General features: G+C 35.6%; 2 protein-coding genes across 5 annotated transcripts; one reads left to right on the forward strand and one right to left on the reverse strand.

The window, feature by feature from the left end:
* Positions 1–22,122: 22,122 nt before the first annotated feature.
* Positions 22,123–25,067, forward strand: LOC126718130 (protein LAZY 1-like). Of its 2 annotated transcripts, none has more exons than XM_050420204.1 (5): positions 22,123–22,280; positions 22,362–22,428; positions 22,931–23,763; positions 24,059–24,344; positions 24,742–25,067. In XM_050420204.1, the coding sequence occupies exons 1-5, from the start codon at positions 22,275–22,277 to the stop codon at positions 24,759–24,761; spliced, it is 1,212 nt and encodes a 403-aa protein (XP_050276161.1). In that variant the 5' UTR covers positions 22,123–22,274; the 3' UTR covers positions 24,762–25,067. The 2 variants fall into 2 exon arrangements, with proteins under 2 accessions (XP_050276161.1, XP_050276162.1); XM_050420205.1 differs by having other exon boundaries at positions 22,125–22,280; positions 22,955–23,763.
* Positions 25,068–40,379: 15,312 nt separating this feature from the next.
* On the reverse strand, positions 40,380–46,407 carry LOC126718131 (sphingosine-1-phosphate lyase). 3 transcript variants are annotated; one of them, XM_050420206.1, is made up of 15 exons: positions 46,101–46,407; positions 45,973–46,018; positions 45,435–45,586; positions 45,261–45,320; positions 43,892–44,116; positions 43,660–43,801; positions 43,371–43,421; positions 43,036–43,127; positions 42,789–42,915; positions 42,470–42,485; positions 41,781–41,888; positions 41,616–41,670; positions 41,256–41,402; positions 40,801–40,879; positions 40,380–40,677 (listed from the first exon to the last, which is right to left on the reverse strand). In XM_050420206.1, the coding sequence occupies exons 1-15, from the start codon at positions 46,301–46,303 to the stop codon at positions 40,555–40,557; spliced, it is 1,626 nt and encodes a 541-aa protein (XP_050276163.1). In that variant the 5' UTR covers positions 46,304–46,407; the 3' UTR covers positions 40,380–40,554. The 3 variants fall into 3 exon arrangements, with proteins under 3 accessions (XP_050276163.1, XP_050276164.1, XP_050276165.1); XM_050420207.1 differs by lacking the exons at positions 45,973–46,018; positions 46,101–46,407 and adding an exon at positions 45,731–45,853; XM_050420208.1 differs by lacking the exons at positions 45,973–46,018; positions 46,101–46,407 and having other exon boundaries at positions 45,442–45,592.
* Between the last annotated feature and the right edge of the window lie 25,682 nt (positions 46,408–72,089).

A 72,089-nucleotide genomic window follows, 5' to 3' on the forward strand; every position in this document is an offset into this window, starting at 1 on the left:
TCAGGGGACATCAAAACTAATCCCAATCCTGCCCCCCGCTGGTTTGCTGCCCCATCCACGTATACCCTCCAGGAGGATCCGCCTTGTGTGGATATTAGACCAACCAATTTTTCATCCATGTTGTCTTGCTTCATATTAACTTCTTCTGGGCACTCGGCGAACTCAGCTACCGGATCGGCAAGGACTTGGCCTTTCACAGAGGTGCGAGGCATACACTTGATATCGAAAGCACCTAGAATTGTGCCCCACTTAGCAATTCTTCCAATGTGGTCTGCACTTCTTAGTATGGACTTGAGAGGTAACTGAGTTAAGATAACCACAGTATGGGCCTGAAAGTATTGCGGAAGTTTGCGTGTTGCATGGACCACCGCCAAGATAGCCTTTTCCAGTGACAAGTATCTCACCTCGGCCTCATGAAGGGACTTGCTTACGTAGTAAACTGGTCTTTGAACACCACTGTCCTCTCATATTAAGACAAAACTAACTGCATGGGGGGTAACTGCCAGATAAGCAAACAATACATCATCCACCTTAGGACTAGACATGATAGGCGGCCTGGACAGGTACTCCTTCAACTGTTGGAACGCCGCAGCACACTCCTCGGTCCATTCAAATCCTTGCCACTTATGCAGTAGACGGAAAAAGATCTGACACCTCTTGGCTGATCTGGAGATAAATCGGTTCAAAGCAGCTGTCATTCCAGTCAGTTTCTGCACTTCTTTTGGATTCCGAGGTGCTTGTAAATCGTTAATGGCCTTAATCTGATCTGGGTTCACTTCAATTCCTCTATGAGTTACCATATATCCCAAGAACTTCCCAGAGCCTACACCAAAGGAACACTTTGAAGCATTCAAGCGTAATTTATGTTTTCTTAGTATTCCGAAGATATTCGTGAGATCTTCCACATGCTTGGACACCACTTTACTCTTCACTACCATGTCATCGATATAAACTTCAATGCTTCTACCTAGTTGTGGTTCGAAAATTTTAGTCATCATCCGTTGGTAGGTAGATCCGGCGTTTTTCAAACCGAAGGGCATCACTTTGTAATGGTAGTTTCCAATAGGGGTGACAAAAGCAGTCTTCTCCTGATCATCGGATGCTAGAGGTATTTGGTGATATCCTTGGAAGGCATCTAAGAAACTCATCCTAGGATGACCCACGGTTGCATCCACCAACTGGTCTATCTTCGACATGGGAAATGGATCCTTGGGACAAGCCTTATTAAGGTTCGTGAAGTCCACGCACACTCGCCACTTTCCTATCTTCTTTTTTACCACCATCGTATTGGCCAACCATTAAGGATAAAAAACTTCTTTGATAGCCCCAGCCTGCTTGAGCTTGGCCACCTCACTCCTGACAGTCTCGGCGTGCTCTTTCGATGGTCGCCGAGGTGGCTGTCTCTTGGGAATAACGGAGGGATTCACGTTGAGTCGATGACAAATGAAATTCGGATCCACACCCGGGGCTTCATATGGGTTCCATGCAAACACGTCTACATTTGCCCGGAGGAACTCCAGCAATCTCTCCTTCTCTTGCAAAGGCAACTTAGCCCCAACCTGGAAGAATTTTTCCGGATCATCAGTAACAGTTACCCTCTCCAAATCTTCACACTTTACCTCGTCGGCTGGTATATCTAAGGGTAATGCTGGGGGTGTTAATTGCTATAATTCATTATCAGCCGTAGCTGAGGTCTCTGCCCCTGGCCGATGCTGTATAGCCGCTACTAGGCATTACTGAGCGGCCACCTGGCTTCCTACTATCTCCAACACTTGGCCTCCGGATGGGTACTTCACTTTCTGATGCAGAGTAGACGAGACCGCTCCCAGGGTATGAAGCCAAAGCCTGCCCATAATAGCCGTGTATGGAGAGAAAACGTCTACAACAATAAAGTCCACCTCCACCACATCCATACCGGCTTGCACAGGTAGTCTGATCAGTCCTTTCGGAGTGACCATCCTTCCCTCAAAACTCACTAGAGGGGAGCTGTAGGCTGCTAAGTCCTCTGGCTTCAGACCTAGCCCCTTATACAAGTCTAGATACATTATATCCACAGCACTACTTTGATCTACCATCACCCTTTTGACATCGTACCCACCAATTCTTAGCGTGACCACCAGAGCATCATCATGGGGTTGTATGGTTCCAACCTTGTCCTCATCCGAAAAGCCCAGAATCAGGGGGACGTCCACCCTGGCTCTCTTCGACGCTTGGGAATGATCCCCGGCCGGAGGTCGGAACACCGACAGTACCCTGGAAGGGCAAGATCCAGTCCTCCCTGGGGCAGCAAAAATAACGTTGATCGTACCAAGGGGAAGTCTTGAAGAAGCATCCCCACACATCTCTGAACCTACTTGACTTGCCCTACCACTGGAATGATGCAAGAGTTGCTTCAATTTCCCCTCTCGGACCAATTGTTCCAAATGGTCCCATAAATTCCTACAATCTTCTGTCATGTGCCCATGATCCTGATGATAGTGGCAATATAGGTTCGGGTTGCGTTTCCTAGGCTCTCCCGCAATCTTGTTCAGCCATTTGAAAAAGGGTTCATTCTTTATCTTCTCCAAAACCTGCTACACCGGCTCCCGAAACACTGCATTAACCACTTGGGTGTCCGCAGAACCCGATTGCCTGACGAAGTCTTTCCGGGGTCGGTTATTGTTATAATGGTCTGACCTGGAATCCCTCATCTCCTGAGGGATTACCTTAGCCTTTCCTTTTCCTTGAAGTTGATCCTCCTCTACTCTTCTGTACTTATCAATCCTGTCCATCAACTGGTGTACACTGGTAACAAGTTTACCCGTCAGGGATTTCCTTAAATCATGATCGGCTGGGAGGCCAGCTTTGAAAGTACTGATGGCCACATCATCGTGCTCTCCTTCTATTTCATTAAACATTTCCCAGTACCTGTCCGAATAAGTTTTGAGAGTCTCGCCCTCTCGCATGGACATAGATAGCAAGGATCCCAAAGGCCGAGGAACCCTACTGCATGTGATAAAGCGAGTGCCAAAAGCCCGGGTCAGCTTTTTGAAGGACTCAATAGAATTGGCCCTTAAGTCGTTGAACCATCTCGTCGCCACCGGACCCAAACTTGATGGAAAAACCTTGCACATCAAGGCCTCATCCCTGGAGTAGATAGCCATTTTCTGGCTAAAATGGCTAACGTGTTCTACTGGGTCTGACCGGCCATCATACAGGGTGAATGTAGGCTGGTGGAATCGCCGAGGAAGAACTGCATCTTCTATATTCCTCGTGAAGGGTGATTTGGAAACTTGGCTCAATGCTTTGTTCATGGCGTTGTTACCCAAGCCCCTGCTAGGCGGGCTTCTGTGCCTAAGTCGATGGTCGTGCTCCTCTTCATAGGAGAAAGTCTCACTAGGCGGAGTTCTTAACCTCCGCCTATAACTAGCTCCATCCGTCTCCTCGGATGATGGTTTGGAGCAAGGTGGGGAGCGTTCTCGCCGGGCATGACGCAACTCTCTTTTCAAATCGACAATCTCACGTTGCAGGTTCCCGTCATGCTTTGCATGGGAGACATGACTCTTCCCATGAGAGTGACTTTTGGTGGTATGAGTTATGCGCACACTCCCCTCACGGCCTTCTCTCCATTCGGGACTTCGATGGGGATCACCATGCTGGGAGCCCCTTGACTCTGCATGGTGCGGGTTTGCATCTTCCTGATGTGGTCTCGCCGTATAGTGATGCGGACCTGCTTCCACCATCATAAACATTGCACCGAAATTCTTTTAAGTTAGATCAAGCTCTCCCCACAGACGGTGCCAATTGTAAGGACTCAATTTGTAACGATCCCAAACTAGTATTGGGTTTGTACGTTAAAGGCTCAAACAACAAATTTTGTAGAGCATGGGTGTCCAAGAACTAGGTTAACTCTAAAAGAAAAACGATTAGACCTCACGTTTATAGATGGATTAGCACTGATATAACAATTAGTTTTTCTTCGAAACAAATTCAGTTCTCCTGTTCCTAAGGCTTTCTTCTGAGTACTCTTTGTTTTTTTTTTATGTTCCGATCCTCTTTTCCTCAATGCTCTCTTTTCATGTTATATACTGCTCTCTTCATATCATCTTCACCACACACGTGTAAATTGGGTCAGGAGATCTCTTTCTGTCTCATCTAACACCTTCTGAAACCTCCAACTAGCAGTTGTAAGGCTGCTTCATCACTGTTCAGGCATCACCTCCACATTAATGCGGTCAGAGAGTTGGTTGAGAGGCAATTAATGCGGAGGCAGTTGTTGTTATAGATATTTGTTTGCCTTTTCTTTCTTACCCTTGGTCCCATATCCCACTTTTAGTAGTAACGTAGCTCCGAATTACGTTTGTAACAAGGTGGCGTTCTGGTCGTCCTCGGACTCATATTGCCGAGAAGGATTTTGTCCTCAGACGAATACTGAACTCACCTTACATGATATCTACTCTTCCTTTCGTTTGGTTACCCTTACAACCTGATATGGGCCTCCTCGGACAGCTTTACGTCCTCGGATGGGCCACAGGCCCAATTAACTTGACTTTAATAATTTTATTGACTAACCAACCCCCATAAAACCATAAAATGATATTTAAATACAAGTGTAAGAAACTGTAAATACACTAAAAATATCATAAATTTTAACTATGTAATGATTAAATTTCCATATATAGTCACAAACTTTATAAAATCATTGCACACTATATGTAAGTCAGACAAGATAAGTTCTTCTAAATAACAAAGAAGCATAATAATCTATATGCAAAGTTATCAATTATCATGACAGATGTTCACTTTCATGAGAAGCTAAAATTTGAAAAACCAATCATAATCTTCACAAAAACATTCGGCCAATGCCAAATGCAAAAGGAATAATTTTCCATAGATAGTCGTCTATATCCGAAAACTATCCCATATTAAAGCCATCCAGCCCAAATGATGGTAAAAGCTATTTCAATGATAGGCTTCAATACTATATGCTATGACCCACACATGAGATACATGGCATAAAACTTAATTCTATTCCATGCTTCTTAAAACTGGGTTTGTTGACGTTTGTTAAAAAGCTCAGATTTTGATGTCATAGTTAATTTAGTTGAAAGGTCCCAGCACAAAAGAATATACAATGCAAATACTTTATATCCTTAAATCCATATGTGCACCGGAAATTTAGCCAAATCATAGAAAAATCTATGAATGAAAAATTACTAAACAACATAGCATGAAGGAGACTCTGATACCAAATGTAAGATAAATTTAAAGTTGTGGAATAAAATACACATACCTCCAGCCATAGTTGTTTAAGTTTTTGAAGAAAAGAAGATTCACTATATGATGATAGTGTATATAAAAGGGTCTTCTAGTCTATGGCCTTTACCTCACACATATCCTTTTGATGGAAACACAGGCTATATATATAGGCTAGACTAGGGACCCTTTTAGATGAAGATTTCCATAATTCTCCTTCCATCAAGGAGCTTAAAAGTTGTAACTTCATGGTGGTTATTAACCAAATGGGTTACACCATTTGAGAGTTACTAAAGGATGTTATATCTAAAATGTAACTTTCACAAATAGGAAACTTAGGACATGAGTTTCATCTTCAAATGTGGTCCACATAAAATTTTCTTTAAGGAGATATAATCCTACATCTCTGTGTGTGTGTGTGTGTGTGTGTGTGTGTGTGTGTGATTAGCAAAGATGGGGTACCGTGGTGGGTGAATTCGAGTATAACTCTAGCAGACACACTAAGCATAATTTCACAATTCGGAGCAATCTTTTCTTCTCTAATCTTTGTTTGCGTTTTGAGCAAGACTTTGTTGCTAGTTTCACACCTTTCCATTGATCTTTTTTAGGTTTATGAATGAGTTTTGTTTTAGAGTTGGTGATGAGGTGGACACATTTTGTTTATGGGTTTAAGTTTGCAGTGATTGATGGTGATTGGCAGTAGTGTTGTCCAAGGTGGATCTGTGATGGAGAAGACAAGAAAAAAAAAAATCTATTTATTCATTTTTAGAGAAAAAAATGGTAATATTTTTATAGAATAAAGAAATAAATATTAAGATTGATATATGTGTCTATTTGAATATTTTAAAGTTTTTTTTTTTTTTGAGAAACAAAAACGTACAGATAATACATAGAGAAATGGGTCTAACACAAATATCTGAAATGCTGAAAGCCCTAATACAAATGCTCTAGTTACTCCTTACTTCTCCATGTAGTAAAACCTGGGTGCCCATTTAATTGTCGTTTTGGGCTAGGTAGAGTTATGGTTATTTTGTGTATTTATGTCTGGAATTGTGAGTGGCCACTAAAAGCTACTAACGGTAACTGAGTAACAGCATTTATCTGCTAAAAATAAAAACAGAGTGACAGCAGAGAGGGTGGGTGTCGTTGTTGTTATTGATGACATCTTATCCTGTTTAAGAATGCCCTTTAGTTTCATTTAGTACTACAATAATGACTCATTTATCAATGGGCCCTACTTTACAGCTTTACTGCGTTGTTTAAACTGTGAACATAGCCCTTGTGGGGGGTCCGGGTCCAGTACGGTACTAGTCTATCATTTGAGTAACTTTTCATCTAAGAAATTATTTTCAGACAGAACTAATTTTTGAGGTGATTTTTCATTTGGAGGCCATTTCAACCGGACGGGATAACACACTTGTGGTTGCTGGTGCTTCTGGTTTTTTTTTTTTTTTTTCTTTTTTTCTTTTTTTTCTTTTTTTTAATTCACATTGTTGTTTCTAAAAAAAAAAACTCGTATTAGGCTATTTTTGAAAATCTTCTTTAAATTGATATTAAAGTGAAATTATGTGGTTAAGCACTGTTTTTAGTTTGTTTTTATACTAGTACTGTTAAATTGGTGCTTTGAAATGGCAGAAGTTTGTTTTTATATTAGTGCTGTTTTAGTTTGCTTTTAGTCTAATTTACGTATTTGGTATTTGGTTTTGAACTTTTACTCTTTGTTTAAATTTAGGAATTGATATTTCACATGAGTTAATTTAGTTCCTAATATTTTGATATTTTATTAAAATAATCTTTATTATTAAGTAATAGATGAAAAATATTAACGTGTCTAATGATGCAAATATAATATTATTTTCTTGACACATAGACTACCAATTGGAATACCGTCCCCAAAACATTCAATATTAAGAGCCCATTTCATGGCCAACTGAATAGGATTAGGTATTGCACGTAGTGCAATTACCCCCTCCCATTCACAAACATTTTTATCATTTTTACTTTTTATTAGCTTCTATTACTCTTTTTATTTTTATATTTTTATTTATTCAAGGGCTAAAATTAAAAGTTGTTTTTTTAACTCTTAATCTTAACCATTGGTAACTATTGCACAGGTGTAATACCTTTTGCATTTGCACCTCAATCCAACTGAATAGATATCGACACTCAAAATTACTTCCACATTCAAAAGGGAAAAGATATTACCCTGTGATTTTCGGATACGTTTAGGACTGGATTTGGATCTTCCTATACTTATTCTGCATCATTTTATTTCCTTTTGTTTTGCTTACTCCTTTCGTTGCTATGCTTACTGTGCTGTTAGTCCGTTTTGTTCACTAATTGACAAAGAAACATAGAAAAGCAAATCTAGAATCCAAATAAGAAAGAAATAGTAAAATAAAAAATAGAGAGAATAAACCATGTTCTAATGTTGGTGATTGTTCTGTTGCTACTTTCTCCACATTCAAAACACATTTCACGGCCTCAGAGAGAGAGTATACCACTGATTGATATTGGTCAGTGAGGCTACTCACTTAAGAGTTGTGTAATTTTTTTTTTTTAAAGGTTATGCATATGTGGCATTATGTGTGGTAGTTTACGTGTCAGGAAAATAATAGTATACTAGTATTATTTTTGTGCGATGCATGACTTGATGAAAATTCATATGTAAGCTCAAAAATTGTAAAATAATTAAAACTAAATTATTAAATAAATAGTAATTGTGGTTGTGCAATTCCAACGGTTTTGGGCTTGTTAGGCCTAAAGCCTCAATTAATTTGTGTTCTTTCCTAGGTATATCCCACAATCGGAGATCCCATAAGGAGTTTGGCTAGTGGTTGATGGTTTGGGAAAGTGACACAATGTTTATTTACTTGAAATGTAGTTGTCCGAGCAGGATATTTGACAGTTGAGAAGCCCATTTTGGTGACCAAGGTGGGTCACCTTTCCCAAGTGTTGTTGTTTTAATCTCTCACCTTTCTCTCATGTTTCTCTTCCCATAATTATGTTCCAACCCCCACTTTGTTCCTTCCTTCTCCTTATATACCCCCGTAAGCGGCTAAGTCATGATGAACGAATCTTCCACGTGTTTGTGGATCCCCGCAACAATGGAGTCTGTGTGGCCTTTTAAGCCACTGTTTAATCCTGTCAAATCGTATGTCAGGAATGAGCCCCATGACCATGCTATTTAAATGATTTTCTAGTAACTTGTGTTAGATGCCGAATCTTGTGCTCCGCAGGCAAATTTTCCCAAGGCACTACTTTCCATCCTCGGTAATAATAGTGGTCTACTCGGGCATTCCCACTAAGGACACATCCACATTTGCGACAACTTGGCATTCATTAGCTTGGGGCCAGTATTAGGCCTCAACATGCTTAGCGGGCTTGGTATGGGTCGAGCTTTTGCCCCCCTATAGTAATAATAAATTATAAAATAAGTAAATAATTTTAATAAAAAAAATTTACTTCAAGTTCTAATTGTTTAGAGTTTATTTGTATTTATCTATTTTTATGTTTTAAAATTCTATTTATACTTTGCGTTAATTTCTTAATATGAGATATGAAATGAGTTTGATCATTTCTATTTGGGTTATGTTTAATTTATGCACTAGCCAGCATAAACAATAATAAACAAAATAGTTCCTTAATACCGATTTTTTTTTTTCTAGCGATAGTCTAATTAAAAAATCAACACACACACGAATTAAATACAATAACCAAAACCAAAAATCAAAACATACACAAAAGAGTTCAAAAATTGAGAATATAAAAAAATAAATAAAAACTTACGTAAGAGAACCAAAAATTTAATTGGGTGTCCATTGTTTTACTTCTTTTGACATAATATCATGCACGCAAATTTAAAAGTGAAGAACAAAAAGTAAGACGAATTTATTAGATTAAAACATATGTGTAAATTGATTTTGAAGGAAAAAAAACGCGACAATGTGGGTGTATTGTGTGGGATTTAATTATAAGGATGACTTATTAATTAAGATGGATTGTATCGAAAGGCCATGACTGAATATATGTAAGTTTTGAAATTTTTGATAATAGATTTTTAGTTGGAGTATAATTTAAATTTCTAAAACTTAGATGATAAAGCTTTATCTAAATTAAATTATTGTTCAATCTTATCCCTTAGTCAAAAACTTTGTAGCTTAATATCCTAATAAAATATTAAATTAATAAGATGCAACTTAAGGAAAAAAAAAAAACAAAAAACAAAAACAAAAGCGTAGGTGGTATAGGATTTAAGTTTAGAAATTTTTTATAATAAATTTTAGTTTGAATATAATTTAAATTTGTTTTAAATTATTTTTAAATCATACAACTTGAGGAAGAAAAAAAAATGTGGGTTGTGTGGAATTGTAGTTTAGAAATTTTTGATAATAGACTTTTATTTTGAATATAATTTAAATTTATTTTAAATTATTATTAAATCTTATCCCTTATTCAAAACTTGGGTTGTTTTTTTTTTTTTAGAAAGAAAATGTGGGTTGTTGTGTGGAATTCAAGTTTAGAAATTTTTTATAATAGATTTTTAGTTTGAATAGATTTTTTTTTTTGAAATTTAAATGATAAAGTTTTACCTAAATTAAATAATTGTTAAATATTATTCCAGGAAATATATCTTTAAAAAATATAATTAATTTATTAATTAGTGAGAATAGTTACTTGGCGCAACTACAGCTTTTAAGCCCAACTTTTATTATATAATAAGTATACGATGATGATATGATTTTGACCATTAGCCACATCAATATTTTCGATCTATCACTTAACGGAATAAACCATTTTAACACAATATAAAAATGTTAGGAACTAAATTAACACATTTAAAAGGTTAAAGACCAAATGCATAATTATACTCTTGTTTTTATGTTAGTCTAAATATTTGTTTGGGTGTTTTTCTTTTCCATTCAATTTAATTTAATTATTTTTTACATGACAACGCTAATTAATTTTTTTTCTCTAAAGACCATTAGACATATAAAATACTAATAGCATCCAAACTTTTAACTTTTTGTGTCCTAAATAGAAAATAATCAAAACCATATAAATTGACATTATAGTCATTTCATTTTATTTTATTTTAATCACACATGTTTGGTATTCACAAAAAGTAAAAATAACACACGTACACACACCACATAGGCACTCAAGTATGGTTATTTGGATTTTTTTTTTGCTCGTGTTACGTTTATTTTGTTTTATTTAAATTGGGGTACTGTCTCTTGCTAGTTTTGTCCTTGCATATGCTATTGCAAAATGACATTCTCTTCTTTTTCTTTTTCATTTTTTGTTAGAAATATATATATATATATATATATATATTTTTTTTTTTTTTTTTGCTAAAAGGAAATCCATTGACAAAAGAGAAACAAGAGGTTAGCTAGCTGCATTATGATTTATGACTCCAATCACCCTTTCTAGAAAAGGACCTTGACCAAATTAAGTCATTTACATTGTTAACAAAAGTCCATTTGCCTTGTAGATGGAAAACCCTATTTCATCCCTTTTAACCTGAGTGAAACTGAACCGAATGAAAGGATGAAACTGTATGACTAATTTGTATGTTTTCAACGGTTTACATGATGATCTCCTAGCTTACACTCTTAGAAACTTTTAAAATTGATCTACAACCCTTCAATGGTGACTTTTGAGAAATGTTCCTTGATTGCAAACTCCACTGCCATTTGCAAGCACTTTAGCAATCAAAATGGTCAATTTTGAGATCAGCCCTACATATCGAGGGCATTGGACCTCTTGGTTTGGTTTGCTCCTGTGATATTGGTTTTAAAATCCTCAAAATTTTGTTATTTTCTTATTCGATTTCAATGTTGGAATTTTTTTATGTCAAGTCCAACTAGCTTTTCAAACCTTTGTCCTAATTCTGCACAATAGTTTCTCAAAAAAAAAATTCTGCACAATATTAAGCTTATTTTTAGTTCTATTTCCCTTATACTAAAGCAGGTTCGTTTTAAATCTTTTATATGACCCTGAACCATGACTTCGTTTTTTCCCTCACCTCTTTTTCAGTTGCCACCTTGTTAAGAATGTATAGGTTCTTAATGTTTAATGATTGGGATATTAACTAACTTCGAGAGTAGTCTAACCTCCTAAAGAATATATAGAGAGAGATTGAGAAGAATTTGAGAGCTAGAAAGGATATTTTTATTGCTTGAATGAATCTAAAACCATGAGAGTCAGCCCCTATTTAACTAGTCTACTTGAGTATGCTGCCTAGTTGACAATCTGTTAAGCTAGTAACTAACTACTCGTAATTAGTCACATAGATAATTAGAGAGAAGCACATGCTTTAATTGACCAATAGTACTACTAATCCCTAATAGACTACTGCTGATTAATAAGAATACACATGATACAATAGCAGTGCAATATAATAGCAGTGTTGTAGCAGCTTCTATGCAACAATGCAGCTACTAGAACCAGTTGGTAACTTGGTACAATACAGCAACGAGGGTGGCAATTTGGTAGCAGCAAGGAAAGTGACAGAAAGTACACATAGAACTACTAGCAGTGGCCACCGTCCACAGGCAAGCACAGAGACAGGATCCTAACACACACACCCTAACTCGTCCCTCTCTCCCCACCCTCACTCCCTCATCTTCACTCAACTCTATTTATGTCTCTATCCTAGATGACGACATTGTCCAACAATGGAATTAGGATAATTAATGTGTGTGGTGGATTCTTTGAATGAATTATGACTAGGGTTTGGATGCGAACCCTCTTAAGGTTTTGGTATTTATGAAGGATTGAATGAATTGTCAATACTTTAAGAGAGCCATCACCTCATTCCACCTTTAAAGAATGAGATTACTAGGAATTCTTTACCTCCAAGTGAAATAAAAGACAAGAAAGAACATGCACAAATTCAAAAACTTTCATTATACTTTTATTCACATTGCTATTGATACGCATCTATTTATACATATCATGCCCCATTGGAATTGATCACACATGACTCACTTCTATTGGCTTCTAAAAATTAAGGAACCCATAAAATATCAACATTTGACTAATGTGTGACATATACCTGAGCCTTAACTTGTAACTCAGTTCAAGTCAATATACTATTCATAGTTATTAAACCCGACATGACTCAGGCGGCCAGACTATTTACCCAATGAACCAATGCCTAAGCCAGTTTGGTTGTTTAATTGAATTGCTTATGTAATTGAACCGATAAAATCCAATAAGACCCTACAGTTTTCTTACAACCTGTGCAACCCAAACGAGTTGTTGTAATCCATCTAGTTTTTTATTATTATTTTTATATTATATTATATTATAGTTATATATTTATATTTATATATATATATATATATATATAATTTAAAACATAATGAAAATAGGGAATTTTATAATGAGGTTGATGCTTGACTTTTTAATAAAGATATAACTTCGGGATTTAGTTCAGATCGTAATCCATGGAATTAGAGCAACTATTGATATATGCAATAATTGCATGCATAGTATATAACTTTGATTTATAAGATGTGCTTTTATTTCTAGAATTTTAAGAAATATAATGCAATAATATTTTATTTAGCAAAGCCTTTGTTAGAATATGACATCCATTAATTTTATAGTTTTTTTTTAGTGATGTTACTTGTGAGAATTAGAGCTTGAATCATATTAAGTGACTTGTTCTTTAGACTTAATTTTAATTAATAATTTAGGCGTGCCCATTTTTTTCTTTCAATTTTTATATTTATTTTATGTCTTCTTAAACTTATTTTTATAAAATTTTAACTTTTAATTTTTATATAACTACGCGGTTCGACCGGTGACCCAATGGTTGAAACAATGATCCAATGGCCCAACTTTTAGATTGGGTTAATGTCCGGTCTTGATTTAATAACTATGATACTATCTACTTGTAACCAACTAACCATAACATCTGCCAAACTAATAATATGACCATGGTTTTAAAAACCGGATTGGACCGATTGAACCAAACCCTCAACCAATCCAGTAAAAATTGTACAAACTAGTGGTTCAACCGTAAAATCACTAGTTTAACCGGCAAAAACAAGAAACCAAACCTTTTTTTTCCCCGATTCTTTGACTATTCCAATTTTTAAAACCATGAACATGATACAACGGAGAGTTGTTCCATGTGCATATGTGTTAGGTTATAAATTGACCCTAGTTAATTAATTCAATTACCCAAGTTGATTAATTAGGTCAATCTACATGCGAATCGTGGAGGTACAAACAAATCACCAAATAAATTAAATTGCAACGGAAAATAAATTGACACGATGATTTGTTGACTAATGGGGAAAAATCTTTCACAAGGCAAAAACCTCATTGAGTGATTTTCAGGTCACCACTCCCAAGAATCACTAATCAAAATCAAGAGATTACAAGTATAGAGAATTTTACCCCAAATTTGGCCTATCCCAAAGCACTAACCTATAGTTGAATCCTTACGCCAATCTCCAATTGGTCTTGATTTCGTAAAGACTTCTTCCCTTTTTACGGATCCCAGTACGTGACTAACTCCCAGCAACTTGAAGCTTGTTGTTGAATGCAAAGTTCTTCAATGCACTTGTAGAAAAGTAAGCACTTGATCATAAAGCCCTAAGGTGCATAAGAATGCAATAACTTCACAATAAGTGTATAGATTCTCTAATTGAGTCTCTACTTTAAAATAAAGTTTTTATATCCCTTAGAAGTTCAAGTCATCATGGGCCAAAATACAAATCTGAAAAATTCTAGATTTGCGAAACTCAATAGATCGAGTAGTATCAAGAGGTATCGAGGTTCCTCATTAATTCTCGTTAGAAGGTTAGTATCAAGCTTGTGTTGAGGTTCACATTTTAAGTTTTTTTCACATGTTTCTTTGTGCAGTCTTCATGTCTTCAATAATACCACTTGATATAGCAACAAGACATACTTCATGATATTCTAAAATTCACTTAGAATTACCCAAGTACAAGTAAAGTGCACTTTCTCAAAAAACATGATGCCAACACATGAAAAATATGACCCTAACAATCTTCCCCTTTGGCAATCCATGACAAAATCACAAGAGTACAATGATATCCTTAAAATACATTCTACTGAAGATTTACACAGAAAAATAAGTCTACTCTAATACTTGAACTCTTGAAAAAATTCACAAGAAGAGAGATCAATGTATGAATAATACTTTGCAACCTATCTTAAAATTGAAACACTAAACAAGATCCATCAAGGCATCACGTGCAAAAAATATACAAGTTATTTAAATAAAGAAATATGTGTAAGAGGTAAGAAAAGAAACAACACATGTGAGAAGAGAGAAGAAAAGAAATCATACATTATCATCATATATATCATCAAAGCATAATGTATGTAAAATGGTTACTAAAACAAAAGATACAAGTAGTGAGATAACACGTATACTATATATCAAAATCCTCACTACATCCCTCAAAACTACCTAATTCCCCCCTATCAACTAGGTTTAACTACTCTAAAAACTACTCCCCCTTTTTGTCACGATGAACAAAGGATGAATCACTGTGAGGTAGTCACCTCATCATAATGGGAAAAGCCAAAAGCAACATCATCATCATCATCATCATCTCCACTATTAGAAGGAGCATCCAAAGAGCCACGCTCTAAAGAGGGAGCAAACACCTAGTCTAGGCTGATAGCGATCTATGCGACCAATCCTAGTGTTCATTTGACACATCTCATTAGTAAGACGGTCAAGACGATCACCTTGAGAAGCTTAAGTGTCTTGAATGTCACCAAGATCATCACATACAAGCTAGAGCTGATCGAGAATGGCTGCTAAGGTAGCCTCTACTCCAGAAGAAGAAGAAGATGAGCAGATGTGGTACAAGGACGGCGAGCGAAGGCAGCATCCTCTGCAACATGAAACTCTGTTCCCTCCCATTGAGCAAGAGTAGAATCATCTCGTGGATGCTTGGTCTTAGTGATCAGCTGCAAAGAACTACTAACCAAAGATTCCTTATTGATAGCACCCATAAAAGAGAAGTGCAAAAGGAAGGAATGGAAACACTTGCGTGCATGACAATGTGAGTGATAAAGGAAGGAAAGATGAGTTTATCACGACTCGCAGTGTCATGAAACATATCCAGAATGGATAGAATCATGCAAGAGGGAAAGTCTTTGGATAGACCCTCCAGTAGAGAATAAAGAAAATGAGCACTAGGCTTAGTGATGGTGTTATAGTGAGAACGTGGAGTAAGAATAAACCTCATCACTATGTTAAAGATCCATGGATCTTTAGCAAAGTCATGGGTAACAAAACTAAGTTTGTGTCCCCAAGACGTTGGATGCTCACAAAAGCAAGAAGTTAGAGCATCTCTAGAGAAAGAAGAGATTAAGAACACTTACCAAAGTTTTGAAGAAGCTTAGAGACCAAAAAATGAATATGAAAATTCTAGATTTGCGAAACTCAATAGATCGAGAGGTATCGAGATTCCTCATTAATTCTCGATAGAAGGTTAGTATCGAGCCTGTGTCGAGATTCATTTTTTCAGCTTTTCTCACTTATTTATTTGTGTACTTTTTATGTCTTCAATAATACCACTTGATATAGCAACAAGATATACTTTAAGATATTTAGAATCCACTTAGAACTACTCAAATACAAGTAAAGTGCATTTTGTCAAATAATGTCAAACACATGAAAAATATTACCCTAACAATATGGGAGTGAGAGAAGCTGCACAGTAAGTTTGGGAAACGCAGGAGGCAATTGGCAACCACTGCTGTGTTCAGACATGGTTTGTCTAATGGACACATCTAACCATTTCATAGCCACAAAATTGTACGGTGTCAAACCACCGCCCACGTCTATCCACAAGCACAGCAGATGATCAATCCTCGCACTGCTTCATGGACCCTGAAGAAAAAAGTGGGGTGTGTACTTGCACTACAGCAACTTAGAATGATTAGTCGAGATAGGGGTGAAGGCACACATAAGCTTGGGGGGGCCATGGCCCCCCCAAAGCTTTTGAAACCCCTATATAATACTATATAAAAACAAGCTAGCTCCTGCAAATGTATCTATTGGCCCCTCCAAAAAAATTCACATAACTAGTCTGATATTAGTTTTAGTGGTTTCCCCTTTGAAATATGTTGTGGTTGTATGATCAATCAAAGGGTTGAGGCAATTATCTCTCAAAACTACATAGAATGACACACTAGCATGAGTGATAAAAAATATTTGATCTCATAAGTATGTCTCAATTTTATTAGTTGACGATTGGATGTATCTAGAGCATGGAACTATTAGGATTAAAGAAGGTATATGGAAGTAATGAAAATAATTAGCTAAGTGGGGTTGTCTAGCAAATTATGGCATATAAAATGACGAAAACAAAGTAAAAGTATGAGTTACCTTTCAGTCATTAGCCTTTTGTTAAGCAATTGACTGGAACAATTGTCATATGTGTTTATTTTGTTATGGGTCTTATGCATCATACAATGTTAATTTCTTTATAGCATTCATTTTGAAATATGACTATTTTTACAATTACAATATTTTAGTTTCTCAAGTGGACTTCACCTAACAAAACACACGTTTACTCAAACCAAAAATAAATAAATAAATACAAAGTTGTCCAATTGCTTTTTTTTAAGTAAACAAGAGTGCACTATATTTGTGCATGTTCAAATATGAAAGTCGCTAAAAGTTTATTGTTTTTCTTAAACTAGTGTTTTTTTTTTTTTTTTTTTTTTTTTTGTGTGTGTGTGGCAATCTTAATCTTTAAGCTTCATTTCTTTATTTCTCTTAACTCTATCTATCTCACACATACATACACATAAATATATGAGTTATGACTAATGTACAAGCATGTAATTCGGCCCCCCCAAGTTAAAAATCCTGGCTACGCCCCTGAGTCAAGAATTTGTAAGTAACATTCAACAGTATGAGATATGAATCCAACAAAGGGAGAGGGAATTGTAGAAATGCTAGCCCCACCTGGCCTTAAAGTTCACTCAGCAAAGAGAGTTAAATGGCATTGATTCAAACAACTCCACAACTATGTCCAAATTCCAATGCGGGTTCATATCACAAAGAGGTTTACTGGGGGAGAAAAGTAACTTAATGCCTCCTGGAGAGTAGGCTTCCCTCATGTTAATGGCAGAAAACTGTTATATTAAGTTCGTATATTAGTTTCATGTTTGCTTCTGAAAAGAGAAGGTGGCAGTGGCACACACACTCACTTGGACCCTACACTGATTATACAAGGACTTCGAACAAATAATGTGGTGTCTTCCAGTGTAGCATGTTGCTTTGCCAGCAGAACTTAGGGGGTGTTTAGTAGGAGTGTTTAAACAATAATTTTTTGTGTTTAAATACCTTTACACGTATTTCTACAACACTTAAACAACAATACTAAAAATGTCTAACCAAACAAACCCTTATTATTGGTCTATGATCATGGTCATATTAAGATTTTTTTTATTTTATTATTGAGTTGTGTTAACGGATACTGTAACTTTTTGTCATTATAGACTGTGGGGACAATTTCATAAAGAGAGAAAAAAAAAATCAAAATAAACAGTGTGGCTAATTTTATATCTTTTTCTTTCATTTTTCCAATTTTTTATTAAGTGGGATATACATGAGCCCAACCTTAATCAGCACTGCACGGTGCTCATTAACATTTGCCTTTATTATTACTAGTTTGTTACGCCGTGCATATGCATAGATATATTTAAAGATATATAATGAAATGAATAATATAATTCCTATATATATACATATAATTTAAATATTATTGATAGTCATTTTTATATTTTGTTAACTTTTTAAAAACTTTTGTAAGGATATTAATAGGTATAAAATATAAATTGTCCATGTTTTTTTTAAAAAAAATTATTGTGAATCACCTTTTTTTTTTCTATTCATTTATTCTAAACTCTTTGTTTTTTGTACTTAATAACTCACTTGGATAAATATTTATAATGTGGTCCCACATTTTATTCTAAAATTAAGAAATAAAACTCCTTAAGAATAAATAATTTCAGACACATGGCGCAAAATTAGAACTCTAATTTGAAATTCTAATTTGAGTTTTTTTCAGCTTCACCTATTATTATATATATAGATTATTATTATTTTGTTGTAAACACCCATTATAAAAGAGACGTGCAATTATTTTTCACCACATTTTTTCATAATATGATAAAGTGACAAGTTATGATTAGAGCAACCTCAATTTGACATGAACTAATCATTGCCATCACTTGTAAAAAAATAAAAAAAATTAAAAATTATGAATCTTGTCCCCTGCTTATTGAAAGCTTGAGCTAGAGCTAGACACTGTTCTTGGAAAAATGCTGGGACAACAAATTACACAATTTTTTACCACAATTCGCCACATAACAAGTTGTGAGTGATAAAAAAAAAATTGAAGTGATGAATCAATGTGAATCCACACCTCTACTATTCACAACTCGCCACATAGTAAGGGGGACATAGCTCCCACAAAATTTTTAAAAACTAATTAGTAGTAAGGCATTTATAAGACTCATCAAAAAAAATTTTATTATATAGAATTGGCCCCCCAAGAAAATAATTGGGCCCCCAGCTATGACAATTCTTTGGAGCGAATCAGAAAACTTTGATAATTTTGTAGAAATATAACTTTTGTACGCAATATGTACGAGTTATGATTCCCTTTGGAATTAAAAATCCAAGACTTATCTGTGTCGGTGAGTGTGTGTGTGTGGTACTATGAATTTTTCTTGAATTGTGAAACATGTGATAGTTTCCCCCTAAAGTAAAAATCCAGTTTCCGTGGCCCAGCATTTGTTATCCCCTAAAAATATTCTTGTATACTATGAGCACTACAACCTTAAATAGTCGGCAGCACTGCTATACATTGTACGGTAAAAAAGTGGTGTTCGGACCCAATGTACAATATTTCTAATTCTATTGGGTATAATATTTTCACTTCTATTAAATTTGGAAAAAGTGATTAGTAGAGAGACTCAGCCTCAATATTTTGGAGAGATTGATTCTCATCAAACCTGTGGCACATTACACGGGTGAAGAGCATTTGTCACCGCACCAATGCCCGATCTCTCTCATACTACAAATTTATGGATATGAATACACCATTGTAGTATTTCTTACCCAGCATCGTACATAAAAATTTTCCAACACTCATAATGGAAAGCATCCAAGACCTTACTACTCCTTTGAAAGAGAACATCTTCCATAATCTAGTACAATACCATGGTAATAATTAAAATTTTAACGAATTTCTAAAAAGTATCATATTAGTATTTTTAAAAGTATTAAGTTAAAAAAAAAAAAAAAAGGGCAGGTTGATCCAGGTTGAGAAGTTCTGGACTCACCTAAAGCCAACCTGTTCCATCTCTAACCAGTGATGTAACTTAAGAGTCATGGATTGTGATGCAGAAGTAAAAATCAATTGTTTTCCCTTCTCAAAGGTCTGCCCTTACTTTTCCGTCCTCCAAACCCCATGTTTCGTTTTCCTTAAAGTCTCTTCAAATCATACCAATCCAACTTATGCTAACCTCTGTTAATTTGGTGTCATTCCTATCAAGAATTATCATGTATCATTAAACATTAACCTTGGATGTTATCAGAACTACCATCAATTTTCCTAAGCATGAATTGACAGATTCTTATTGGAAGATACATCATTCATGATCCATTCTCATCTTGCCAACATGTATCATGTCTGCGAATTCCATTGTATGTGGCCCAATTTTCAAACATCTACCTTCCGCCATTTTGCTAAATCTAATCAACCAGAAAAGTAAATCATCAATCAGTCATATTGATGAGAATAAAACAAGTGGGAGAAAGCCAGTTTAACAGTAGTACAATTATTCGTCTTTAAATCAGTCATTTCTAAGCATTTTCTGTTTATCTCAATCTCTTAGATTTTCATGCCACAGTATAGTCGTAGAAAAAGAAAGAACTGTTTGAATTGTGGATTCAATAAGCATCTTCTTCCGACCTTTGTAGTTCATATAAGAAATAAGCATAATAATAATAATAACAGTAAATCACAAACCAGTCTTAGAGCTGTCATGTAAAATCATGAGACATTATCTCTATTAACTTCCTCTAAACAACAATATAAAGAAGGATTCAGATATCCAAGCGATAATTGCTTGATACCTCTGGAGATCATCCTTTCCAACTGGGGTTTTCTCATGTTCAGCCCATCAAGCTCTGGCAGAACCAGTTAAAAGATTAGTCAAGACTTAGTGTGTCCAAGAAACATGGGCATCCAAAATCCAAAGAAAAAAAAAAGGCAAAAATGTATTCTACATGGTGTGTTTTACACAAGCTATGATTTTATAATCATGTAAAATAAACACCACCCCAAAAAAATACGGCTAATGGAACTTCAACAAGACCAGGTTGACATCATTGTTATCTTGAGTGTGTTTGTGTCTATGTTAACTTTTAACAGGGCTGGATTTACATCCATTATGTTCCGAAATTTGTCTAAATCTAGATGGTTTAAAGAAAGCGTAGTACTTGAGTGGTCTATTCTAAATAATTACTAGAATTTCATGGAAGTATGTTTATTCTTGTCAAGGATGGATGTGCTCCCTTTGTCTTGAAGCCTAAAACCCTTTTTACTTTTGCTGTTGTCACTCTTATTCATAAAGATGCTTATGGGACACACTAAGTTTTAAAGGCCAACAACACAGTTCCAGATGGGCATTTAGAGAGAAAATTCAATTCTCATGATAATGACAGTAGCAAAGACTATGAACATGAATGGCAAATGAAAGTACTTAATCAAATGTGGCAACTTTACCGTCCACGGCAAATAGTACCTGGAAGTATTGGTGTTATAAGGCATTCTATTTGGTATCATGTGACAATGAAGGATCATTTTTATTGTCTGATATCAGAATGAAGCTGGAACAAAAAAAGTAAAAGACTAAAATTTGTTTTCCACCTATCACCAAAGGAAATCAAACCAGCTTCTTTGTGTAGGGTTAAAGATTGATAAGTTACTAATGGCACCTGATTTACTATAATGCCAATTGTATGTAGCAGAAAACACAGAAAATGTTGAAGCAAAATTATAGAAGTAAAGTCCTACCTTAATTCATGGTATACCAGAGGTCCAGAACCCATCAGTACCTGGTCTGCTGAAATAAGATTGAATATGAGACATCCCAAGGAGTTCAAGAGCATCCAATTGCTTCTTCAGGATTAAGATGGTTGCAAACAGAAACACATTAAAATTGAATATAATAATTTAAACAAAATATTTAGGCCTTTCACTAAAGATAATCACGACTAGTTGAGCTCTATCAAATAGGGTCCTTTCAGTCTGAAATACTTCGATGGGCCTACTGGAAAGCAAACTAGTGTGTCCCAGTTGAGAAAATAGATCTAATTCTTTGTCATATTATCTTTGACTCCATTCTGATTCCAGAAAATATTCTCTACAGTCCCTACAATTTAATATGGGGTAAACCAACCTAAGACCCAATAAAATAAAGATAATCACTCCATGCAAAAGGTGCAGTGCGCAAACATGTTAAAGTGCATAACCTGGTTAAATACATTTAAAGAGACCTAACATGGCCAGTTAGGAACTTAGTCACAATTGCATCAGGAAATACATATCAAGAGAATGCGACAGATATGATTTATGCTACATTGCTACTGCATTGGACAAAGGGTCACTGTTGTGAAATCGTGAAAAGAAAAAGAGAAAATTATAAACTCTAAAATCAACCTCACAAATGAACATATTTTGATTTCTCATATAGAATCACCAACTTGTGGGGTCCAGGACCCACTTTTCATTTGACCACATGATAGTTGATTCTATCTTTGCAAGCATAGCAAACATGAATTTGTAATCATCTGTGTGTTTCTCTCTGCCCAGCCCTTTCTCAGACATTGGAGGAAGTGTTTGACATCTCATCCATTAACAAGCATACAGCTAGCTATGAAAAGAAACTCCTTCCTCATCCTCTCATAACTGAAATCAAAATTCAAGTTTTCTGAAATACCAACGAAAATGAAGGTAAAGTCCATTCTCTGCTATCCTTGGAGAACATTACTGTCACAATATTCTACAAGTTGATCTTTGCATGTCTTCTTGCAGTTACTAGGTTGGATGCATCGTAAGTTCCGCCAAAATAGCAGTGAACCACTAAAAGATTTTGTCATTGGTAAGACTTGTGCTACACAAACCTTTCTGTTAACATCTTCCAGTAAGTTTAAACCACCTAAATGATACCATCAAATTAGGCTATCCACGACTAATTGACACAAATCATAAGAAGATAGTTAGAAATGGCCATAAGCTAAGACTTCATATTTCAGTTTTAGAATTTCTATTTTTACAGTTGATTATAAAGACTGTGAAGTGATGTGCACTACCTTGGAAAGAAAGCAGGGGCACGATAAAGTCTTCACATACCTAATAAAAGAATCACTCTAGAAAAGACCTCTGTACATGCATGCCTTTATATCTTAACTATGGCCCCAAAAGAACCCAAAACGATCATGAAACCTAAGAATCAAAATGGTGTGCACTTAATAGAAACCAATGAAAAATCATGATTAAAACAAATATCCATGTGACACTAGTGCCAATATACAAAAGTGGACTCCCTTTTCCCGGCTAGCCTCACCATCAAACGAGTTCCTTCTACATTTTTTGTGTGTCAGGGTATTCTTGTACTTGTCTTTCAGGGCAGCCATCACTTGATGATCAACAATGCTACCCAAAGTCAAACTATGGCACCAAACCCTTCAAACAAGCCCAAAAAGACCACCACCTTCGGAACTCTTTCACTGGTCTAGAAGCAGCCAGAGTAGACGATGAAGACTATGAAGAAGAATCATCAGCTGCAATATCTGAGCTCTTCCATGGCTTTCTGGCAATTGGTACCCTTGGTACAGACCAAGTCATTGCTGACCCGTCGACACCAACATTTGCCATCTCTGTTGAGAACATAACTGAAAAAGAAACAGAGGTGACAGAGAATGATTTGAAGCTCATCAATGATGAGTTGGAAAAGGTGCTGGGAGCTGAAGTAAAAGATGATGGTTGCAATGATTCATCTGGGAGAAACAGTCATGTAAGCACCGGAAGAAGTAGTCATGTGAGCACTGGAAGAAGTAGCCATGGTAGCACCATTACACTCAGTGGCAAGCCAATAGAAGGCCCAGAGACCAATGGGAATGGAACTACTGTCTGCCCACTCCAAGGATATCTTTTTGGGTCAGCAATTGAATTGTCAGAAACAACAACAGTGGCAAAGAAGGAACATAGGACATCTCTTGGTGAGCTGTTTCAGAGGAGTAAAATAGCAGAGGAGAATTCTGGAGCAAAGTGCGAAAGGGATGAGAGGCGAACAGAGAAGGAAGCGGATAAGTCTGCCATAAACCTGATGAAAAAGATACTGAAGAAAAAAATGGTCCATGCTTCTTCTAAGAGCTCTACAGCAGCTGGTGGTGGACCTCTTGATTCTGCTTCAGCAGAGACAAAACTGCAAAAGGTATATTTCCTAAGCAATTTCAGTTCTCCACTAGACTGTTTCCTGAATTTGTCATGCTGGGATCAATAAAAAGAGATCCATATTTCAGTTACAGTGAAGCAGAACTACCTAACCAATAATTTCCCTCTCTCTTTACACTTTTTGTTTGAATGGTTATAATGTAAATATATATATATAAATTTTGCACCTCAACATGGTGACTGATTTTGAGATTCACCAGATGCATGTCAAATTGTCAGTGTCCTGGTTATGAGCTTTTGGCTGAGTTCCTTTATTTATGATGTGTGGCTTGTAGATCCTTCAAATGTTCCACAGAAAAGTTCACCCTGAAAACTCAATAGCAACTCAAAAGTCTAACAAGACCCAAAAGACTGAAAACAAGAAGAAATTAACCCATAATGGGGACTATCACAATGGAGATCCGGTGCCCCCAGATGAAGAAATAGTGTCATATCCAAAAATGGCACTTTCAAAGGAGAGCATACGACGCTACAAGAGCCAATCTAACCCACCGCAGTTTACACTCAGCAGCAGCGATTCAAATGGGAACAGGGAGCACTGGATCAAAACAGATGCAGACTGTAAGTACAGATTTATCCTCCATCTCCAAAATCCATTATGGAACAGGAACACTATCTGGTTTTATAACTTTGTGGTTATCATTAAAAAAAGCTTCCTGATTTAAAATTGAGGTCCTACTGTAGATTACATGATTGTAGAATTCAAATGATACAAAAGGACAATTGGAAATCAACCCATTCTCTTCAATTTGTGACCTTGCTGCACATTGACTACATGTAATAGTACTGGTTTGACTCAAAGAACTGCATTATGATAAAAATGATTTTTTTTATAGATAAACAAATGATAGATAAAAATGATTTCATTAACAAAAATCTAACAAGCCTAGTAGTATGCCTGTTCTGGCACTTATTTTTTTAGTAACTATCCTCATTTAGTTCTTTGTGTGCATTGTAGACCTAGTGCTGGAGCTCTAAAAGGCAGAAGTAGCAGTTCAGTGTAGTTTGTCACCCCTGAGCAGTGAGCAGTGAGCGGTGAGCAGTGAGCAGTGATATCATCTTTATAAGAATCACCTTGTTGATGATGGTTGCCAATGGCATTATGTGTTAATTAGCTTGAGTTAAACAATTAAATAAAAGAGGCACTCCTCTTATAAGCCTATCTATGAGTGATCAATTTTAAATGTAAGGTACATCTGTTTCAGTAAGTAATCATAATTTGGCCATAATGGCATTGTAACTATAAATTTGAATGTATCCTAGAAATGCCTAAATTCTTCTTGAGTTGCAGGAAAATTTTTTCCTAGGCAAATGAATCATGAAAGAGGATTAGGATCCTCTAGAGTTCCTAAGATAATTATACCATTAATTTATAAAAAATTTGTCCAGCCAACGTAAAATTAGTAGATTGAATTTAGCCACATACTCAACATTTAAACAAATATTAATTAGCATTATTTTGTTATCCATTTAAATTATTGATAATATGGCAAAATCGAATCCAATTGTTTCACCATTAATGGATAAAATTTTAAGAACTCCACAATGGAGTTACCTGAGAACTTTAGAAGAACTTAATCCCTTTCTCAAAACTTAATCCCATCAAAGAAAGGCAATTGAAACACAATTGTCAAATCTGCCTTATGTAGTATAACTTATATATAATCTCCCTTCTAGGGGCGGAGCCACGTATACTAGGGGCGCCATGCCCCCCTCCCAAAAAAAGAAAGAGTAAAAATTTACTGTAGTAAGTAAAAATAGATTCCCATGCATTTTTGGAAGAGTTGGCCCCACCAAGGCAATTGACTTCATTGTTACTTGCATCTTTTTTAGTCTGTCTACCTATTCCCCCCTATATAGCCTACCTCTTTTATTGCTAGCTTCCTTTAAAAAGCTATGCATTGCATAAAAAGAATGAACTGAAAACTTTTATTCATTAACAAAGGCCAAACTTTTATTGAGAAACTTTTACTGCTAGTGCTAGTTTCCTTTTACAGTTTTACCTTTTCAATTTGCATTTTCCACATGCTACTTACTAGCCAGTCATTAACAAAGGCCAAACTTTTATTGAGAAACTTTTAATGCTGGTTTTCTTTTACCCTCTCTCTCTCTTTTTTTTTTTTTTTTTTTAGAATCGAAAATAGGGATGTTTATAGTTATAATAAACCTCCGGGAAGAGCACACAAGCTTAGGGATGTGATACCCACCAACAGACTCCTGCTAGTAGCAGGAATCGAACCTAAGTGTGTTAGGCAGAACGAACGAATCATACCCAGCTGAACCAAGCCCCCGTTGGCTTCTTTTACTTTTTCAATTTGCGTTTTCCACATGCTACTTACTAGCCAGCCAATTCAACGTCCAATCAGTTGCTCTCACTGTCTCACTATAAATTCTATTCAGGATCCGTTTGGATTGAACTTATTGTTGCTGAAACTGAAAACTGAAAATACTGTAGCAAAATAATTTTTAAATGTGTAAATAGTGTTGTGGGACCCATTTTTAATATTTTTTAATACGTGAACAGTGTATGCACAGTACGTGAACAGTGTATGCACTGTTCATAACAGTAAATGTTGTCTCCCACAGTCAACAAATGCGGGCAAAAAAAAAAAAAAAAGGTAGAAAACGTGAACTGAAAAACGCGGACGCACAGACGCAGAGCCCAAACACACACTCAATCTCTATAATCCTTTCTCTCATCCTATGTTCAAAGTCTCACAACAAACTTTCTTTTCAAATTCCTTCGAATTTATCATATATTTTTATATTAATTGTAAATTTTAAAAATTTAATGGTAGAACTGCATATTCTTATTATATCTTTTATACTTATAAAATTTTTAAAATATCAAAAATCAATTGCTATGTCATCAAACAAATATTAAAATTTTAAGTTTTTGTGTTTTAAAATTATGTATAAAAAATAAATTTATTGATCGAATAGTATATAACATCTGATTTTAATGGAATTTGATATGTATATTAAAAATATAAGGAACATAAAATTCAACGGTTAGATTTTCAAAATTTACATCCAAAAAAGAGATATATAATAAGTTTGAAGGATTTCTCTCCAAACTAGTTTGGAGAGAAATTTTGTTCTTACATTCTCATCCAGCTCCTCTTTATTTCTTTTTTCTTTTTTCTTTTTTGATAGAGAGCTTTCTTATTTGAAACTAAGAGGAAATGGTTTTGAAATCTTGAGAGGTAAAAAATTCTTATTATCCTTCTTCAACTATTTTTTTACTTCAATTTTTTTTTTATCTTATGGTTTATGATTTTTTTCCTTTAATTTATTAAACCAATTGATAGACTTTATTCATTATTTTTATCTAAAATTTTATATTAGTTTCTAGTCAAAGAAATGAAATACAAGTCAGATTGGGTTATGACAAACCCAACTAGTACAAGATTATAACATAAAGCTACATAGTCCAATTTATGATACCACAAATCTTCTTTGAAAAATCTCATACACGTGCCAAAACTAACAAATTTATTTTTGTATTTGACATTTGGAGAAACAAATCTTGAAATTGATGCTTGAATATTCATTAGCGTAGTGATGAGTGGGTTAAATATACATGCATAGATACATAGAAATTGTGAATCAATATGATAATTTAGTTTTGGCCCCAAACTAAAATTTCTAGCTCCACTCCTCTCTCTTGCATGGAATGATAATTAACCGTTCTGAAAAACAGGTGGAAATGATGTGCTATACTGAACAAGTGCTATAAGTCTCTTATCAATTTTTATTTGTCCATTTTGTACATTATAGCTAATACAGAAAGAGCAAACTCAGCTGACCAACATCCTCCAAGGTGAACCCACTAAAGATGGAAAATTCATGATCTAATAAATACCCTGTTAGAGATATATTAGCCTATTAGCATAGGCTCAAGCCTAATTTTACTTTGTGTGCAAGCCAAGTCTCCTACTTGTACTAGAAGTCTATTAGTCTAGGGTTTAATCTACTATATATACACATGTTATGATTTATTATAACACATGATTTGTAGTACACTCTAATATATTATTAATGTAGCTATTTAGGGTTTCCTCCGTGAATGTAGGCCGTTAGGCTGAACCACGTAACCCTCATATGTTATTGTGTTCTATACTTTATGATTTCGCTTCCGCGTCCATACTAGCATATTCAACATAGTGTATCAATGCTAATATTTAACATACCCAACTATAGATAATTAAAATTTTATGATAGTGGCACTAAGCAGTAAGCACCACACATTAAAAGGAGATTGAATTTAAACACACCCACCTACACGCACATGCAAGGGAAACATGCATCACAGATAAATACAAATTGGTGGAATCAAACTTCCTTGTCCCTAACAAAGCAAAGTCATTAAAAATTAAAAAAGAATGACCCTAACAATTATTTTCAATATTCCTACAGCTAGTAAAACAGAAAATAAATATAGAATAACATGAAGAATACCCAAAAGAATAGAATCCATAGTGTAAAAGAAGAACGAAAAGGAAGAACCTTGCTGAATTTACGAACTCATGTCATAATGTCTCAGACTCTCAAACAAATGTAGTATGCTTCGCAAGCCTTGGAGCTCAACTAGGAAGTGTTTCCAACGGAGAAGGCCAAAATTCAAATCCTCCCTCTTCCAATCCAATTGTCAAATTATCAAAAAAATATTGTAGTATGCTTCAACTTTTAAATAAAAGATTTTCCTGTGTAAAACTTGTGCAAACAACCTACTGGAAAAGGTTTTCTTTTAAAAAAAAGTATTGAATTTCCAATACAATTTTTTTTTTTAAATAATTATAAAAGCAAAGAAACGTGGAGGCTAGGCCCTATGGGCTTCAAAATTCCCTCCAAAACTGTAGGTATGAATAAGTTTAAGCACGTTATATATAGGGTCCGTTTGGATTGAGCTTATTGTTGCTAAAACTGAAAACTGAAAACACTGTAGCAAAATAATTTTTAAATGTGTAAATAGTACCGTGGGACCCATTTTTAATATTTTTTAGTGCATGAACAGTGTCAGCACAGTGCATGAACAGTGTATTTACTGTTCATAACAGTAAAATTTGTCTCCCCAAAGTCAACAATTGCGGACAAAAAAAAAAAAAAAAAAGGAGAAAATGTGAACTCATCAAAACGTGGACGCAAACGCGGAGCGCAAACGCTCACATAATAAACGAAGTTTTATACATATATATATATATATATAGTACCCATTTGGATTCAAATTAATTTGGCGTTTGTGTTTTGTAATATATGTTTTTCTCTTCTTCTTTTTTTTCTTTTTCTTTTTTTTTTTTTTCCAGCCCGCAATTGTTGACAAGTCAACTGTGAACAGTGCACCCGTGCACTGTTCATAGGTCCCACAAATTACACTTTTTAGCAACTTTTTCATTAAAAATTGTAAATATTATTTCGTTATAGTGTTTACAGTTTCAGTTTTCAATTTCAACAAAAATAAGCTGTATCCAAACAGACCCATAAAGAGTGCAAATGCACAAACAGTGATTTGCTACCGTGCGTTTGGTTTGTTCAACCCGTACTATTCATCGACCTTTCTTTGTTTTTTTTTTTCGTCGGTTTTGTTTTTGTTTTTTGTCTTTTCTTTTATTTCTTTTAAATATTTATTATTTAAATATGCATATACAGCTACACCGACTTAACAAATTCTTACAATATTTTCACAATTATTTGACTATCTACACTGTTCATTGGCCTCTTTTTTCTTTTTTCTTTTTTCACAATACGCCTGGTTTTGCTTGTGCTCTTTTTGTCTTTTTTTTTTAAAATATTTATATGTGCATACATAGTTACACTAACACAACACATTTTTATTATATTTTCACAATTATTGAAGTGTCAATTTTTTAAAAGTCAAAATAAAATAATAAATAAGAGACTGAGAATTACTACCATCTAAAACTCAACATACGTGAAGAAAATTTTTGAGATGCTAAATTTAGTGGGAGTATTTTAGACATTACACAATAAATACTTTAAGAATTATAAGTTTACAATACGATTTAACTAAGAGAATAATAACATGACATATTTGCTATTTTCCAAAATATTAAGGAAAAAATTGGTTGATTTTAAAGTTTAAGGAGTAATGCTATGTCCACAATATTTTTACAATAATTTCACAACAAATTTTATGCGGCAAGGAATTTTTGATGGATAAAAAAGTGATATCAGTAGTGGCTTAGTTTAAAACCAATAACAACTTGTCATTTAGAAATTGTTCTAAAAATATTATGGATGTAGTATTTCTCTCAAATAAAATAAAATAAAAATATCTATTCGGATCCTAAAAATGAAGTTATTGTGAAAATGTTGAGATATTTTGTTGTATTCTTAAACTTCTTTTTTAGTATAGTCAAATTGGGTGAGCCAAAATTCACAGTTTTACACAATTTTATTGTATTGTCTTTTTGTTTTCTTTAATGCATAATTTTAAAACCAATAATAATTTTTCATCTAAAATTTGTTATGAAAATTTTATGGATGTAAATAATAAAATATCAAACTAAGACCTACCACAGCTGGAAATAAAAAATATTGCGAAAATGTTGTGACATTTTGTTGTGTTCCTAGAATTCTTTCTTGTGTGACATTTTGTTGTGTTCCTAGGCTTCTTTTTTTGTTTAGCCAAATTGGTGAGCCAAAATTCATTGTTTTAGGTACAATTTTCTTCAATTGGCTTTTTATTTGTTTTTTGTTTTTTTTTTTTTTTAATGCACGGTTAGAAATGGTTAGCCCAATTTAAAACTGGTAACAATTTGCCACCTAGAATTTATTATAAAAATGTTGTAGACGTAACATTACTCTAAAATAAAATAATAAAATATCATACCAAAACCCACCATAGCTAGAAATAAAGGTATTGTAAAAATATTATGACATTTTGTTGTGTTCCTAGCCTTCTTTTTTGGTTTAGTCAATTTGTTGAATCAAAATTCATTGTTTTATGCATAGTTTTTTTAGGTTGATTTTTTTTTTAACATATTGTTTCAAGTTATAAAAAATAAAAAAATAAATAAAAAACCTTGTTTTACACACACACACACACAAATTGACGAAGTAGCACTTTCCTCGTTTATGTTTGTGGTAGTTTCATTCCCCCCCTAAACTAAAGTTGAATAATTCCCACTTTTATATTTTGTAAATGAGCATATACTCCTTGTGGGGCTAGTGGATTCGCGGCCCAGTCCCACTCTACATGGGGGCCCAGGCCCTACGGCCCACGCCGAGGAGAGCCATTGCCGAGGACAACCTCCTGCTCGGCACCCCACGAAATGCCTGAGAAAGGGGGGAAGCTGAGTTCAGGGGCAGGGTAAGGGAAAAAACTACCAACATCATAATATCAAGCCCTGTATCTGACAAGTCCACGCTCTAAAACCATATCCTGTAACTTCCCCAACGACCCCAAACCATACTGGAGTATGGGTTGACAGGACAGGTCTGCACCCCGAAAAAAGGGTGAGACTTACACGTGAACTTGAAGTAAGAGAAAAAACGCGGATATAAAAGGAAGAACTCCCCAGAAACTTAGGGACACTCTCTCCCCCAGGGAAAAAAGGGGAGAAAGGGAATAATACAAGGATTTTTGGACTGCGTCCGAGGACGAAGGTCCTACAATCCGTTCCAATGGAGGGCTTAGCTAGTCAAGCCAGGCCCGCCTGTACAAGAATTTTCATGGACGCCACGATCAACCGTCCACCTGTGCCCAATGTCATGCCATTCGAGCCCACACTCTACAAATCATATTGTTGGGGTCCATTGTATACGAGCCCAATGTTACTCTTGGGCCGTTAAACAAATCGTGTCCCTACAATTAGCGCCGTCTGTGGGAACGGCTTGCGCATTGGCTCAGGCGGCGATGGAGTTAAGCTTTTGTCGAGCAAGGGTCTATGAGGATGCCTTTATGACCGACGACACATTGTTGTTGTTCCAACATAAGTTCCCACTAGGGGCTACGCCTCGCAGTGCCAATGGCATGGGCAAGTCTAGGGGCTTCAAATATCAAGCTAACTTCCCCCCACCTTGGTCGAGGAGCTAACCTTCGGAAAATAAATAAATAAAGAGAAAATACAAGTTTTGGACAGAACCAAGGCCTTGTATGGTCCTCAGACTCAAGCCTCTGGGGAATTCAACTACTTACAAGAAAAATACAAGTTTTGGACAGAACCAACGCCTTGTATGGTCTTCGGACTCAAGCCTCTGGGGAAACCAACTACTTACAAGAAAAATACAAGTTTTGGACAGAACCAAGGCCTTGTATGGTCCTCGGACTCAAGCCTCGGGGGAAACCAACTACTTACAAGAAAAATACAAGTTTTGGACAGAACCAAGACCTTGTATGGTCTTCGGACTCAAGCCTCTGGGGAAACCAACTACTTACAAGAAAAATACAAGTTTTGGACAGAACCAAGGCTTTGTATGGTCCTCGGACTCAAGCCTCTGGGGAAACCAACTACTTACAAGAAAAATACAAGTTTTGGACAGAACCAAGGCCTTGTATGGTCTTCGGACTCAAGCCTCTGGGGAAACCAATTACTTACAAGAAAAATACAAGTTTTGGACAAAACCAAGGTCTTGTATGGTCCTCGGACTCAAGCCTCTGGGGAAACCAACTACTTATAAGAAAAATACAAATTTTGGACAGAACCAAGGCCTTGTATGGTCCTCGGACTCAAGCCTCTGGGGAAACCAACTACTTACAAGAAAAATACAAGTTTTGGACAGAACCAAGGCCTTGTATGGTCCTCGGACTCAAGCCTCTGGGGAAACCAACTACTTACAAGAAAAATACAAGTTTTGGATAGAACCAAGGCCTTGTATGGTCCTTGGACTCAAGCCTCTGGGGAAACCAACTACTTACAAGAAAAATACAAGTTTTGGACAGAACCAAGGTCTTGTATGGTCCTTGGACTCAAGCCTCTGGGGAAACCAACTACTTACAAGAAAAATACAAGTTTTGGACAGAACCAAGGCCTTGTATGATCCTCGGACTCAAGCCTCTGGGGAAACCAACTACTTACAAGAAAAATACAAGTTTTGGACCGAACCAAGGCCTTGTATGGCCCTCGGACTCAAGCCTATGAGGAAGCCAAGTACTTAAAGGAAAAACTACATTACATGGACCTTAGAATCTATCCGAGGAAAACTCTCCATTAACAATTGGGTTAATTCCTAAACTGCATGGATTCTCAAGTCTGCTCTCGGATCTTCAGCACCAAAGGGATTGTTGCAATATAGAGCAACATGTTGCCAAAAACACAATCGGAGTCCCCTACTGCTCGGTCATCCCCTCGGATGAATCATTTAGAGTTTATCATTCTCGGACGATGTTCTCGCACTTATTCTAGAATATTCAGCTGTTATCTTGGTTGGTTTCCTAAGTTTAACTTACTATGAATTATCGTTATTATGCCTGGAAATGTCGGTAGATTAGAAGTAGTTGGATTATGTTTCAAGGTTTCCTGCTCTAAGTATCATTGAAGAAAAACACACACGGAACACACCCATTCACAAAGTAGTGTTGCAAAAAAGAAAGGTATCCAAAACAAGTAAATAAATTTCCCTTTTTATTAAAACAAAGAAATAGTACAGCGTACAATGAAAAGCTGGAATCAGCTTATATTAAAGCTAACTTCATAATCGAAAAGAAAGATACAAGAGAATAAGATAAGGCAAAGGAGGTAGTACAGAAGAGAGGTTGGCTGCTAAAGCTAACTACATAATCGAAAAGAAAGATACAAGAGAATAAGATACGGCCGAAGAGGTTGTACAGAGGAGAGGTTGGCTGCTGCTTCGAGACTTTGTTCTTCCTCAATACTTTTACATGCCCATAACTCAGGCAGCAAAAGAACTCAGCTTGGGGCCTGCACCGTTGAAGAAAAGGTGCAGGGAGAGCCCAGCTTCAAGCTAGCGCAGCTGAAGAAAAGGTGCAGAGAACCCAACTTGAGGCCAGCACCATTGAAGAAAAGGTGCAGGGAGCCGGAAGTTGAAGAGCCTACACAAAAATTTGCCTGTGACAAGGCAGATGGTGGTGATGGCGGAAAACTTTACTTCTGATGCACCTAGAATCTGGTGCGACCAGTACCTGCTTCGGATTTTGACTAAAAGAAGGAGAAACACCATTTCCCCCTTTGTCAAGACGGAGTATTTTCTTGAATCTGTGCCTCCCATGCCCAGACCACGCTACCTTGAGTCTCGGAAGGACCCGGCGCTTTTGTGGCAGAGGGAGTTCCTCCACCCCAACCCGCGCCTCAAGCATATTACACTAAGGGTGGATAACACCGGATACGGAGACTATGATTATGGCTTAGGGATTATGGTTTGGGAGGAAACTGAAGGATTTGAGTGTAAGTAAAGCGACCTCCTCTCCTATTTATTTAAAAGACCAGGAGGTGGCATTTAATTTACGCAGAGTTCCAAGGAACGCTACAGATAAAATGGTTTCGGCTCAATTTCCAATGCCACCTGCAACCATAAAGTTAAAGGATTCTCGTGAAGGCGCGTCTCGAACACTAGAACGTCAAAGGGTACCGCGTGACTGAAGACTAAAGAAGTGCCTCTTAATCCGGTGCACTTCCTATGTAAATGGAAAAGCCCAAACATCAAAAAGTACATAATCAGAGTGAGTCATGATGTGAGCCCAGCATTATCAAAATCCTCATCCCCAACTAAAGGTCGGGCAGCAGGATTTTGAGGGGATATTGTGGGGCTAGTGGATTCGCGGCCCAGTCCCACTCTACATGGGGGCCCAGGCCCTACGGCCCACGCCGAGGAGAGCCATTGCCGAAGACAACCTCCTGCTCAGCACCCCACGAAATGCCTGAGAAAGGGGGGAAGCTGAGTTCAGGGGCAGGGTAAGGGAAAAAACTACCAACATCATAATAACAAGCCCTGTATCTAACAAGTCCACGCTCTAAAACCATACCCTGTAACTTCCCCAACGACCTCAAACCATACTGGAGTATGGGTTGACAGGACAGGTCTGCACCCCGAAAAAAGGGTGAGACTTACACGTGAACTTGAAGTAAGAGAAAAAACGCGGATATAAAAGGAAGAACTCCCCAGAAACTTAGGGACACTCTCTCCCCCAGGGAAAAAAGGGGAGAAAGGGAATAATACAAGGATTTTTGGACTGCGTCCGAGGACGAAGGTCCTACAATCCGTTCCAATGGAGGGCTTAGCTAGTCAAGCCAGGCCCGCCTGTACAAGAATTTTCATGGACGCCACGATCAACCGTCCACCTGTGCCCAATGTCATGCCATTCGAGCCCACACTCTACAAATCATATTGTTGGGGTCCATTGTATACGAGCCCAATGTTACTCTTGGGCCGTTAAACAAATCGTGTCCCTACACTCCTATTGTTACTCTCTTAGTTAAACCCTAATGAAATCTTATAATTCCTAAAATATTTCATTATGCAATGTCTAAAATACTCCTACTAAATTTTAATATTCCAAAAAATTTCTTATTTTGAATATTATGTAGTAGACTGGAAGTCATGCTTGGAAAGTTAGAATGATGATATATGGTGTTCTATTTGTTACCTAGAGAACACTAATTTATTAGGTTTAAATCTTCTAGACTTATAATTTTATCTAATAGAAACTTTGATGATAGATGTCTTTTGTTCTTTTGTTCTTTTTTTTTTTTTTTTTTTTAATTTCTTTTCCTACTTAAAAGAGTGTTCATTAAAAATAAGTAAGCTAAACATCGTAGTTAGACTCATAAAATAAGATGATAAAGAATGAAGTATGAATAACAAAATCTTCATTGTAGAAGGTTGCAAGTATTTAATTTGATGAAGATCTTCAAAAAAATTGTAGTATATATCATCATTCATTGCAAAAATTTAAATATTGTGGAAAGATGATGACATTAATTATCATTCTTTGTAGCATTTTTTGGTGAGTAGATATTACATTTTGTAAATAAGTTCCAAGAAATTGTCATAGTAAATAGATATTCAAATAGCTATTTTAAAGTAAAGTATATGATTTCATACTTCTTCAACAAAATTAAATTTATATTAATTTTCTCACTAAAGGGGTAGCACGTGCCTTGCACATGCAACCCACACTAGTTTATTAAAAAAGCACAAACAATTTCATCCTTAGGCTTTGTTTGGATCTATAAATTAGGAGGAAAGGAAATATGCTGATTGAACGCTTTATTTTTTTTAAATATATGTAATGCCTCATTGATTGAGGCGCGTTCTGTTTCAGTAATTCTAATAGCTGCCTCAGTTGTGTATGTTCTCAGTCAGTATAATTCATTTGGTTTTGAATCAATTTTCCAAGAGAGAGAAAGAGAGACTAATCATTAAAAACATAAAAGATACTCGCACAAATGTCAGTGTAGAAGAAAGTTCCACTAATTTTAGGTAGCTACAATAAGTATTGGTTTGGTTCCTAAGAAAGCGCAGGAAAATTGCAATGGTTTTGTTGACATTAAAAAAAGGCTTGCCTGAAGAAGGAGTAGGCTGAGAGTCTGTCTCTCTGCTTACTTTTGTAACTTCTATTGTTCAATTTTGTGTCTATTTGCCAAATGGAGAAGAAGCCTTAGTCACAGACATAGGCACAGTGCAGATTTCTTCCACTCTTACACTTACTAGAGTTTTGTGTGTTCCTTCCTTCAGTTTCAATTTGATTTTTATCAGCAAGCTTACCAAGAATCTTTATTGTTGCCTTCTTTTTCTTGGGAATTGTTGTTTTATTCAGGACGTTACTCAAAGGAGCACGATTGGTCTGGGTAAAGAATGCAATGGGCTGTATTTGCTGCAAGATTCTACTCCTCACACTGCTCTTGTTGTCAATGGTCATTCTTTTTCATAATTGTGGCATAGTAGGCTAGGTCACCCTTCTTATTCTAAGTTTTCCTTGCTAAAAGATGTTGTAGATGTTTCTGCTTCCAATAAAGCAGATTGTTGTGATATTTGTCACTATTCCAAACAGAAAAGACTTCCTTTTTCTTCTAGTACTCATGTATAAACTAAGCCTTTTGAGCTAATTCATTGTGACCTATGGGGTCCTTTTGCTACTTGTACTCTTGATGGATTCAGATTTTTCTTAACTATAGTGGATGATTTTACAAGATGCACTTGGGTTTATCTTTTCAAACATAAATCTAATACTCAATTTTTACTTCTTCAATTTGCAACTATGGTTAAAACTCAATTTGATAGTCAAATCAAAACCATTAGAAGTGATAATGGTACTGAATTTCTTCTAAAAGAATTTTTTCAATCCAATGGTATTTTGCTTGTAACCACTTGTTGTAATAATAGTGAATTTTTAGGAATGGTAACCTTAAAATCACCTGGTAGGGTTTTTGCTGTGTAGGTTTTCCCCATTCGTAAACAAATCACAGTGTCAATTTAATTTCCGCTACATTTATTTAATTGATGATTTGTTTGCGCTACCACATGTTTTGCATGTTAATTGAATTAATTAATTAACTTGGCTAAATCAATTGGTTTATTTATCACAATGAGTCAATACATTTTTGGCCTATCAATTTCGATGAGAAATTTGTTTTACAATTGCATTTTTTTTTCCACTATTAGAGCTCTCTCTCTCTCTCTCTCTCTCTCATTTTACTATTAATCTCTAACCTTATTCTTTGATTTGTTTTAATACTTTTCATGTTATATATTGTATTTTTTTAATATGGAATTCAAGATTGAACTATATTTTTGGCAAAATATTTGTTTAAAAACTGTTGTTATTATTTTGATGTTAATGCAAATATATTTTATTTTAGTATTTTGATTACTGGGTGATTTTTTTTGGACAATCAATTAGTGGGTGATATTTAATTTTTTTTATTTCGTATAACTTTTGTCCAATTGTGATCCAAATGTTTATTCATATTTGCATGATTGTGGAATTCACAATGTATATGAAAGTTTTTAATAGTTATGTCAAAATTTTTGTATCCAATATTTGGGTTATAATTTTTTATGTTCATCCTTAAATTATACAACATTTTCCCTTCATGTTTCATATAAAAAGTTTTATCTCCATTTTATACAAGTGCAACTTCCTAAAAAAATGGTTACATATTGTTTTATATATAATCATTGAAACTCACTACTGAAATACATGGTAAAAATTAACACTCTACATTTAAAGGAAAACATTTTTTTAGATGTTTCATTTTCCCAATAATTTGTATCTCATTATCAAATAAATTTTACTATAATTTATTTTTCTTTCCTTCACATTAAGATTAATATAAATATTGTAATATTAAAATTTTGTATATCGTACAGCCTAAAATTTTATATAATAGTTGTGCGGGCCAAAACTCAAGTTAGGAACAAGGTTAAGGTCACAACTAATTTGTATTATGGGCTAATAGTAATTCATAGCGGGAGTTTTGAATAAGAACACCAATCATTTACGTAAAAACCATGTAAACAAGGTATATTAATTAAGTTAAGACCACTAAAATGTTCCAGGAATCCTCTCTTTCCCTATACAATTCTCTCTAGAGTTTTCTCTGATCTTTTTTGTGTGTGTCCCTCATTTTGCCCTTATCCTCCCTTATATTTGCCCTTCTTACTTCTTTAGGATGTGTTGTCCCTACGTGGCTGGATAATTTTCTATCCCATCAGGCTCTTCCTTCCTCATTTTCATCATGTATGGAGACTTTTGGGCTTCTTGCATTGTTTAGGCTAGTCATTCACCATTAAATGCAACTATGCCAAGTAGGGGGCTTTCATTAATGTGGAGGAAACTGTAGATTCATTGAAGCTTCCACAAGCTTCCTCAAACAATCTCACATCTTCTAGAATTCTTCCTTGGAAGCTCGGAAAGTGATTTGTCTTTATTAGCTTGACATGGATCTTGACTTTGAATGTAGTCCTTGGTGAGTTCATCCTCAAATCTAGGGTGGCGCTATGTCTAGTGCATGGTCCAAGGTTTGGTTATTTTAGGATGGCTTAGTCTTAAAGTGAGCCAGCCTATAATGGGCTTATCTTTGCATATGGCCCAATATTATTCGGGTTTGGGCTCCGTAAAACCATGTTCCTACAATGATCTTTCTAATTGTTATATAAATAATGTTATGTTAATATATTAAGAGATTTTCGTTAACATTTTATGTAATATTATTAATTCAAATAGTATAAAAAAAAATTATTCATTGTTTCACTGATAAAGCCTATTGATTAGCCACAATTGGAAGCAAAAAAAAAAAAATCTAGGATTATAATTATGTTTTTGTTAAACTGTTAATTTTATCTAATATTTTAAATAACAATACTTAAGAGTTTCCATGCATCACAATAATAATAATTACGGGCCTAGCACTAGCAATTTGGTTTTTTTGTGAAGCTCATGTCAAATTTATTATCAAGTCCATAAACAAGTCTAGGTCCAGCTTATTTTGTATCAAGCCCTAATGTTCATGAGTTTATTCATAAACAATTTTTTTTGCTTGGGTTTGGCTCATTAATTATATAAACCTACAACTAAGACTTAAACTTAACTCGTTTATAAACAAATAAATATGAATAAGTTTTTTTATTGGATCAAGTCATGAACGACTTGATTCATTTACAAGCCTAATCTTAATCATCAGAGGTGATTTGTTAATGTTAGGTAAGTGCCTTGGTGGTTGATTTGATCCACATAGTTGACCAAATCATAGAAATACTAGGACTTAAAAAGTAGCTAACTAGGTCTTTCGTTTTTGTGATGTGCGGCAAACGTAACCACAACACGAGTTAATCTTGCTCCTGATATGTGCAGCCTTAGTTTCTCAAGAGTACACACACAAATTTGGCCTTTTGCACACCATATTTAAAGAATAAGAAATTCTTTTGGTGTACTAGTTGAGATGACAGAGAGCTCTTTGCATGTATTTGATGTTTGAGTTTTGTGAGCATCTTTTGTGACACATTTGTTATCTCCCTATATTCTTAGTGAAGTTTCTCCTCAATGTCTCTCATAGACACAAGCCTAAAGACGAACCATATAAATTTTTGTGTTCCTGTATGATCGTTTCTTCTATTTCTATTTCACATAAATCCACTATCAGTGGAGACACCCAGGTATCAAAGCATTTTATAGTTGAACAAATTGGTATAAGAGTTGTGCTTTCTTTATTTGGATTGGGGGTCATTTAAGTTTTGCAGAGTTCTATAATTTAAAATACATATTACGAATCTCTCATATAAAGGATATATTTTTAAGTCGAAGTCATTCTTCTTCTTCTTCTTCTTCTTCTTCTTCTTCTTCTTTGAGAAAGGAAGTCATTCAATTTGGGTCTCTACGTGAGCTCGAATTTGGATCAAATACTGTATATTAACAATCTGGCTGGGCCCATGGCCAACCCAATCCCTCCCTCTCTAAATTTCCCTCTATTTGATTTGATTTATTTATTATTTATTACTCTTTTTAGTTTTTTTACTACTCAGTAGGAAATTTTGAAATCCGGACCCTAGCACTTCCAGGAAATTTTCTTCACAAATGCTAAAGTGATCATAACATAGCAGATGTCTTGAAGCATTATACAAAAATGCAGGATGCTGCACACAACTTGAACAAACATTCAAAGAAAGAATACCATGTAAAAGTGAAAGATATCAAATGGAGAAAGTTTATACAATTATTGTTATTTTTTGGATAAATTGGAGAAAGTTTAAACTATTATTATCATTATCTTTTGTTTTACAATTTAGCCAAATAATTCTTGTACAAATCAAAACTTAGAGAAACAAACAGAACCAATCCCAGGGAAGGCTACTAGCATGTACCATCCATATAATTAACCAACAATTCCTGGATCATGCCTCTATCTGGCATTTTCCCTGCAGCACCATATACGGGAGCTAGCCCTCCGCTTATTGGACCCGGATTTTCTTTTACCTGAGATCAGTACATGTTTATGCCATTACTCAAGTAGTAAAAACTAAATGAATTCAATTCTCAATAATGGGCTCTGATCAAAATGACAGAAGGGTAAGTATTTCACAGGTAAGAACAACTTACAGTCTTCACAGATTCCGTCAAATCCCTTAGGAATTCCTCAACAATTGGTACATGTTGAAGAGTCAGACACATGTGAATGCTGATTCAGCACAAAGTAATACAGATTTCAGTATTTAGAAACAGACCAACTCCAAGCTAAGAAAATGTATTTACCATATAACCGTAAAGTTTTAAGTCATGAAAAGACCAATATAGAGTAAAAGACATTCAGTGTAGCCAATAAAAGAAATGATCCACCCATTAGGATCGTCCAAAAATTCAAATTCAAAGGAAAATTATTTTTACACCCTATATCAGTAAGTTGAGCACTGACTTGTCATTAGAATTGAACATTTTCCCCCAGTGGAGAAAGAACTCAAGAAGGGAGGGGGGAAGCTGCCATAAGACTATTTCACAAAATATATGCTTCAGTTTTATCTTTTCTTGTGTTAAAAAAGTTGATATACAAATGCTACCTGTTGGGTCTTTGCAGTGCATTCAAATGCCAGCCTTTGGATGACATTGTATCATTAACTTCAAATATATCCACAACATTAGATCCAAATGCCACAATCGTCATGTCTGGCCTTCCAATAATAAACAACTCAGGAATTTCCTCTATCCTGTACATAAAAAGGCTGTTACTTTCAAAGTCAGAACAATACCTCCCTCCTTCAAAACTGAAGAGGGAGAAACAGAGTTGAAAATAACAGATACCCCTGCCAAGAGCCTCATGGCTATGTGGTACTGTCTGGTCTACTCATGGGAAGAACTTGGGTTCAAAATCAAATCCCCTCCCCCAGTTGTTATAAGGAAGAAGAAAGAAAGAAATATACCCCTTTTGTAGCCTCTTTGATACTTCCATGATCTTTTTCGTGTTCTCCAAGTACCCTATAGAATTTTGGAACAATAATCAGCACACAAGCCAAGCCTTCAGCACATTCCAGTTAGCAATGTTACAAAGCAAACACCTCCTAGCTTCAGGTGTTGCATTCTCTCACCTTCTTCCCCCAAAGACATCATTGCTGCCCAGGCCCCAGCAATCAAACCACCAGGCCTGCTCCCAGCAATCGTGGGAGATACGTACAACCCTCCTGACCACTCAGTAACTGCAGCATGGATAAAATCAAAAGTGGGAACAACAATTCATTACCAAATAAATCAGTAAGGGCAGTTGTACAGGATTTTATAAATTAATTCCACCAACCAAGTAGAACATGTTTTGCTTGGTACAATACTCTCTTTGAAAAACATCAATTATGCTAAGACCTGCTTCAATCTCCACAATGGCTTTTGCTTATGAAATGCACAAAATGGCCCACATTTTTTAAGCAATAAAATTGCTATAAATAGTTATTAAATTTGCATATAATACTTAAATAATCATGCAAATATCATGGAAAATTAGCCTCATGCTTTAATAATGCATGTTTTCTATGATTTATATTCAAATGATGGAGACACCACTATAGTGTATAATGTTCACAAATTCTTTCCATATTGTCATGCAAGCCAAGAGCATTCATCCAGTGTGATTTTGATCAAATCATTATGCATCCATGAGACCATTTCAACACAGACTTGTTGAAAGTCCCCCAAAGAGAAAAGAGGAAAAAGTCAAAGTATATATACGTGAAGACTTGACTTACAAGACTAATTTTGTTTTTTGAATAAAAGAATTTGTACTTACCAGCAACAAATTGGTGCTGTTGGAAAGAAGTAAAAAAGCCAGCATTTCCACCAACCAAGATGCCATGAAAGAAAAGCACATTAAAAAGAATTCAAAATCAAGAAGTAAAAATAAGAGTGACAGTAAATTTTTGAACTATACAAATGTAATAAAGAATAATGTATATACACACACACATACATACTAGGAAAATAGATAAAAATTAAGGCAAGTAATTTGGAATTTGAAAATTTTGAAATGGAAAAATGAGCGATAGAACTCTCTGTCTGCTTCCTGTTCAAGATGCAAACTACAGTTGTCTAAACAAATGATTGATTACCTTTCTGATATCATGATTTTTATACAGCACTACACTTGTTCCTTTGGGAGCCAACCCATATTTATGCACATCCACTGATATTGAGGTCACTCCTTTAATAGTAAAATCAAAAGGTGGGATTGGGTACCTGAAATTTAGGGTTTTAAATAAATAAATAAAAATGAAAATAAAAATTAAAGGTGGAAGCAGAACAAGCAACCATCAAAAGATAGACTGAGCTAATAAAAATAGAAACAGCCTGCCATACCCAAGTTTACGAGCAAAAGGTAGTACAAAGCCACCAAGACAAAGGTCAACATGGAGACAAATTCCGAAGCTAGTAGCTAATTCACCAAGATCCTATGAAATAAATTTCCACAATTTGTTCAAGTATTTAGAAATCCAAAATTTAAAAGAGACAATAATTTTTGTTAATAGTTAGCTACGCACACACTCATTGGATTTTGAAAGACCTCACCCTCCATCCCATTATTGTAGAAAGAGGTTGTAGAAAGAGGAAGCACCAGTTGAGCCAATAAATTTACATGAACAAGTTAAGGTCACATGCTTTTCTCATCATTACTGATAAAGAAAAATACATACCTCAATAGGGTCAATGATACCATGAGGAAACCCAGGCGCAGATCCAACAATCTGCAAGATCAAAAAATTCTGGTTGGTTCAAGTGGCAAATGTAAATTTAAGTTGGAAAAAGCCTACTCAGACACACAAGAGGGTACACCAAGAAATTTTGTATTTTGGGCCTTTTTCTTTGGGGAAGAGGGAGCGGGGTGGGCATCACTTTGATTTAAAAAAAGCACCATCATGGAATTAAGAAGAAATAAGCAAGACTAACAAAGTAAAATCAGAATATAGTCTACAAGTGTCATACAAAAATGGTGTTTCTGTTAATACGTCGCCTAATAGCTTTGACATCTGCTTGAAATTCTTTATTCACAGGGACACGCCACAGCTTGATGTTAAAATATTGTGCAGCCTTGTCATATGCTGAGTGTGCAGATTCAGGAATTATCCTGTGCTTGGTAAGAAAATCACACACATAAATAACTTCCAAATCAAGAGTAAACTAGCAAATAACCAAAGAATTGGAACGTTATCAATACATTTCAGGTTTTGTAATTCCCTTCTTAGTTTTCATGTAGTCCCGTGATGATTTCACAGCTAATAGTATGCTTTCTGTTCCACCTGATGTCATGTTTCCACATATTTGTCCTCCTGAACCCTTCTCTTGACTGCCAAGTAGTGCAGCCGTCATTGCAACCACTTCTGCTTCAAATCGTACTACACTCTGGAATACATCCAAATGCAATGGATTGGTATGTGCAAACCTGAAAAGCAAATCAAACCAAGTAATGATGAGAGATAAAGGGTGTGTGCACAAAATGGCGTGGAAAGGAACTGATCTTATTGGATTCATCATTGCAAAGCATATGGAATCCTAACTGTGAGGAAAAGAAAAGCACCATTGAACACATATTGGGCACACATTACCAGGAAAGTGTCAACTTAAATGACAGTCCTGATTAAATTAAAAGGTTCAAAAGAAGTCAATTTTTAGTTTTATCATCCAAACTAATTAATTTATATTTTATATCACAGAATGAGTATTTCGAAGCAGAAACTACAAAGTGATTTTTTGTTAAAATTCACAACATTTTCTTATGTTTCAGAAGAGGGTATAGAAGGGATTATACTTTTTTCTTTTCTTTTCCTTGGTAAAGTAGGGAACCTATCTAAAGAAGAGCCCTTTGGACTCGCCTCTAGACCTAAAAGCAACTGATCCCACATGCCAAAATCCATTGCCAGGTGATTCAGGAGGATTCACCCCTGAGCATTCACTTTTAGCGGGCTAAGCCGTTTATGCTTACTGAAAGGATTATATGATGCCAAAATATAAGATTTAGTTTATGCTGCTTAAGAAATCTGCATGTCCAAGCATTTAAGAAACTGCAATTCCCTTGTGCAAACAAGGAAGCCACTTTCACAAAGAGAAGCATTCAGTGAAGAGCTGTTTGGATCTTTCTTCAATCTTAAAAATAAATATAAAAAATAAAAATTGGAACTTTCTTCTATCCAGCACACATGTAGAAGGTATAAACACAGAGTACATATAAACTATAGAGTCTGACAGTTGTATTGTGCTTGACATTTGAGTAGAAACCAATTCTTGGTATGGGTTAGTCTGAAGAAGACACTGGCATGACTGCCAGTAGAGAAGTCACTCAGTTGCAAAAGGATAAGCAACAAGCTTTAGCTATGACACCCAGTGCAGACTCTCTAAGTTTACCTCCACCCTTGTTTGCAATTATTATGTATCATTATTACATTGTCTGGGGCAGTTTGTAACCTATAAGGACTTGTTTATGGGCCACCACAAATACAGCACATATTACATTTGGGAGTGAGCATTAAAAACTGAACATATAGAAAGAGAAGGGGGTTATGTACTGTTATGTACAACATCTTACTAACATTGAACATGCCTCATTAATTACAGAAAAATGCCCTTCAGATTCATTTCCTCCAATGTACCTGCAAAAGAACCCATAACTTATGAAGCACAACTGCAGAAACCAGAAATCTAATTTGATATTTTTATGTAAAAGAACAAATACAAAAAGTCCATGACAGTGGTAACTAACATACACTGTACCAGAACATTTTCCTTGCCAAGCCACGTCATTTCTTTTCTCATCTTTCATTTTCTCTATGACTCCAACTCCTAACCCTGCCCTTGGCAACTCCGTCCTCCAAGCCGCTCGCTTCGATTTACCACCAGACTGTAACTTATCCACAACCTGCTCATTCAACCAACCATGAGTCCATGACATCCACAAAAGCATTCAATTTTCCATTAAAATAAATAAATAAGTACTATATTGATTCAAAACACGCAAGAAATCGATGCTCATTGATCAAGGAAAAAGAAAAATAGTTCAGACCGTCGGATTTGGATCCAGTCGTCCAGGTCCTCTTATTCAAGCTCATTTCATTTATTGCAGAATAACAATTTGTGTAATTTTCATTTACATAAACAAACAAAGAACACGAATCAAATAAACACACGATGACACACTTAAATTAATTAATTAAAACTGAAAATTAAAAAAAAATTATTAAAAAAAAAGAAAAAAAAAAAAAGAGAGAGACAGAGAGAATAAATTCTCATAAATAATATTCTGACCTTCTGTTTCTCGGCATCGATGTAATTCTTGACACCAGGAACCAACCTGTACAATATTTTCTTTTTTCGAATTAATAATTTAATAAATCCAAATAATTTTGCTAGTGAATGAAAAGTAAAAAACATACTTGATGAGGGTCATGAAGAAGCCTACTAAGGTGGCCTTGAGGCCTCGTTGGTGAAGAAGAGTGAGAAACGAATGAAGCGTGCAAGCGACGAAGAAGGCGAGGAGAGGAGCGAGGAGCAGAGCCAGAGGCTCGTATTGGGATAAGAATGAGTTCGCGGAAGCTCTGAAACTAATCAGAAATGATTTCAAAGAAGAAGAATCCATAGCCAATGTATGAATACTCTTTGTTTATTTGTGTATTGAGAGTTGAGAGAGATGATGATGAGTATGTATATTATTGATAATTGAGGTTTTACTTTATTTGTTTGTTTGTTTGTTTATTTATATTTATTTGTCGCGTGCACGTTATGCACTTCGATTTCGGCGAAGGTTGTGATGTTTTGTTGCGGTTGGTGTGTTGAGCAGTCCTGAGCTTCTTTCTTAGTGTCTAGACTCTAGTGGTCTGGTTATTCTCATTGACTTCGTTATATTATTACAATATTACTATGAAAAATTCTAGAAAAACATAAAATCACGCAACTTGCACGCAACTATTTATGCGACCGGCTGTGAATGTCGGAAAAAAAAGTGATGAGTCATGAAAGTGATCCGCAACTAATTAAAAGTTGTGGCAATTTATGTAATACTATATAACTTCTTTATTATTGTTATTATTGTGACTCTGTTTGTTTCAATGATGATATTTTCTTAAAAATAAGTCATTTTTTATAAAGTATTTTCTATAAAAGTATCTTATTTTTCTATGTTTGGTAGCAATTTTAAATAAACTAGTCGTTAACTCGTGCATATGCACGGGAATCTACCTATTTGTGAGGTAGACTAAAATAATTTTATAAAATATTAAATTGATTAAAAAACTACACCATTGCATGATTTTCTCTTGTATGACTTCAATTTGTGTTACAATTTGATGAGGAAGCCATTGCTTGAACGTGCCATGACTTACAAAAAAATTGTCAAATAATTTCAGATACTACAAACTCAAATTCATATATTAAAACTTCTGAAAGACCAAAAAATATTAAAAAATAAGATGATTCACGGCTTATAAATTATTGAAACAAATATATATATATATATGACTAAACAATAGAGAAATATAAGAGAAAGATGAGTTACATTTAAAAGAATAATCCATGACTATAACTATTAAAATTTGAAAGGAATCAAAAGATTCAGAGCCTACAATTCTACAAATTATAGATAATATATATGTGTATGTGTGTGTGCATGCGCGCGCACGCATGTGTGTGTGACTACACACCAAAGAACTGTAAGAGAAATATGTGTTACCATTAAAAAAATAATTCAGATGTTAAAACTTTTGAAAGGAAAAAAAATATTAAAGAATCATAAGATTTACTTCCTATAAACTTTTGAGACAAAACAAAATGTAAATGATTACACAATAGATAAATATAAAAAGAAATATGTGTTACCATTAAAAGAATAATTCAGATATTAAAACTTTTGAAAGACCAAAAAATATTAAAGAATCATAAGATTTACTTCCTATAAATTTTTGAAACAAAACAAAATGTATATGATTACACAATAGAGAAATTAAAAAAAAAAAAATTTTGATTACCTTCAAAAGAATAATACATGGTATAATCATTGAAATTTGCTAAACAGGTTTAAATATTGCAAAAACTAACACAAATTCAGATGTTAAAACTTTCAAAATGCCCCATATATATAATTAAAGAATAAGTTATTGAAAAATTCAAAAAATATGACTATTCAAAAGAGAAATATAAGAAAAAGTAAAAAGTACATGAACACATAAAGCAATAAGTTTTAAATATTAACGGGAAACTTTAAATGATGAAAAAAAATCATATATAGTCATAGGCATAGGGTTTGGTGGTTCATGTACAAAAATCACTTTTTAAAAAATATATGAAAAACCATAAAATAAATTTTTTTTTTTTTTTTAACAAAGTAGAGGAAAAGAAAATAACAGAAAAAGAGCTCATACCTCTAGTGGCTGTAAAAATAAATAAATAAGGGTTTGCACTGCTTTTATAGTGTTTATGATTAACTTTACAAATTTGGAGATAAATTATCAATGTTTGAGTTTGAGTTTAAGTTGGACTTATTAAAGAGATAGAGTTTTACTCTTTGTTAACTTGATATTATTAATTAAAAAAAGTTAAATAATTTTGTTTTAAAAAATGATAATGATGTGGCAAGTTTTGGAAAGCTCAATAAAAAGTTAAATGTTTCAGTTTTATATATATATTAACAAATAATTAATGAAAGTGAGCTCCCAAACACGCTAAAATTTTGAATTATAACCGGGGTTAAATTTTGAAGAAAAATTTTATTATATTGTTTAATATTAAGTCATTAACAAATAACTAATGAAGATGGAAGTTGACGTTACATTGACATTTATATAGATGTGTAGAGTACAGGTAAAACTAACACCAATATTGGTTTTTTTGTAACGAACGCATAAAGCAATAAGTTTTAAATATTAACAGGAAACTTTAAATGATGAAAAAAAATCATATACAGTCATAGGCATAGGGTTTGGTGGTTCGTGTACAAAAATCACTTTTTAAAAAATACATGAAAAACCATAAAATAATTTTTTTTTTTTTTTTTAACAAAGTAGAGGAAAAGAAAATAACAGAAAAAGAGCTCATACCTCTAGTGGCTGTAAAAATAAATAAATAAATAAATAAGGGTTTGCACTGCTTTTATAGTGTTTATGATTAACTTTACAAATTTGGAGATAGATTATCAACGTTTGAGTTTGAGTTTAAGTCGGACTTATTAAAGAGATAGAGTTTTACTCCTTGTTAACTTGATATTATTAATTAAAAAAAGTTAAATAATTTTGTTTTAAAAAATGATAATGATGTGGCAAGTTTTGGAAAGCTCAATAAAAAGTCAAATGTTTCGGTTTTATATATATATATATATATATTAACAAATAATTAATGAAAGTGAGCTCCCAAACACGCTAAAATTTTGAATTGTAACCGGGGAAAAATTTTGAAGAAAATTTTTATTATATTGTTTAATATTAAGTCATTAACAAATAACTAATGAAGATGGAAGTTGACCTGACATTGACATTTATATAGCTTTGTAGAGTACGGGTAAAACTAACACCAATATTGGTTTTTTTGTGATGGTGTATATATTTTTAAATTTCTATAGTGTTTGTTTTTGAATGGATTAGTAACTTATGAGAGGAGTGATTGTAAAAGGAGTCTCGTATATATTTAATGGAAAGAAATAAATTAGATTTAAAAATTATAAATAAAAAATGCTGACATGGAAAATTGTGGAAATTTCAGAGACTTCAGTTTTATATACTTATATAGATTAAAAAACAATTTCTTAACTTCCCTTATTTAGCTTACTGTGAAATAAAGCTATTTTCCAAAAAAAAAATAGTAGAAACCCATCTCTAAAAATAAGTCATACTTTTTATGTTGACTAAAGATAATTTTCCTTTAATTCATTTTTTATAATATTACTAAACACTAGAAAATAGGGAAAACTATCTTTATAGAATATTTTTCATCAAAACAAACATGGCATTACTATTGTATAGTACTATATTGTAACTCTAATATTGTTTTGTTTCAACTGAGTTTTTGATGATTATGTAGTATAAGACAAACGATGTTAAAAAAACGACGCGTCGTCTTATCACGTTAATGTAGTTTTTGTACTTACGTACAAAGTCCAATTCGTGTTCTTTAAATCAAACGACTAACAACATAAATGGAAGACTTTTTTTTTTAAGAATCTAATTGGAAGGCTATAGGACTCTGTTTCACATCAAAAAATTTAGCACCATATAAACAACCACAATTTTTGTCATAACTATCCATGTGGTTGACTAAAGATAGTTTTCTTTTAACTCATTTTTTATAATGCTACCAAACACTGAAAAATAGGGAAAACTATCTTTATACAATATTTTCCATCGAAACAAATAGAGAGTTACTATTGTATAGTACTATATTGTAACTCTAATGTTGTTTTGTTTCAGCTGAGTTTTTGATGATTATGTAGTATAAGACGAACGATGTTAAAAAAACGACACATCATCTTGTTGCGTTGATGCAATTTTTGTAGTTACGTACAAAGTCCAATTTGTGTTCTTTAAATCAAACCACAGGCAACATAAATGGAAGACTTTTTTTTTTTTTTAAGAATCTAATTGGAAGGCTATAGGACTCTATTTCACATCAAAAATTTTAGCACCACATAAACAACCACAATTTTTGTCATACCTATCCATGTGGTAGACTGTGAGTGACAGGTTCATGTGAAAATGACAAGCAACTAATTACAATTTCCAAGTAGAATAGTTGTGGTTAAAATTGTGACTTTTTATATGGTACTAAAATTACTCATTTGATATTTTCACAGCTTTTTAGTCACTTAATACATTTTATTGAAAAAATAAATAAAAGGGTAGTTGGAATTTTGGAATCCGTCAAATATGTTTTGCCCATATGTATTCTTAAAAATTTATATTTTAGAATAGAAGTTGGATCCACCAAAATGAATATTTTATTTTTGCATTTTACTAGAGGGTAATAAAATTTAAGGTGACCAATATTGTTATAAATTAGTAACGGTCGTTCTCAATAAACAACTTGACACGACACGACAAGTAATTAAACACTCACAACAAATGATGAGTAACATACTCTCACCAATGACCAACTAGAGGATAGTAAAATTTAAGGAAGGTGACCAATACTATTATAAATTAGTAACGATCGTTCTCAATAGGCAACCTGATAAGCAATTAAACACTCACAATAAATAATGTGTAACGTACACAATACGACAAGTGTTGAGGCCCATTTTTGACAAGGAGCCCATCAACAAAAGAAGCCCAACAATAAGGAAATATGAAAGGGAAAGGAAATGGAAATAGGTAATAAGGCCAATGAGCCAACATGACAGGAATGATAGCCAACAGACCCATAGGCACAACAAGAGGTAAAAGTAAAGTACATAGGTCGTGGACGCCTAAGGAAAAAGGTAATTACCCCAATGAGCAACATGGTAGGAATTACAACTAACAGGCCCATTGGCACAACAAAAGGTAAAAAAGCAAAGTAAATGGATCGGGGAAGCTCAAGGAAATAGGTAATAAGCCCAATGGGCCAACATGGCAAGAATGACAACCAACAAACTCATAGGCATAACAAAAGTTAAAAGTAAAGTAAATGGGTCGTGAAAGCCCAAGGAAAGAGGTGATTAGCCCAATGGGCCAACATGGTAAGAATGACAGCCAATAGGCCCATAGGCACGGCAAGAAAAGAAGTAGTAGGAGCAAAAGCCCAACGGGCTGGATGGACAAGGGCTTTTGCCAAGGCAATGTCCAAGCCCGTGAGGAAATAAGAGAAGGCAGTACAAGCTCGAGAGCCCATGCCCTTCATGCCATGGAGGATAAGCATAAACACAAGAGACACGTAGCAAAATGAGACATGGTAAGAACATTAGAAATGGCATGAGAGCAAAAGAAGACAAGTGCATAGGGTAGTGGAGCTCACGTACAAGGGCTAGAGCACCACCTACCTATACCCAACCAATACAAGAGAGGTGAGCCCGAAGTCAAGGGTCTTAGAGGGTGTGGTTTGGTGGTGGGGGAAAAGTGGTCTATTTTGGGGTTCCTACCGAGGCTTCTTTTGGGGAAAATTCCTTGCTAGGATGGCATTTTGCCCAAAAGAGGCAAGCAAAGGACTTGGACCACCTAATGCATGCCATAGAGGTAGGTAGAGAGAGAGAGCCTCCAATCCTTATCCATTTGAGTAAGGCAAAAAGGGTGAGAGGGAAAAACAAAACAAGAAAGTTTTATCTTGAAATGGGGAGTGGTGTAGCAAGCACACTTTGGGTAGAGGTAATGGTCGGGCAACCAACGGGTTAGTGGATGATCCTGAAAGGATGCTCACAAGAAGCCAAAAACGGTTGGTGAAGCTTTAGGGACAAAATGGAGAAATCCCATAGAATTAGTTCACTATAAAATGGGGAAGTAGTCATAGATGAAAGGGGGACATACAGCAAGATCGCAGTAAGAAAACTAAGAGAGAAAAAGGGACGGAGAGGATAGCAATAAAACTAAGAGTAATAAGACCTAAGAAAGAAAGAAGGTGGTAAAAAAGGAAGAAAGAAAACACAGCAAAAATAGGGGGCATACATCAATAGACCATCTTTTCTCTCCTCTAGACGTACCCACTCTCTAGGATTCTATAAATCATAATCCAAAACCATTTAGGCCCTTTCTTCAGCACGAATAACTTCAATGGCAGAAACCTATAATGAGGTTATCCGTGTTGGGGTTTGGTTCCCTTGTTGGACCTGTTCTTCTAAAAAACTCAATCCAAAACTGCGAGAGTGAACTAACATTATCACGTTTGCCTAATGTTGTTGCTATTGTCTTGCTGCAACTTCTTTTAACTTGTTTAATATTTACGTTATTATTTGTTCTTCCGTAGTGATCCATGCTGCCAATTATTTTACTGTAGTAACTTTTTGTATTTGTTGTATTAGATATTCTGCTGCAGCATCTTTTTCTTATTGTATTTGTTGTATCAATTGTTCTGCTACAACATCTTTTTCTTATTATATTTTTTGTATCAATTGTTTAGCTGTAGGATTGATTATTATTTTGCTATACCAGTCGCCCTGTGGTGACATCATTTGATATACCTGCGGTATCGTTGGTTCTATTGTCGTATTTTTCTATTATGTCTGCTGCGTCAATTATTCTACTGAGACGTCACCTGCTATATTTGCAAGGACGCCCAGCTTGCTGTAGCATTTTCCACCTTGTCTAAGCATTGGGCATGCTTGGCTTGCGCACAAGCTAGCTTGTAGTATAACCCCACCAGGCCAGTCCCAACTCCCTTACCCATTAGTTCACAAGCCTTGGTGTAGTAGAACGGGTTTTGGCCCATTAACGCGAAAGGACTCCACAACAAATAATTAAACACTCACAATAAATGATGAGTAACATATGCTCACCAATGAACGATTAGCCGTTGGGCCTCATAAATGTCATCATAAAGATGATAAATGTTTTACTTCATAAAGACAAAGCATTCAACACCCTATGGGCAAGAGAGTATAAAGTCAACCTAATACTTGAAGGTAGGGATAGCAATTCATGTTCACGGGTTGGGTTTATGTCGTGTCAAGCCATAAGCATTCGGTTATATGGGTTGACCCAAACCCGACCTGTTTAGTAAACATGTCAGGAATTTTCAACCCAAACACGACTTGTTTTTAAACAGGTCAACCTGACCCGACACATTAACTCGTTTAATTAACAAGTCATGTAAAGGTCAATACTAATGACCCATTTAATAATCTATTTGATGAATAGGTCATACCAAACCTATATAATTTTTCTCAATTCACGTATATCTAAAATTAAAATACAATTGCAACTATAAATATAGTAATAAACATATAAAAACAACCATTAATTAAGCAATAATATCAAAATAACTAATAATTTTATAAGCTAAACGGGTTAAACGGGTCAGATGGGTTTGCATATTGAACACGAACACGACCCGTTTATTAAACGGGTTAGCCGTGTCAACCCGAATATGACTGGAACCCGTTTAGCCTCAACCCATGACCTGTTTATAAATGGGTTAGTCGTGCCTGTTTATAAATGGGTTAGTCGTGTCAGGTTCGCATGTCGTGTCAGATTTTGCCACCCCTACTTGAAGGGAAAGATGTGCAATATAAGCATAAAGAATTATTTTACTACTCTTGATAAATCTAATGGTCCATTTGGAAACAACTTATTTAGCTTTTTACTGAAAATTTTTTGTTGAAAGTGTGCTAAAGTATACTTGTACCTTGAGATTTTTTGAAAAAAGTGAGAAAAAGCTGGAAAAAGTGAGGTTTTAAAAAATTTACATAAAATCTAAAAGTTAAAAGTTAAAGCTTAAAACTTATGCCAAACTCACTCTAAGTATCTAACTTTGTCATCGGAGGGCCCTTGGCCAGCAATTGGCACCACACCGATGTCTAACCTTCGCTTTCCTTTATGATTTATAGGTTTGCTATTAGTTAATATCATATATAATACAAAAAGTTTACTCAAGAAATAACAATTGATGTGATTAGCGCTGTATTATTTATTTATTTTATCTTTTTGCAAAAGTATCATTTTGGTCTATATATTTTGAGGTTATTGTCAATTTGGTCCTTATATTTTGATAGCTGTTAATGTAGTCCATGTTAGTATTTTCAACTTTGAGTCAATTTAACCCCTAGCATCAACTCAGTAAAGAAAATATTCTACCAAAAAAATATAGGGACTAAATTAGCATTTTTGCCAATTTTGAAATATTTGTTTCGTTTATGTTTTATAATTAAAATAACGAAAAAGATATATGTAATAAAATTTGTAAATGATGTGGCATTACTCCATCTCTAATCCATTAGAACATCAACTTCGGGCCCGTGGTTATACTCAATAAGAGCTTCTCAACGCCAATAAAATTGCGGTTTGTTCATGTCTGTTAGGTTTGTATTAGGGCCTTTAACAACAGTCCGGCCCAACCTGCAAGAGAAAGGATCCATAATTCATCCACGACTCAGTGCTCATCAGACTTGGATGGATCATAATTATCTTCCTTGTTTTTTACACTGTTGCATGAATGAGGGATTTGTCGGAAAATTACCCATAATAAATTATTTTTTTTCACATAAAATTTAGAAAGTTTCAATTTTGATATCATTTCTAGATTAGCCAGAAGAATTATGCTCAGAATTATGTTGTTCTTTGTAATTGTGGAACTGGGTCAGCTCAGAATTTGATAGGTTTTGCTTCTTTGATCAATTTATTATTTCTACTCAATTGATTGCTAGTTCTTGCATGGTTGAATCATGGCATTCTATTTAGTATTTACTTACAAGAAATTAAAGAAAATGTTTTTTTTTTCTTTTTTTTTTTTGTTATTGTTATTATTAAAATTTTACAATTCTGATATGCCTCTGAAATTGCATTTTATCTTTGTGGTGATTCGCTTGAGTGCTAGATAATTTGGCTCTGTTCAATTTTGACGACTTGGGGTAGTTGTTATAAATTTTTGTGGTAGTGGAGGTTTCCTCCTTTTATGTTACAACTAACTTCTAACCTCATGTATATGCATGGATACACTTAAAAATATACAATAAGATGCATAATATAATTCCTATGTATGTGTGTGTGTGTACTGTATATAGTTTAAATACTATTGATAGTCACTTTTATATTTTGTTAACTCTTTAAAAAAAATTGTAAGGATATTATTAAGTATAAAATGTAAATTGTCCATTTTTTTTTATATATATTGTGAAGCACTTTTTTCTTTTTCTTTTTTTATGGTTCATTTATTCTAGACTCTTTAGTTTTTATAATTAATAATTTACTTGGATGAATATTTATAATGTGGTCCCACATTTGATTCTAAAATTAAGAAATAAAATTCTTTAAGAATAAATAATTTAAGACACATGACGCAAAATTGGAACTCTAATTTGAAATTTTAATTTGAGTTTCTCTCAATTTCACCTATTATATATATATATATATATAAATATATAGATGAGCGAAAAACAACTAAGGTTATTAACTTGTCTTGTGGTGCTCTTACTTTATCAAGTTGTCATATTTGAAATAAAAAAAATAAAAAACTTACTTTTACGGTTGTGTATATTTTTAACTAGTCGCTAATCCGCAATATGCGTAGAAATGTTTTATATAAATGTGATACATATATAACATATGCACAATTATCTTGGTTTCTTTATCTTCTTCTATCAAATGCATTTTTCAATTTTCCTTTAAGATGTTACTATAAGTCGAAAATTATTCCAATCAAATGATGGTGCTTGCCAACCCGCAATAAAATTAATTTTGCCAAATTCAACATTAAAATCTATTTGTCAAATCCCAATAACTGAGCAAAAGAATATTGCCAAAATCCTATTCTTTAATTCCTTAACCTTCTTGTACTTCCACGCTAACCAGGCAAAGGAGAAAAAAAAAAAAAAAAAAAAAAAAAAAAAAAAAAAACCCTAAAATTTAGGAGTATGGACTACCTAGCCAAATTAAGTGCAAATTTAAAAAATAATTAACTTAAATTTTGAATAACATTAAAATCCCAAAATTAGAAAAAGTAATAATAAAACTTTAAAATATGACCCTAGGCACCTATTAATTCACTTACAACAAAAGTAGCAAAAGTTACTAGGGCTGTCCACGACCCGCCCAGATCCAATAAACCGCCCGAAACACGATCATCTTTGTTCGAAACCCGATCATCTTCACCCGAAACCGCCCTATCAAAGCTTGGTTTTGGTCAGACGCGGGTTGCCGATGTAAGGACCCGAGACCATTGGTTCGAGTTGCGGGTTGGCTATTTGAGAAACTGACGAACCTAACCTGCCTAATGAGCTATTCTTCCCTCGTTGGAAATAAAAAACTCGGCCAAAAATCAGTAAGTCCAAACTCTTAAGTCCGACAATATAGGTAGATTTCGGCCAGATCCACCAAGATCTTGGCCTGATCTTTATAGATATAAGGAAATATCGGCCAGATCTCGTTAGATTCGACCAGATCTAACGAGATCCGGCAATATTTTGGCCAAAATCCTGCCAAATTTCGCTCCACTCTGACAAACCTGAAACCGACCGATATGGACCTGAACCCGATATGACCCAAACCGGCAGACCTGAAACTCTATTCAGGTCGGTTGCGAGTTAAACTCTTCCCCACCCGATGCATTCGGGTTGAGTCCGGGTTAAGCACAAACCCAACCTGGCCCAACCCATGGACAGTCCTAAAAGTTACAAAGAATGATATGTCAAGCACAGCTTATTCCTATACCAACACAAACCTTAGGCTAAGAAATCACTTTGCACATTCCCATCATATTTTTTGCGAGCCCATACACATCCTCCTTCACTATCCAAAGCATAAGGAATTGTATCATCAAACTACATAAACTAATTAGGATGATAGTCTAATAACAATGTGCAACTTATTTTCTACACCACTTCTACACCTTCTAAAACACCAAAAATATCTAACTTCTTAAAATGTAGCTGTTTGATGAAATCTCTTTTAAATTAAATCATAAAAATAATTTTATTAAAATAATAACAAATGATAGAAAAAGATAATTACTTTGTGAAAAAAATTAAAACATTTTAAAACTCAAACTTAAACTTTTGCACTCACTAGAGAAAATGAAATATTGTTACATTTTGACTTAGCTTGTAACATCTTCACTGAGCAATGTCTTTGTGAAAATCTCAAACCATGAGTTCGAGGTTGAGGCCGATTCGATAATAGCATACACAAACCTTAATCACTAACCATTTGAAATTACTATAGATGAAGAAGAAGAGTTCTAAATCAAAACCTTAATTAAAACAAAATCTAACCCAACCACCTAAATCAAAAACCAATCGATCAAAAAACGTAAAGCTAAATCCTATTGAACCCCCAAAGTTAAAATAAAATTTTACTTTTTAAGCCTTTATATATTTTGATGAAGATGAGTCTTTCAAACATGCAAAACTCATAGCATGTTGTTGATGCCCACTTTGGCAAGGAGGCCCAATAACAGGAAGAAGCCCAACAATATGGGAGGAAAAGAGTTAGTAAATTGAGAAGAAACCATGAAACCCGAGTGGCAGGAAAAATGGACCATAGGCCTAAAAATAGCAAAAGGGCCTCAAAGCAGGCAAGCGGGCCCAAAGGAGCCCAAAGAAAGAAGTAATAAACTCATGGGCATTATGAGAAATAGAAAGCAAGCAATGATAGCCCAAAAAGGCCCAAAGTAATGATTTAAGTGAGTAAGGGGTTGGTGGAAAAGCCCATAAACCCCAAAAGTAAAGGATATGGTAATTTAGGTGAGGGAAGCCTAAAAGACTTAGCAAGAGCCCATGGGAATGAAGAACTGGAATGGGCCGAGGATTACCAAGGAAATGAAATGGGCCGAGGATGCCCAAGGAAATAAATGGGCTAAGGAAGCCCCAAAAGCGATGAAACGGGCCAAGGAAGCCCAAAACAGCATGAATACTAGCCCAATGATAATACCAGGCCATTGGAATTAAGTAAAGGGAAAACATACAGTACGCCCAAAAAAGGCCCAGTAAGCACGAGTCAAATAATAGCACGGCAGGAATAACAGAATGGAATGACAGAAATGCTAGCAAACTCACAAAAGGGGTAAAGAATGAATTAGAGAAGGAAAAACCCACAATCAAGCAAGGCCCAGCCCAGGAGGGAAGTAAGACATAAAGAACGAAGGATCAGAGACTTATTTACGTCACAAGAGGTCAAGAATGAGTAGCAAAATGTGCAGACCAGCCTTTAGGTCATGGCAAACGCATGAACAGTAGACAAGCTATGGATACACATGGAAGTGGAGCACGCATAAGGCTCAGACACCACCAACTTGTACCCAGCCAATACAGGAGTGTTGGGCCATGGGTCAGAGGTAAGAGAGGGTATGGTCTGGTGGTGGGGAGAAGGGGAGAGCCTATTATGGGGTTCCCGCTCAAAACCTTTTAGGGGAAATGTCCTATTGGGATGACATGCCATCCAAAAGAGGGAAAGATGAGTTTGAACCACTAGGCGCATGCCATGAGGGATAGCGAGAGAGAATGCCCACCCTTATCCGAATAAGAAAGCCACGGTGAGCAAGCAAACAAAATAAGACTCATTGTCTAGGAATGGGATGTGACTTGGCCAGTATAGGTAAGTGGTGGTGGCTGGGAAGCTAACAGACCAATGGAAGGTCTGGGAAGGACAACCACACCAAGTTAAAAGTGGTTAAGGGGTAAAATAGTAAAAACCCATCACAGCATGCAGTATAAAAGGGGCCTCAGCCATGCATAGTAGGGGATAACATAACAACACCACGGAGAACAACAGAACAACAAAGCAAGAAAAAGAGAAAAAGAAGTAAGAAAGGGAGTGAAAAATAGAGCAGAAAACTTAGAAAGGAAAACAGAGAGAGTAGGCAAAAGTGTGATAGTAGACACGCACCAATAGGTTAATCACTTCTCTCCCTCTAAAAGCCTACCCTCTAGTAAGGATTAAGAAATTTAAGGATAAGCCATTTAGGCCCATTCTCTCAAAGTGGGTAATTTCTGTGTCAAGATCTTTTTGTGAGATTGTCCACATTGAAGAGTAGTTCCCTTCCTAGACTTAACTCCGTAGGGAAATCAAGCATGACAGATTGACCATTCTTCCTTTCATTTTATTAATTAAGCATTGGTGTTATTTCTATTTCTTTATTATTACCATCTTATTTATAGTGCATTTATATTGCTACATTATGTCCTCCTTTATTAAAATTACTATTTGGTATTTCCTGTTTTTTGGCTGACAGTAAGCATTTTCCTTTTGTTGTTGTTATATTATACCTACCTACCATAACTCTTTTGTAATAGTTTCCTCTGCCATGGGCATGTTACCAAAGTTTTAGCGAAGGGGCTTTTGTTTGTGCACAGGCCAACTTCAGGTGTGTTGCAGTCAAGCCGGTCTTGACTCTCCTACCCAGAATCATTGGGCCATAGCGTGGTAGGAGGCAGCCCAGCCTGAAGTTGCGAAAAAGGGCCACCACACATGTTTATAATCATCTTATGGGTAACATCTAATATAACAAAATAGTAACTAACTGACATTGACATCCTAAAATCTATATTATATCTAGAACCTTATTCAGAAGTTTTGAATTAAAAGAACACAATTTAAAAAAATAGTAAACCAAAGTGCCAAATTAGACCTAAAAACCACAATTTCACTCCCACTAACAAACAAAGAGAACGAGTAAGTGGAAAATCCTAAAATTAAAGTAAAAAAAAAAAAAATCACTAACCATTCTTTAAAGCCCATATAGAATTTGAACTTCAATGACATTTCCCTAGACTCAACAAAAAAGAATAGAGAGGAAAAAGGAGGCTTGGACATGTTGCTATAATTCCTGGTTTCTATGACAATCCAATGTTGTTACAAAAGGTGGACATCTATCTTCTTCAACCAAATTAACTCTTGTGCATCTTTAGCATTGTATCATTCTTACCATCAAAATTAATGCCTTTGAATCATGTTACTGCCTGGTGTCACATTCTGTAAATAAATATACTCTATTCTATAGGATGGAAAGCTAATGCAGTCGAATTCTATTCTTCATTTAACCAAAGCTGGCATAACTTAGATTTTGGGAGCCTTGACATTATTCTAATATTTTGTGGTGCTATGCTAATTATTTAAAGGTTGCTGACTCTATACCTAAAAGTTATAGTGATGAAATTTGAGACCCTAACATCAAAGATAGCTGAAGAGATTCCATTGTGTTTAGGTTGATTGGTGAGAAAACTGTGAGGAAAAAAAAATCCAAATTAAACATTCCCAAGAAACAAACAAAGGCTTACACAATATTTTTAATTTTTTGTAGTTAAGCCCCCTTCCAAAACCTTAGGCCCCCTTTCTCCACAATAAGCCTAACTTGCCTCATCCAGATAGCAACTATCCAATCAAAAAACTTAACAAAAACAATACAAATATTCACAATGGTAATTGTATTTTAGCCAAAAAAAAAAAACTATTTTACCACCAAAGAACCAAAATATTATATGTTATTGGAGAAACTAAAGCTAAATTTTTTGCAATTAGAGTAAACTGGTATAAATACCAGTTAACTGTAGCAATTGTTAAGATTATATTTCTTCCTTCAATTAAAAAACTCAAATTCTCTCGCTTCTTTTATTATTTTAATGAATTGTTTATATTATTTTAAATGAAGTTATAATAAATAAATAAATAAAAACATTTGATATTGGGTGTATTGTAAAGTAAGGTAGTAAAATAGATAAAGTAACTTTTTGAGGTACTAAAAGCTAAAATTTTTAGCACCATCAATGTGAATGCTCTAACTTCCCCAAAAAAAAAAAAAAAAAAAAAAAAAAAAATCCTAGCCAACCTAATATTAAAAAAAGACATTATTTTGTTTTTGTTTGTCTTTGTTGGTAAATGATTGCATCTTAATGTATTTAGAAACAACAATTTTGAGTATTTATAATTTTTTAATACTATATGGATGCCTATTTGGATTTTTTTTTTCTTTATACTCTGGCCTACACTAGTCTAAAATCCTAGGTCCGTCCCTGGGTTACATAAAGGGCCATCTAAGTGAGGGATTGAAGGTGTTCATGAAGGCAAGGGTTAGAAGGACTGAAGGTTGAGAGAGAGAGAGAGAGAAAGAGGCGATGGTGGTAACTGGTGAGTCCTTGAATATGTTTAGGGTTTTATAAGAGGTTGAGAGTCAAAAGAGAGAGTGGAAGTCGAATTGTTTTTTTTAATAATAAAACGTTATAAATTAATTAAAAAAATATTGTTGATGTTGAATTGTTTTATAGTATATATAGATGATTGGCATAGATTTCATTTTGGATGCTTTCTATTGGATTAAACCCTACATTTCGTAATTCTTTGAATAAAGAAGATGCACAAACAAGATCTCTAAGACATCCTAAAAGAGTGTTTATTAACATGTGTTTCATAATTTAATCTCTTGATTGAATATTAAATATTGAGAGATTGGAAGAAAGTTACACTAGTTAGTGGATTCCTTGACTTGTTAAGTTGGAATTTCAAGTTACTAAAAAAATGTCATGTTTGTGTGTGTCAAGAGAGAAGCAGGAAAGGCTTGAGGTGTTTGAATTTGCTTGTTGCTAGTAATTAACTAATTTTACTTTTTAGTTTACTATTCTATTAGTTGCTTGTTGGTTTTCTTGGGTTGTGTGCCTCCTTACGTCCCTTAGAACACTAGCATTAAGAGGTGTTAAAACCCCCTGTGGTGGGCCTTTTTGTGTTGTTGGGCTTCGATCCTTCTTGCTACACTACTACTTGTGGGTTTGAGGTAAGAGAGTTGAGACTAGCCTAAATGGGACTACACTTTAGGCCAACTTGTGTGCAAGTTGAGCCATTCCAATATAGACGCGTTCTAGCAGAAGCATCACGGGCTAGGTGTATGGCATGGCCAGGGCAAGAATAACTGTTACGAATGTTATAGCAGGAATACAGTATGACAAAATAACTAAAATACTAAACAGAATGAATGAGACTAACACGAAGAAGGAAGGTAGCTAATAAAGTTACAACAGAATAATGCAACAAATGAAAATAACGCTACAACAAACAACTTGATAATTGAACAGTAAACTAATCACCCAATAAGCATAAATAGAAAAAAAAGAAAACTTGTTTGCCAGAAAAGTAGGCTTAACTTTTTAGCAGAAGCGAGTTCAAGAAGGAAGTTGATCTCCAACGTGAGTAACCTCAAGGAAGACTTCTGCCATTGAAGTTACGCACTTTGGAAAAAGGACCTAAATAGTTTAAGCTTGTATTCTCAATCCCTCAGATGGTGGGTCTATTAAGAAGGGGAGAAAAAGTGGTCAATTGATGCATACCTCTATTCCTACCACTTGTATCCCTCTGGTTTTTTTGTGCGTTCTTTCTTTTTCTCTATTCTTTCAATCCTTCAGAGGATGGGTCTATTAAGAAGGGGAGAAAAAGTGGTCAATTGATGCATACCTCTATTCCTACCACTTGTATCCCTCTGGTTTCTTTTGTGCGTTCTTTCTTTTTCTCTATTCTTTCTTTTCTTTCTTTTTACCTCTCCTTCCTTCTTTTGTTCCTCCCCCCTCCTTTTCAGTATTCACAGCTACCCCTTTTTATACCATCTACCATTGTGGGATTTACCATTTTTACCCTTCAACTGCTTTTGGCTCCTTATAGGTGTCCTTCCAGGACTGCCCATTGGCCTGCTAGTTGCCCAACCACTACTTCTGCTCAGAGTGTGTTAGTTGCACAACTCTCCATTCCTAGACAAAATTTGCTTGTCTTGTTTCTTACCTCTCTCCGTTTTCACTTCACTCATCCAGATAAGGATTAAACCTTCTCATTACCTACCTTTATGACATGCATCAAGTGGTCTTAGCCCATACTTACCTCTTTTAGGTGAGATGCCATCCTAGCAGGACATCTCTCCTTCAAAGAAGCTTGAGCAAGAACCCTAGAATAGACCCATTTTCTCCCTATAGCCAAACCACACTCTTTGAAAGCCTTGACCCGTGGCCTACCTCCTATGTATTGGCTAGGTACAAGTAGGTGGTGCCCTGGCCCTTTGTGCATGCTTCACTCTGTTTGAATTTGTTTCTTTCTGGTCTTCACACCATTTCTGATGCCTCCATGTTTATTTGATTCTATTGTACGTGCCAATTGGTGTTAATCTTTTGTGGTGTGAAGGAAGTGTGGGCTTTTGGGCTCACATTCTCTCCCTTTTACCCCTTCTTGGACTGGGTGTTGCTTGGACAAAAGCCTTCATCTTCCTATCGAGTCCATCCTTTCCTTTTCTATGACCGTGGGCCTTTTGGCCACTGATCCTGCCATATCACTTCATCGTGTTTGCTATAACTTTACCTCTCTTTTTATTTCTTATTACCTCGTGGGCTTGCGGGCTGATGCTCCTGTCGTGCCAACGCACTTCTTCATCAATCTTTTGCTTAGAACTTCCTTGGCCCGCTTTCCACGTCTTTACCTCTTTTGGGCTTTGTTGGCCAACATTCCTACTGTGCCAACCCATTTCACTACATTCCTCGGGCTTCCTCAGCCCATTTACTTCTTCTTTACCTCTTTTACTCCCATAAGCTTTTTGCTAGATTCTTTGGGCTTCCTCAATCCAATTACCACATCTTTACCTCTTATTACTTTTCGGACTTATTGGCCTTTAAGCCAACCCAATAAGTTTACTAATTTATTTCCAGGGCTTCCCAGACACATTTACTTCCTCTTTACCTCTTATTATTCCCATGGGTTTACTACTTCATTCCTTGGGCTTCCTCAGCCCATTTACTCCTTCTTTATCTCTTTTTATTCTTGTAGGCCTTTTGGCCATCAATCCTGCCATTTCAGCCTACTAGGCTGATTTCCTTATTCCTTTGCCATTTTCCCCTTCTCACCTTCTCTATTGTTGTGCTTCTTTTGTTGTTGGGCCCTTTGTCAACAATGGGCATTAACACCCCCTAGTTGCTATTTTAGCAACCAACAAGCCAAAAATCATCCATAACCGGGAATGGGTATTTATATTTTTTTACCACCCGTGAATAGTTGGTTCTCAAATATAGAACCAATTTTGAGAACGAACTATAACTTGGGTTGTAAAAAAGAAATTATTATTTTATTGAAAAAAATCTACTCTCTCTCTCTCTCTCTCTCTCTTCAATCACGCTACGACTTTCCTCATCACTCACACTCCTCCCCCTCTCTATCTCTCCCAATCACAGAAATGCTAACTTTCTCCGTGCTTCTCAATCACTCTTTGTCCCTCTACCTTTTTTTTTTCTTCACCCTATTGCTCTCTCCTTAAATAAAAGATTTCAAGGGTTTGTTGGTTGGTTTAGGTTAGGGTTTCATTTGGATCTGTAATTGACCAAAGCTCCATCGGTCTTGAGGTTTTGTTTGGTTCATCTCACTTCGACAGAATCATCAATCGTTTGGGTAAGAATCGATGGGTTCTGTCTCTCACCATTTGTGTCATCAAATTTGGTATCTCAGCTTTAGCTTGATTAGGTGTGTCTTTTTGTCTCTCCCTTTCTCAGACCTTGCTCTCTCTCAGAAAAGTGTAGATCGACAGTGGCTTTTTTTTTTTTTAAATGATTGGTTTAGTGATTGGGATGTTGAATCGGTGTGAGTTTAAATCAGTTGTGGGTTGTTGAATCGGTATGAGTTTAAATTGGTGTGGGTTGTTGAATCGGTATGGGTTGGTTGTTTTGGTGGTGTTGGGATGTGTACGGTGGTTGGATCTTCTTTGAATTGGTGTAGGTTGGTTGTTTTGGTTTTGAACTTTTCAATGGTGGAGCGGTGGGTTTCGGGTTTTGTTTGGTTGGTTGTTTGTTTTGGGTTCAGTAGTTGGAATTTTGGTTGTGGGTTGTTGTGGTTCATTGGTGGTGGCTATGTGGGTTTGACAGAGTGAGGGAGGAAGAGAGGAAAAGAGGGAAGATAGAGTTGGGAGAGAAAGAGAGAGAATTGATTTGTTTATATTATTTGTTGGTATAATTTATATTATTTTAATAAGTTGTATGTAAAAATAGAAACTAGGATGTTTGGTGAGTTGTAAAATGAGATGATAAAATAGATAAAGTAGATTTTGAGAATGTATAATAGAAACTTTTTTGCATCCTCAAATGCTAGTGCTCTTATAGGACTCTTCTCTTCTAGGCCTTTTTTTTTCTTGGTCTATTGCATTATTGTAATCGATTTTAAAATTTTTATTGCTGTGGGAACAATTATTTTTCCATTAAGGAATAAGGGAGAAAATACAAAGCAAAGTTTTGAAAGTCTCTGTTAAACACATAGTAAGATTTTTCTTAGCAAGGTGAATAACCAATACATTCATGTATAAGTATAGTTTCCACTCATCCATATAGTTTGATGTTACAAATATTTGCTCTAGAATTCTACTCTAGTTTATAGCTAAATTGGCACTTCCCCATGCACAAAGTGCTTGGGGTCCATGGGCGGCGTTACTTTATGCTCAAGGGGTTTAACTAAACCCCCTGACTTGAATTTTTTAAAAAGAAATTTATATATAATTTTTTTTATTAGTATAATTTACCCCTGAAGATATGTTTGTATACTCTGACTTAAATCTTGCACACCCTAACCACATATCGGGCCAGTCCAAAATCAAACAACATAGATCACAAGTCTCTATAAGAGTATAAAGAGAATGTTTGTAAGTTGTAGGTGTCTCTTTTTATTATAAATTTATATTATATGTGTGTGAGTGTGTGTCTAATACTGATTGTGTGTGTTATTTTTTATTTTTTATTATGTTATTTGTGTGAATTGTGATGTGAATGTGTGTTGTGTACTACAAATATAATATAACTTTATATAATTTAATAATTAGAAAATACGGAGGGTTTGTTACATGTGTGTATATTATTATCATATTATAATAACTTTTTTTTATAAAGTTAGTGATTCAAGAACCGAAATAGTAAAATTAGTAATTGCTTAAACATTTTATTAGTTATGTAAATACTTAGTGTATTATTTATGAATGAATGAATGTGGATGTGTGGGCCCATTTAATACAGTGACAACGGGTTGAGTTTTGTAATTTAATTTTGGAAATATTTTTTATAAAAATAATGACAAATAGATAATGACAACATCAAAAAAATTAAAAATGTTATACAAACTTAATAAAATAAAATGGTCACACTTACAACATTAACAATAAATAATGATAATTGATAATAAACTATATTGTAATAATTTTATAATATGAAAAATCATAAGAAAATTGTAAAACTTCATATATTTGCATTTTTTTTTTGTCAATAATTCAATATGTTCAAATTCTTTTTTTTTTTATTAAATTTTGTTTGGTTCAAGTTTCTTAATGACCTCTCGAACAAAATTCCTAGAGCCGTCACTATGGGGGTCTTAGAGAGAATGAGTTTGAGCTGCGGAGTTAGTATCATGTTGTAATTATCTCTTTAAAAAAAAAAAGTTTATAGATTGTTTGTTCTTAGTTGAAAATGGAGTAATGGACATTTATTCATGGTGAAGAAATTGTAAAACTTCAGATTTAGCAGCCTAGGAACTAGTACCTAATTTTTTGTGGCTACATCATTATTTATGGTCTTTGATGTTTGTCATGCAAGGATGACTCTATTATATAAGGTGAAAGGAAATATAGTCACCCGATTTTGTACCGACCAATATCTGAAGTCCAAGTTCCGATGATGAAGAAATTCTAATCTCTACCAAAATCCAGTTCCGATGATGAAGAAGTTCTACTCTCTACCAAAATAATCAACACTATGTATTAAACCCAATAGCCCATTCCTCAAGGCCCAAGCACATTTGAAGGCCATTTCCTAACTTCCACATACACAAACTTGAAAGTTTGAATGTCTGTGACCACGCATACAATAATGTGGCTCTGCCATTATGCTTGAATGCAATAACGTAGGTTTTGGCTTGATGATACCGAAAAATCAACAGTAAGTCATATGGTCTTCATGTACTCGAAACAATACCTGCACAACACTAAAAAGAGAAGACCTCACAGAGAGCACCGGTGTGGTGTCGGCCAAATACCCCCCGAAGGTTAAGTTAGAACATTTCACCATTCTAATGTGCCAGAGCTGGGATTAATTATGCGTACCTTGATCTGTGAGGGTCTTGGGTTTTTATAATAGTAAAGGGTTGACATCCTCTCCTTGAGTTGGAAGTCTTTTCCTTATAGGAGTTTTCATAAGCGTATTTAGCATAATCCTTTCCTTGTAGGAGTCCTGTTGATTAGCACTAAACGTAAAGCGCAAGATATTTCCTTATATACGCAAACATGGAGACCAAGCAAGGCCATGTCAGGGTCGTCAGCTTCTCCTACTCCCTTCAGCTTCATTGGTGTCAGCTACCCATCTTCGTTGCCTAAGGTCCTCCCGTCTGCTATGAGGTGTGCTTCGTGGACTCCCTAACGTCGTCACTTGCCAATGGATCCTGATGGGTTTATTTGGAGCGTCATTTTATACTTTTGCAAGGGTGAGTATTACTACTACAGTTTTACCCTCATCAGTTGCCCCCTACTCCATATCCTCGTTAGCTTATATTGACGGGTTGTGAAGTTGAACTTTCATTGCTAATTTCCTTTTTGGCCAGGAGAGAGGGAAAACCATTTACGGGCAACTCCTCGAGTAGCCTTTATTAAATGCTCGGACACGTGACGCATTTTGATTGGCTCCGCTTCTGGATGGGGCTGTCGCTTCGTCTTCCGTGGATATTCCCCTTTATATATACTTCGCCCCCCATCCTCATTTCTCTTATTTCATCTTTGCTAATTCTTGAGAGAAAGCTCGTCGCCTTTCTTCCGTCAGTTTGTTGATTTCGTTGCTTTTGAAGCCGTCACTTGTTCAAGGAGACATACTCGTAAGTTCTCTTTCTCCCTTGCCTTATATATATATATATATATATATATATTTATTTATTTATTTATATTATTCTAGTTGATTAACTCCATAGTGAGGCTGTCAACTTAGGTTCTTAGAATGAATCTGTCACTTGTAGGTAGTCAGATGTCTAGTAAAGCGACGAGCGAACAGTTGTCAGTTCGCGAGGGAGCGAGTTACGACGAAGTTTTTTGTTCAGGTCATGAACCCGAGGACTTCTCCTGGTCGTCAGAGAGAGAAATGTTAGCCCAGTCTCCCGTTACCAGATCCCAGACCATATCCCAATCTGTCTCCCTAGGAAAAACGAAAGATGCTACTCCGGGAGGACTGCTGACGTTGGCATGTACGAAGCCATGTTTGCTGCGGGACTAAGACTACCACTGACGGCCTTACACCATCAGCTGGTTGACTACATGGGACTGTCTGTCAGCCAAATCGCTCCGAACGCCTGGAGGATCTTCATAAGTGCTGAGATCCTTTGGAGTCGTTTGAGCAATGGGAACCGTTAGCTTTCGTTGGACGAGTTCTTCTACTGCTACAGACCCCAGCACATCGTCTCTTCCCAGGGGATATATCATTTTGCTACCTGGAAGAAGGGCTTGAGACTTGTGTCTAACATACCAGACTTTAATAGGAACTGGAAAAGTAGATAATTTTTTATTCAGGGGACGGATTGGGTATGCCATCCAGAAGAATATGTTACAATGCCCAATGGTTTTAACAATACCTGGGGAATAGTTAAAGACTCAGGTTTAGCATCGACAACTTTTATTTGTTTTTTACCTCATTGGCTTTTGCTTTTATTATTTCATTCATTTTTGAAGTGCTTTAATGTCGTCATTTTGTTTCTCTTTTCTAGCCAACACTCGTCCTCACATAACTGACGAGCAGAGGAATTCATTCGTCGGGTTCTCGACATCCCATTTGAGCAACGAAAGTGTAGGGACTTAATCATCCTTGACACTCTTCATTCGTACTGCGGGGGCCCAGAACCGACGCCTGAAGCTCGCAGATTGAACGAATACTCTCTCCATCGTAAGTGGATTTTCTACTTTCCTCGTCAGTTTTATTCTTACCGTCTGTTTTTCTAACGCACGTCTGTTGTCTTTTGCAGAAATGGAGGCAGCTAGGCAAAGGGTAAGGGCAGTTGCTGCCCGTAAGAAAGAGGAGGAAATGAGAGTCAAGGGAAAGGAGGAGGCATCCTCGTCAGCCCCAAGGCCGTCTCTAAGGGCTCGGCCAAAAGGAAGGTTGACAGGAAGGACGACCGTCCTTCTAAAAAGGTAGCAGTCACTCCTGGGGATGCACACCCCAAGAAGAAGTCACCCTTCAAGTCAAGTCACGGCGCAGGTAAGGGAATGATGACTTCGACTAGTCCCATCGTTGAGGGACCCCATTGCCTTCTTACCCATAAGGACTACGTCGTCGAGGAGGTGGAGTCCCTCATAAAGCAGATGGATGTGGAGCCCTATGTTGAGCTAGGGACGGAGGAGCTGGGGGCGTAAGCTCTTTTTGACCTTACTCGGGTAAGCTTACTTTCTTGGCTAATTTTATCCCATCTCTTTCTGCTCATTGACTGATGACTGTATCCTTTTCAGGCCTTGGTGCGGGTTAAGGCACTTCAGGACCGGTGTGTTGCCAAGAAGGGGGTCGTCACCCGGGTTAGGAAGTATAATACAAATTTAATGAATGAGCAGAGCAATATAAGGATGCTCTCCGTACCCTAAATGGTGAGCTAAAGGAGACAAAAGAGAAGTTGGAGGAGGCAGGTTGTCAGAAGGAGACACTATAGGGAGAGCTGTCGACCTTGCGCGGGCAAGTGGAGAAGGCTGGGGCTGACGCCGTCAAGGAATTCAAGGCGTCGCAGTTATTCATTGACTCCTGTATTGAATATTATGTTTTTGGGGTGTTGCCAAGGAGGGGGTCGTCACCTAGGTTAGGAAGCATAATACAAATTTAATGAATGAGTAGGAGCAATATAAGGATGCTCTCCGTACTCTAAAGGGTGAGCTAAAGGAGACAAAATAGAAGTTGGAGGAGGCAGGTCGTTAGAAGGAGACGCTATAGGGAGAGTTGTCGACCTTGCGCGAGCAAGTGGAGAAGGCTGGGGCTGACGCCGTCAAGGAATTCAAGGTGTCGCAGTCATTCATCAACTCCTGTGCTGAATATTATGTTTCTAGGTTTGAAGACTGCCTTAAACAGGTCGTGTCCTCCTACCCAGACTTAGATCTATTCGGGATTACCATGGATGATCCCATGCCGTCGACACCTGCTGGCGACTCCATCGTTGGTGAGAGTAACGACTCTATTGAGTCAGATCTTCCTCCTAAGGATGATGGTGTCATCCTTGCTCAACCTGCTGCGAATCCTCCCGTCACCACTTCCAACCCGTCCATTGAGCTCTTAGACGTGGAGAACCCTCCTGCTCAGGATCAAGATGACGAGACCCTGAATAACGCTCCTTCTGCCTAGCCCTAGCCTTACGTTTTTGTAAATTGTATATTTCGTTCAATTTTCAAACAATGTTTAAATGCCCTAGTGTTTTTTAGGCTCTATTTGTAAAGACTTTACTTTATATATGGTATCTTATGCCCGTTGTCTTTAGCATCATCTTAGTTTTCTACTAGTTGGCGCTTGTATCTTCATTTCTCATGCTGGTATGCAAGGATATGTTTGTTTCTGGTGAACTAGGATAAACTTGTCTTGTAGTAAACTCATCACTCTGTGAACTTTATAGCCTTGAGACATCCTTATGTCCTGTATTCATGTATTTTGTGGACATATTTGAATTCGTTTGTGGATTTAAACAATCTCAATCCGCCTTCTCAGTAGACTTGTTCATTCTAGGAACTTTATATTAAAACCGTCGCCTTGTGGACTAATCATATCCTTTGGTGGATAAACTTGTCAGTTTTATGGACTCGTCCACTCTGGGAACTTAGCACAGTCGTCCATTTTATGGGTATTACTAATAAGCTCGTCCACTTTGTGGACATAATGATAAGCTCGTCCACTTTATGGACGATAATTTTTCATCCTCCTAGGATGAAGTCGTCCACTTTATGGATTTTAACGAAGTCATCCACTTTATGGACATTAATAATAAACTCGTCCACTTTGTGAACATAATGATAAACTCGTCCACTCTATGGACAATGATTTTTCATCCTTCTGGGATGAAGCCACCCACTTTATGGACATAACAAAGTCATCCATTTTATGGACATTAATAATAAACTCATCCACTTTGTGGACTTAATGATTTTTTGTAGGTAGACACCTTAGCCATACTTGAATAAATTCCTCTTATTATGATAAGCCATGTATTCGTAGAAAAAGTAGTTCTTTAAAGACCTGTCATTTGGCCTTTAAAAGAGTATTGTAGCAAAAACTAAAGTAAATGGAAAAACTGAGGAGCATAGCTAAAATTAACTAAGGTAAACTAGAAATAAAAGGGTACTGCTCTTCACGCCATCCTCTCTACTGGTAGTACTTCCGCAGGTGCTCGGCGTTCCATGGATGGTGTAACTTCCGTCCGTCTAGTGCCTCCAGGTGGTAGGTGCCTTTCTTTTGCCATGACGTGATTCAGTAGGGTCCTTCCCAATTGGGCCCGAGCTCCTGTGGGTAGGGTCTCTAGCAGCGCTCGTGACCTTTCATAGAACAAGATCTCCAACCTGAAAGTCTCTATGTCGGACCCGGGAATTGTATTGCTTGGCCATGCGGTCCTGGTATCGTACGAGTCTTTGTTCGGTTGTCGTCCTGACTTCGTTAACTAGATCAAGCTGTAGACACATAGCCTCATCGTTCTTACTTTTGTCATGATTGTCCATTTTGTACCTTGCAAGTCCGACCTCGGCTAGAATGACTACTTCGCTCTCGTACGTTAGTCGAAATAGTGTCTCTTCTGTAGGTGTCTTTACTGTTGTCCTGTATGCCTATAGTATGCTTGGCAACTCTTCGG

The sequence above is a fragment of the Quercus robur genome, chromosome 3 (genome assembly GCF_932294415.1).
Source record: "Quercus robur chromosome 3, dhQueRobu3.1, whole genome shotgun sequence".
Classification (NCBI taxonomy): domain Eukaryota; kingdom Viridiplantae; phylum Streptophyta; class Magnoliopsida; order Fagales; family Fagaceae; genus Quercus; species Quercus robur.

What these genes read in the sequence shown, in the direction of transcription:
- LOC126718131 (XM_050420206.1), bottom strand. Translation starts at nt 46,303, where the DNA reads ATGGATTCTTCTTCTTTGAAATCATTTCTGATTAGTTTCAGAGCTTCC. An exon ending in TCGATGCCGAGAAACAGAAG is followed by an intron (nt 45,587 to 45,972) that starts GTCAGAATATTA and finishes TTGAATGAGCAG; the next exon opens with GTTGTGGATAAGTTACAGTC. An exon ending in GGAAAATGTTCTGGTACAGT is followed by an intron (nt 45,321 to 45,434) that starts GTATGTTAGTTA and finishes GTTCTTTTGCAG; the next exon opens with GTACATTGGAGGAAATGAAT.
- LOC126718130 (XM_050420204.1), top strand. An exon ending in ACTAAAAGATTTTGTCATTG is followed by an intron (nt 22,429 to 22,930) that starts GTAAGACTTGTG and finishes TTTGTGTGTCAG; the next exon opens with GGTATTCTTGTACTTGTCTT. An exon ending in CAGAGACAAAACTGCAAAAG is followed by an intron (nt 23,764 to 24,058) that starts GTATATTTCCTA and finishes TGTGGCTTGTAG; the next exon opens with ATCCTTCAAATGTTCCACAG.